General features: G+C 51.6%; 3 protein-coding genes across 3 annotated transcripts in view; all 3 read left to right on the top strand.

Annotated features, from left to right (window-relative positions):
- Nucleotides 1-4057: 4057 nt before the first annotated feature.
- On the top strand, nucleotides 4058-9248 carry ITPRIPL2 (ITPRIP like 2; the record flags this gene model as incomplete). The annotated part of the gene is made up of 1 exon (XM_067306547.1): nucleotides 4058-9248. A coding segment is annotated over one exon (1551 nt), but the record flags the coding sequence as incomplete, so codon positions are not given.
- Nucleotides 9249-20433: 11185 nt separating this feature from the next.
- On the top strand, nucleotides 20434-62173 carry SYT17 (synaptotagmin 17). Its single transcript, XM_067306546.1, has 9 exons — nucleotides 20434-20452; nucleotides 22611-22686; nucleotides 23248-23344; nucleotides 24422-24570; nucleotides 29485-29633; nucleotides 29964-30583; nucleotides 42201-42321; nucleotides 43157-43312; nucleotides 61135-62173. The coding sequence occupies exons 1-9, from the start codon at nucleotides 20434-20436 to the stop codon at nucleotides 61329-61331; spliced, it is 1584 nt and encodes a 527-aa protein (XP_067162647.1). The 3' UTR covers nucleotides 61332-62173.
- A 4516-nt stretch (nucleotides 62174-66689) lies between these two features.
- Nucleotides 66690-69643, top strand: part of CLEC19A (C-type lectin domain containing 19A) — a 7916-nt gene continuing 4962 nt past the window's right edge. Inside the window, exon 1 of the mRNA XM_013945258.2 lies at nucleotides 66690-66845. Within this exon, the coding sequence (XP_013800712.1) occupies nucleotides 66755-66845 (91 nt within the window). The 5' untranslated portion in view covers nucleotides 66690-66754. The remainder of the gene's footprint in view (nucleotides 66846-69643) is intronic.

Here is a 69643-nt window from a genome sequence, read left to right as displayed (position 1 = left end):
ATTGCAGCATCGCTAGGCTCCAGGCTACCCAGCGGAGGGCGGCTGCCGAGAGGCACCAAGCGCCGTGCCGGGCCCTGCAGGCGTAGCTGTCTGCCCTTGCGGGGAAGGGGAGCTAATCAGACAGCCCTGCGCGACAAGGGAGTGCGAGCTGACTCCAGACTTGGTGTGCCTGGGGCAAGGCCCGAAGGCGTGTGAAACACGCTGCCTTTGGCGGTGTAAAAAAGCGCAAGCTACTAAAAGTTGAACCTATGGACTGATGGGTCCAGAGAGTTCAGTGGTGTCTTTCAACAAAACATCTTAAAGGATTGTTTTCATACCACAACAACTGTGCTTGTTTTTTTATTTATTTTGGCTGCCTTTTTGGGGGCTGAGGACAAGAAGTGTTTGCTGTGATGGGTCAGAGGCAATAAGCAGTGTGATGAATGGTTTTGTTCTCTTATCCTGCTTTGTCAAGAAATACAGGAAAACATGAAACGAGTGGAAAACCCCGATGCTTTTCACTTCCCGTTGATTTTTGAAGATGCGACTGCTGCGGCGTGACATCATTCTGAGGAGCAGCGTTGTGACTTCGGCTGTACCACGGCCGTCGGAAAGCCTGCTCTTGGGCACGGGGCACGGACTACTGTGGCGGTTGTGGTGCTGTAAAAATTGTTTATGGTTTGTCTTTACATAGGCTACATTTTTAATTAATTTCCTGATTATAATTCCAGTGTTGGAGCGGTTAGGACACCTTCCTGTGGCTCTCAAGTGTAATCCTGAGTCTGCCTCTGCTTTGGTTGCCTGTGAATTAATTCAGATTGCTTGACCTTGGTTATCCAGTTTGACATTTTAGAGTGCAGCATCTTGGCTATAAAACATATGCTTTTTTTTTGGTGAAGTATGATTTTTATGTACTTGAAGTAATGTTTTCTTTTATATAAAGACAAATTAAGAAAACACAAATATTTGTACAACCTTTCTCTTGCACTTAATTCTCTGACTCATTCCTTGTTTTAATTCCTTTCTCAAACTGTTAAAGCATTTTCAGTTTGCTGTGTTCAGCCCCTTGTATTGAAGTCCTGCTCCTTCCCCTTTGTGGGGCCACGCATGACATTGTGTCAATGCCGCTATGTTGCAGTAATGTAAGAATAACTTTGCCACCTGAAATTAAACCATAATAGAAAAAGCTTGAACAGACGCTCCCTAGGCTTCAACAAACAGCTTCAAAATTCAGTAAACATTTACTAAACAAACAGAAACCAAGCATGATGGTCCTGTCCACATCAATATCTGAGACGAAGCTAGCACACTTCCAGAAAAATACATGCTTAAAAATTCTCTTCTAAACTAATGCTACAGACTTCAAACATCTGTGCAGAAAGGGGGGAGGAAGTGTAGAAGAAACAAGAGTCAGCCCCATGGTCAAGAAACACAACAACAACAACAACAAAGCTATATAAAGAAGTCTTGTCCTGCATAGGAAAAATGTCAGACCAGCTTGATTACTGGATTTATACATTATTCTGTGGCAGAACTTTTCTTGATCGCAATTTGAAATGTGACCTTCAGACCTTTAGGTAACTACAAACTCCAAAGACTTACAGCAGCAGGAACTTTATTTGCTCATTTCTCAGATTTAAGCAGCATCTTCTTTTAAGCAAAAGCTTGTTGGACGTAAAGGCCCATCAGGAAGGACTCAGCTCAACCACAGTGGGGTTGGTACAACCCAGGAGGGAAATGTCATACGAGACATTGTGATTTAAAAAAATGCAAACAGTACAAGCGCATGGACTGACCACTGTATGTCTTGAAATGCACTAGACTGCCATACACATGTGTCTCTTGCATGACATTTTACCTTCCTTGTGGCCTCCGTGCTGGGCATTGGAGCTAGTAAGCATAACCTTGTAATACAGAGCTGTGGCTCTCCCAGGTGTAACTAATGATGCTTCCAGTATTTTCCCCTCTTGTCTTCTTTATGATAGACTTCTCTTAGATTTTGGCTCATAGCTGCCCTCCACACTCTTAGCTGTTGCACACAGCTTGGCCAATGAATAACAGCAATTTCTCAACATTTCGGTCTCCAGTGGCTCAGGTACTTGGGAAGATGGAGGAAGCCATGGACAGAATTCTCATCTGAGAAGGAAGAAACGAGCTGCACGGTGAGCTCCTCTTCACTGTGGGTCTTACAGACTCCATCGGGCTCGTATTTATTGCCGTAACTGTGCCTCCAGGTCACTGTGCTTTCCAATCAAAAGAGCATAAACACCCATGCGAACCATTGCAGCAGTCACGTGTGTCTGCATCACTTCCATGAAGCGGTCTTATGATGCTCAAATACTGGAGTTACCGTCACAGGCTCTCTGCATGCAACGGGGCTCAAAGGATGACCAATGGATGAGGGTGTGTGTGGGGGAAACCCAAAAGACCCTCCCTCCATAGCATTGTCATTTTTGGCCATGGTGGCTGACCTTGTGATAGCGTAGGCATGTAATCCAAAGCAATGAGTGGTTCACTATGTCCTTTGCAGGGGCAAACAAGTTCCTGATCCTGAAACTGCACCGTCCTCTCTTAAAAGAACAACCCGTCAAAAAAGCTCAGTGCTACTCCTGCCCTGTGTAAGGTCCGTGTCCTGCTGCCTCACTGCATTCGCACGGGGGGACCCATTTGCTCCGCTGCAGAGCAGCAGACAAATACTGCGGTTTGCAAGGGAACAAGAATAATCTTCAGCAGATTCAGTTCATGAGTCTCCAGCTCTCAGAAACTAAGGACAGGCTTTAACTATGAGCAAAATCCTCCTCAGCGAGCATGATTCAACGCATGCTGCAAACCACGTTCCACTTGTTCTCCTCCTGACCACAGCTTGCAATGGAAAGGTAATTATCCATCATCGGTAGCGCCTGGGAGCTTTGCAAGTGAAGAGATGATTTTGTGTTTATCTTCTGACCTGAACATTTGGCACAGCTACCGCGGGCTCGCGGCACAACCAGCTGGGACGACCCCTGTGGTAGCCTTGCGTGTGTCCTTCTGCAGAGTCCCAAATTCTTTCATTTGGTTATTGCTGAGGCCGATGCTGCAGGCAAAAGTGCCCTGACAGTCACAGGGAACCACGCCGGGCCTGGTGTCACGGCAGCAGGCGTGCGACAGGCCCAGCAAAGCTCCTGGGCAACACGACCGCCTTCCCCCAGGGTTATGTCATCTTCCCCTTTAGTTTTTCAGCATCTGAATGATCTGGGCCCAAGAAATAAAAAAGGCTTTGTACTAGCTCGCTACCGAATGTGAAGAAAGGCTTTGGAATGAATGTCAGTGGAGAGACGACAAGCAGACCCTGCGACACAGAAGCACACCGTGGTGCTCCCAACGCGTGTCCCCAAACGCTCTGCTGTTATGAAGGGCGCACGTGTCCCGAAGCAACGTGCTGCTAAGAGGGGTACACGCGTCCCGAAATGCTGTTACTGCGACGGGCACACGCGTGCCCCGAAGCGCCCTGCTGCTGCGGAGGGCTCACGCGTGTCCCGAAGGCACCGGGAGGCGGCTGGGCGGCTCGGGGCCGGGCCGCCGCTGGGAGAAGCGGGCTCGCAGGCGGCGGCGGCGCGGCGCTGCCCGGGGCGGAGGCCTCGGCCCCGGCCCCGGCCCCGGCCCCGACCCCGGCCCGGGCGCCCCGCGGCGCAGGAAGCGGGCGGCGCCGCCGCGCTCCGCCTCCGCGGGCGGCTCCGCGCCGGCCCGGCCCCGCGGCCCCCTCCCGCCCCGGCCTGGCGGCGCGGCCGCCCCGCCGCCCCTGGCATTTCCTCTGAGCTCACTCGGCGGCTGACGCGGCGCCGCTGCCCTCGGAAGGGGAAGGGACGGGACGCGACGGGACGGGACGCGACGGGAAGGCTCCCGGCGGCGGCGGCGGCGGCAGGCAGGCGGGCGGGCGGGCGGGCGGGGGCCCCGGGGGCGCGGCCGGGCGGCGGCGGCGGCGGCGGCGGCGGCGGCGCGGCCCGCGCTGGGGGCGGCCGGGGAGGGCGGAGGCGGCGGCGGGCGCTGCCCGCCCGCGGGGCCGGGCGGCGGCGGTCACCGCGGCCCGAGACCCCGCCGCGCCGCCGCCGTCTACACGCTCAACCTGCGCGTCTTCTGGCCGCTGGTGACCTGCCTGTGCACGGCGCTGCTCTGCCTCTGCCAGGCGCTGCGCGGCCGCGCCGCGGAGGAGGGCGCGGCGGGGGCGGGGGCGGGGGGGGGCTCCGTCCCGCTGCTGCCGGGCTCGGCGCTGCTGCTGCTGGGCTACCTGCTGGCCCGCTACCGCGGCGAGGCGGGCGGCGGGCGGCGGCGGGGCCCCCCCGGCGGGGCGGCCCCCCCGGCGGCGGCAGCGGCGGCGGCAGCGGCGGCGACCCCCCCGGCGGCGGCGGCGGCCCCCCCGGCGGCGGCGGCGCGGCGGGGCCTGCTGGAGGCCTTCTACGCGCGGCAGCTGCGGCTCTCGCCGCACGTGCTGGGCCACAGCAAGGCGCACGTCGGGCGGGTGGTGGGCGAGCTGGTGCGCGCCGCCAAGGCGCAGGGGCTGCAGCCCGGCCCGCTGGCCCTCAGCCTGCGCGGCGACTTCGTGCGCATCGGCAGCGCCTACGAGCAGCACAAGGTGCGCAGCCCCGACTGCTTCGACGTGCTGGTGCCGCTGCGGCTGCCGCCGCGCCTGGAGGCCGAGGCGCGCTGCGCCGCGGGGCCGGGGCCGCCCGGCGCCTTCGTGTGCGGGCTGGCGGCGCCCGGCTGGCCGCGGCACTACCGCGCCTTCGCCGAGGCCTTCTGCGCCGAGCTGCAGGGCCGGCGGCTGCTGTCGTCGGCGCTGGTGCTGCGCTGGTTCCAGGGGCACCTGCAGCGCTGCCTGGGCGCCGTGCGCTACCGGCTGCAGGAGCGCTGCCGCGTCCGCCTCTCGGCCGGCCCGGGGCGGCCGCCGACGCTGCTGCTCCAGCCGCGCTCCGACCACCTCTGCTGCCACCTCTCCATGGCCGTGCGCCTCATCCCCGCCATCCCCCTGGGCGACGCGCTCTACCTCACGGCGCCACCCGAGGAGCCGCGCGCCGCCCGCCCCGAGGCCCTGTGGGGCCTCAACGCCTCGCGGCAGGAGCAGCGGCTGCTGAGCTGGCTCAAGGAGCAGGCCCCGGCCTCCTCCTGCCACCTCAAGTGCCTGCAGATCCTCAAGGGGCTGCGCGACCTCCGCGCGCAGCGCCTGGCCGAGCCCGTCTGCTCCCAGTGGGGCCAGGTGCTCTCCTCCTACGTGCTCAAGACGGCCCTCTTCTCCCTGCTGCTGCGGGGGCCCTTGGAGGCCTGGGACGAGCGGTTCCTGGTGGAGCGGCTGGAGGAGCTGGTGATGTTCCTCAGGGACTGCCTGCGCAAGCAGGTGCTCATGCACCTCTTCCTGGGCAACGCCGCCCTGCCCGAGGCCCTGGCGCTGCCCCGCTTCCTCAAGGAGGCCGCCCCCGTCAACCTGCTGGCCGCCTTCGACGGGCCGACGCTGGACCTGGCCGCCCGCCTGCTGCTCGACACCTGGAACCAGGCGCCGCGCGTCATCGCCGCCTGCCACGGCCCCCGGCACCGGTGGTGGGCGCCTGCCCCGTGCCGCCACGCCGCCGAGCCCGGCCCAGAGCTGCAGGGAGAGTGACCGGCGCCGGGAGAACGTGTTCCCGCCGTTTCGCCCCCCGTCGGAGGAAAGTTGGAAACCGAAGACCCAGATGTAACGAAACGCTCGTTCTTCTTTGTTTTTGATATTGTCGGTCATTCACGAGAGACTTGTGAAATTCCTGGGCAAGCGCCCTAGCAGGGAAGCCCAACCTGTGGTGGACCATTTGCAAACACGACTCTACTAGTCTCAAACTGACAAATCTGGAAGTCCAGCTTAGCTTGTTTTCTTCATCGCAGAATTGACTTTTTTACGGGATTCACTTCTTGCGAGGCATTTGATCTCTCCACCTGAGATTTAAAAATCCTGTGAGCACAAAGAAAAAAAGCCCTCAATGTACCAAGATGCTCTTACATGAGATGAGCTTTAGAGCATGGGTGTTGAGCACGGGTTGAAACACTCGGTGACATGCTTTAAATTTTCTGTGTAATCTAGTGCATTGTGCTAAGCAGAAATCGAATATGCGTGTTAATGTAAAATTGAAGTGAGGGATGAAGTTAAACCCCTCTGACAGCAGTATGAAGAATCTAGTTTAAGTTTCTATGAAGAATCTAGTTTTAAGTTTCTGTGTTAAAATGAAGGTTATCTGAAGGATTGAAGCATAGATAAAAGGAAACAAATAGCACTTTATTTTCACAAAGAAAGACCTTCATTTTAGGCTATTTGGCTGCACTAAATACTTGCTATAGAAGAGGCATTAGTATTTTGTTAAATTAACCAGATGATGCTTGAATCATCCTGAGAAAACTTTCTTTAAGGAAATACTCTGGGGCTCACTTGTTTGTGGGTTCTTGTTTTTGAGATTTATTTTTTCAGGCTTTGAGCATTACTTTTTCTTAGAAGTTGCTTTACCTCAAGGACCAACAAGAACAACAAACTCTTACAAATTCTGTGTTTGTTCTAGAACAAAGCCTAAACCCAAACCTCAGAGCGGTGAACCGGCTGAGGACACCCTTGTGCCCTCCAGTGAGGGCTTGGTGGGCTTTTCGGGGGGGTTGTCCAGCCCGTTCTCTGACGGTAGCGGAGTTTTGATCTGCAGCAGACCAGATAACCCGATGGCATTTTGTGGCACTGTGCTGTAGCAGATCATTGTCTTACCGAGGGCGGTAGGGAGCAAAACACTCCAGGGTACTTCAGGACTCTTCAGCACTAAGTCACGGTACAGTGGGGCCGTTCTAGGCTGCGAGTTTGGTGTCGTCTTAATGTAAGCACCAGCTAGGTAGTTTCCACGTCTTGGGGAACGAGTCCCTCCCAAAGGGGCTTGCAAGGCTGAACAGGGGCAAAATCGGAGTATCAGATCCTTGCTTTAAGTTAAGATATTGGGCCACGTGCTCAAATGTTTGATGTATTAAGACCTTAAATGTGTTGCTCAACTTTCTGAGCATCAGCAATTCAGTATGTGCCTTATTACCTGCTATACGATGTCCTCGGCGAGCGGTTTAAATCAGCTGTAAATTACTAAATGTAACTTCTGGGAAGCTTCAGGATAAGTTGCTGTTACTAACGTACCTCTCCGCTCCCTGACGTACACAGACGTACTGGTGTGTTTATTCACAGGCCTGTGCAGCAGAGCACAAAGCAAACATTTTCAAAATCTATGGAAGCTTTATAAAAATCTATTTTTCTAAATGGAAGCACTCCCCAGGCAGATGTTTGCCTACTTCTGTCTGTTTGTTTTTGTTTTTTAAACTGCTCTTGCAGTCTTATTTTCAGGTAATTATAGCCTAGGTCACACCCTCAAGTTGGGTTATTTTTATATATGAAGCATTGTGCTTCTTTCTACAAATACAAATAGTGTATTTTTAGGTAGTATCGATCAACTGTTCTTTGCACATGGTATTTAATGCTAAGTGAGCTACCTTGGTGGTGGGTTTTGTAGTAGGCCACAATATGTATTATTTCTGCAGACTTGTGTTACTTGGTGTTTGAAAGGAGACGTGGTTCTGCAGCCTTTGTCATTGGATCCTTTGCCCAAAGGGAGACTGGACCAGTCCAGGGTATTGCGGTTGCGGGAACTCCTGAAAACTTCCTAGCTGTTAAGTCTGGCACCGTGATCACCTCTGTCAGCTGGCAGTTTGTTTACATCATTGTGCACCGCTTTCTCTGGAAAGTGATCTTTTCTCTGAAAAGAAATGCAGCTGTTTGGTGTGTATGCAGTATTGCTGTAATACACGGAAGTCTGCAGTAGACTTGGTAAAAACTTTCTCGTTAAAAGTATAGTAGTGCCAGGAAAAATAAAGTTGCATGAAGAAATGCATGGCAAAGAGAAATGTTGGACAACATAAATAGTTCAGAAAATTAAAGCTGAGCTGAGGAGGGGTGAGAATGACTAAACCCACAGTGAAGAAGCAGTGCAAATAAACCAAAGGACATGGGGTTAAAGTTGGAGGAGATCTATTGAAAGTAAATGGATTTGGAGTGGAGGAAAAAGGGATTTAAGTAGAGATTGTTTTGACAATCCTTCCAGACTAGTTGAATCCATCTGGGCCAAACTCATGGGCAAAAATTTCAGTTTATTAATAGCATAGAATCGGGCTGGTCTTCAGGGTCAGTTCTTGCTCAGCAAGGTAGTCGTGGTTGTTGGTGATGGGGGAAAATGTGTGTGTTTGCTCTAACCTTAGCCTTGGACAGACTTTCCTGGGTGAGGGGGGCTTCCTGCAGGGAGGCGATGTGTGCGCAGTGGAGGCGAGGTCTGGGGAGACCTTGGAGCAGCTTGCAGCTCTGGTGTGCACCTGCAAAATTAAGTGGATTTTCTCTATCTGCTATGAAGCATGCATTCATGGACGTGGTTGACGAAAGGAGCTGATAAAAGTCGAGTTCTGCTATGATATTCATCTTAGGCCACAACAAATATGGCAGCAGTAGTACCTGTAGTGTCCCGGTGCTATCTCAGGGCCTTATCTGCAAGGCGGCATATCGAGAACTTGACCTACCTGAGTAATCCCGTCCTCCCGCCCCAGTGCTACTGTTCACAGAAGAGGGTTACGAATATGTATTTGCAATGTTACTGTTGCACTGTTCTATAGGTTCAGCATGGTTGTCTCTGTTTGTATAATCTGAAGCTCAAATACAGAAAAAAGCAGGTTATTTAGCACTAATGTGGGTTCTTGGTTCTCTTTGACTGCAAGCAAATTTTACAAAGACTTTGTGCAAATGAAGTTATTTTTATTGAATGCTGGTTGGGGGGGGTCACACCTGTAATAGAATAAGTTTATTTACAGTACCAAAATGAATATATATGTGCCTTCTCTCTGTATTCAAAAATACTGTGTATTTCTCAAAGACATCATTATTTCTTATCTGGCTAAATGTCTCTAAAACATTCCTCCTCTTTTGATTTTGAATCTCTGCAGAGTATTGTAAGTTTAAAATGTTTGTTTGCAATGGATGTTCTTGGTACAACTATTTTTTGCTGGTTAATAATCAGACCAAAGATTAAACTAAAGTGTTCAGCTGCTATTTTTTTTAAGTGTTTATAGGCTTAAAGTGTCAGCCCACTTTAATGAAACCTTTATAAATTCATTTCCTATTTAATATCAAAATACATTTGCACTTTTATTGTTTCCATAAAAAGTTGGTGTTTTTGTTTTAATATTTCACTGTAGTAATAAACAACTGTTTTAAAACATTTGTGCCTCAGGATTTAAATTCTTTTTTTTTAACTTTTTACATTAAATGTTACCCGCAGCCAGGAAACTCTGTGATCTCTAGGTTTATATGCTTTTCAGGAGGAGGCTGCTGAAGTGGACCATGGACCAAGGAGGCCAGGGAGCCTGCGCCTTGGAGCCGCGCGGAGGGACGCGGGAGGCGAGCGACGGCGCGGGGCTCGCGGGGTCTGTTGTGCTGCCGGCGTCCGAAATGGAGCTCGTTGGCCTCGGTGGCCGGATTCTGCTGAGATAAGAAAGCAGCAGTTCTTGTCCCCCTGGCTCCAGTTTCAGGTGCTTGCACAAAATCTGCTTTTTCTAGTGCTTAATGAAGAGCTAGGAGTTCATTTCACAGGATCTCTGTGAGCTTTTCAGTGTGGTATGTACAAACAGATCTTCGTTCCAAAACGCGTCGGTCGCACTTTATTAAATATGAAAAGCTCCCGCTGAAGCCAGCAGGGGTTGCGTGGATGGACCAGCACGTTACCTGTCCTTTATTAGTCCTTGGTAAGATGCCAAGCCTATATCCTTGCGGCTTGTGCTGATGTTCCCCAGTAAAGAATGGTATCAGCAAGATCTCTACCTTTTTAGTTATTAAATCAAAGCTATGCTGAAAATAACTACCTGCAGACCTTTCTGTGTGCCTGCCTCTTGCCTTGCAGAGTGTAGTCTCTGAAAGAGGGGAAGCAACCATTTTAAAAAGCTCTGACAAAGTCCAGCTAGCTAATGGACTTCTCACCTCCACAGATTTAAAGCACGTCATTTTTTAGTGTCAGCACTCAGTCATCCAAGTCAGAGCAGAGGAACAGTATTTAGATCCTCACCTCTTTAATAAAAATATCTCATATTAATGGCTTCCTTTAAAAGCAATAACCGTCCCCTAGTCTCCATTCATTCCCTGCTCTGAAATACTTCTGTTTGAATCCCGAGTTTCTTTTCAGCAGAAATCATTAGGAAAGCATAGGATTTTCCTTTCATGATAAATCTTTTCTTAACAAAAATTTAACTGGTCTAAGGACTTGCATGCTTGGTGTTTAAGGAAAAGCCTGTTTGCATCCAACTTATTGAATAAATTGTTTAAAATCTTTCCGTCCCTGTGCAAATACGTCCCTTGTAATGCAGCCAAGGTCAGTAGTGAATTGCTGATCAAGTGCTGCTAACGCAAGTTAAAGCTGCCTGGCGGGGAAGGACTCCTATTCGTGCATCCAATTTTCGTAAGATTCAAAAAGAATTCAGACAGAAGAAACTTGCTTTTTAGGCTGTTTTACTTCCTGTGTCACCTCTTTAAATGTTTGCCTGCTGAATCCTCCCCGGGGTAGGTGAAATTCTGGCTGGTGCTAGTCGAGTAGCTGGTGGGAAAGCGGCAGCCCCCCTTTGCTGCGGCCCGCCGCAGGGGAAGCTGGCCCTCGGAGTACGGGCGAGGAAACGGGGCTCTTAAGCACGTGGATTCACCGTCAGTGCTTAGCGGTGCTTCAGAGCGTGGTTTTGGGTAGTGCACACCTCCCAGATAAGCGAGGGCTTGGAGGGCTGGCTGCAGACAGATCTGCCTGTAAGTTATATTACATCTTGGACCTCTCGGATGCGTTGTGTGCCTAATTAAGAGACTGCCTATCCGCTTGTGCATGTGCCGATGGTGTCCCGTTTTAAATATGCAACCGAGAATTGGCATATTAGCAACTTCTTTTTAAGAGATTCAAAGCATCATAATATTAAATCAGCGCTAGAGCTGTAGAGGTGAAATATGTTCTGTGTGTGTCTGTGTGACAGCCTGCTGCTATTCAAATAATGATTTGCACACAAAGCTCTCAAAGCACTTTACAGAAACAGATGCATCAAATGTTGTGGCAGTCTTCTATGTTAGGGAAGCTTTATTTTTTTTTCCCCTTGAAGGACAAGAAAACTGATCCAGAAAGTAACTGGCTGTTCAGAGTCTTATACAATTTCTGTATACTCAAGTTGCAGGCTTGTGTTTCTTGGGATTTCTTTTCCTAAAACCAGGACAAAACCTGCACTCGGACTAACCAGTTCTTTGGGTCGGGCTGGTGCAGTTATGGATTGCTGGTGTTTTCTTAATACTCGGACTGCTCCGTAGGCGTCTGTCCCTGCCGCCAGGAGCCCCGGCGGTAATCTGGGCGCGATAAGCCCAGGGGGAGGAGGGGTTATGCCATGAAGGTTACAGCCATCGGGTTAAAGAAGGCGAATTACCCTTGTGCCAGCTTCCTAGGCGAGAGGGTGGAGGGATTGCTCCGAAGAACCCTCCTGTCCTGATGCAAACCCTGGCCGTAGGAAACAGAGGAGGAACTGCAGCAAAATCGGACGAGACTGACCACTTCCCCACTTCTATTTCAGAGCATCGCTCTCCGTTTCGAGCAGGGGAGAAGAGAAACCTGGAGCTGCGTTCGCTTGCAAAGCAGTGCGGCTACTAGCCGCGTTGCGGAGGAGGGCAATGGAGGAGGCAGCTCCTGGCTCTTAGGTACAAGGTTTTGTTCTGTGCAGAATTAAGATGCTGAAATACAGCGTTTTTATCTTGGGAGGGAGTTCCCCAGAACTGTGTACTGCTCCGTCTCGTGTGCTATCCCAGATGCTAGCCTGGGACAACTGTTTTTTAAAGACAAATAGCAGTCAAGATTTAGGCCCTTCGGCTAGGTTTATGCCTGCTGAAAACCGCTTTTGGGTTTCTGAATTCCCGTTGGCATGGCATAGGTAGACGTTCAACTTCCCGTGCAAGTAAAGGCTGGAGCAGAGCTGCAGAGGAAATGAGTCATTCCTCTATTTCTGGTGCGAGAGACTTCTCTGCGCTGCACAATACACTCAGGAATATCTTCTTATGGCTCCTTGGAAATTCTCCTCCTGAGACCACGTTTAAGCATGTAAACACCAGTGTATTCAGAGGCACGTTGCAGATTTTCACTGGATTTTGCTAGCTGGCTGCTATCGCGCGGTGCTTCGCAGGGAGCGCCGTCGGGCAGCTGCGGTTGCACGCGGCTTCCGCCTCTGCGCTTGCCCGCTGGCGGCCGCGCTGCGACCTAAGGGACGGCTGCGGGGGGTATTTGGTTAGCCCGTCTTCTGGGCCCGTTGCTTCGAGTGTCTTATGCTCCTGGAGGTTCGCGTAAGTGGATTTGAAAAAGGAGAAACGCGCTAGTCGTAAGGCTTCTGAATCACGGGCACTGCTCCAAAAACCACTTCTGTGCAGGGGCTGGAAGCGTTTCCCCAGAAGCTCTCCGAGCTCAGTCTACCAAAAGTGATCAAACTCCACCAAAACTAATGAAATCTCCTGCTATTAAAAAAAAGAGAGAGAAAGAAAAAGAGACAAAGAGAGAAAACAGTAGTAGGATCTGACAAGCTGAAGAGCCCCTTTCTCCCCTTTTACTTCAGCGCGGTGTTTTGTTTCCCAGCGTGCTGCAGCCACCCTTCTCCGGGCTTCGGCAGGACGGCTGCTTTCAGGGGCGTCGCGCGCAGGAGGCAGAGCGCTACCCGAGAGGAGAGCCCCGTCCCTCTGCCGTCGTCTCCTCGCCGCCGCCCGCCTACCTGCAGGGCTAAATGAAGCGGATCCGTATTCACCTGTAGCTTGGGCTACGAAGAACGCACCAGGTCTTGGTACGACTTTGTCAAATTACACATAGTCTGGGTTTTCAACCCTTGCGGCAGTCTAACTTGTCGAGGAACAGAGTCTCGGACAAAGCTTTCGTATAAGCCGAAGACTAAGGTTGAGTTTCTTCTGCAGCTCCGCTGATCTCTTCGCTCCTTGAGCGGCAGCTGCCCTTGAAGTGCAAGGTGCCGGTGACCTTCCGTGTGCCCGCGCCTGCCCGGAGAGCGGCTGCCCGCGAGCGGTGCCGCCGGCCCCGGCATCGAGCCCTCGGAGTTTGCAGGCGCCCCTTGAGCTGGTCACGCTTTCCGTGGAAGGACGTGCCCGTGTCGCAGCGAGGGCGGCCGGTAAGGAAACGCGCAGAGCTGCGGCGTTTGTTCCGTGGAAACGCTCCCGGTGCTTCGGGAAGTGGCGCCGCTGCTTGGAGCGATGCCGCTGCGGCTCGCTGCGGCTCGCTGCGGCTCTGGGGCTCGCCTGACTACAGAAGCGTTTTAAGTTTGCCTCTTACGATAGCTCTCGTTGCTCAGAAATGTTTACGCGGGGCGCACAGAGCTTTCAACGCTCCAGTAGTTCCTCGGGGAAGGACTGTTAGAGTCCTTCAGAATGATCCCGTTGTTAAGCGGCAATTAAGAGCTGCTTCTAATGAGATGCTGTGGGATAAAATTATACACAGCTTAGAGCCCCGGGAGCCGCAACAGGAGCACGCAAGGGCGGAGGGAGCGGGCGGCAGGAAGGGGAAGCGCAGGGAGAGCGGCGGCGGCGGGTGGCCAGGGGCCGCCGGGTGGGCAGGCAGCCACGGCGTCGGCCCTCGCCGCAGAGCCACCGCGATTCCGCGAGCCCTCCCTGCGATTCGCAGGCACCGCTCCGGCCAGAGCCCTCTGGGTTTGTGGCTTTCCTGGGAAAAGGTCGTGGTTTGAGCTCTGCTTTCTGCCTCCTGGACGTCCCTTGGTAAAAGCCTCTTTCTCCCTCCTCCGCCAGCTGCTGGCGGCTGGGGGCCACGGCATCTTCTGCGCGACAGAGGCCGTGTCAGCGGGGGAGTTCGCATCTTCGGCCGATAAAGGCCGCGATAACCAGACTTTCAAATCACAGCTCTGGGAGCACAGCCGTTTGTTGGACGGTCACTGGAGCATCTGTTTGCGAAGCGAATAGAGATTTTATTTGAATAAAAGTTCTCGTTGTCACTGGTTAGCAAAGACGGCTGCCCGTTGCTCAGGAAAGGGGACGTCTTCCCTGGCGGCATCGCTCCACATCAGCCGCACGTTACCGGGCCCAACACGGGAGGAGGAAAGTAGCCTGCCGCCGCCTATTCCAGGGAGGCAAACTGAGGCTGGAAGTGTTGCGCCGTCCAGCCTATGAACACCGCTTCCTCCAGTCCAGCGCCCGCGTGCGACCGCCAGCAGCAGAGAGAAGTGTCGCGATCCAGATTTTAGCAGCTCGTGCAGACCTTTGGCTATCAGGCTGGCTCGGTCCATGATGAAGGCAGGTTTGGCTTCCAAGCGCCAGTCCGGATCCGAAGGGCAGGGAGCAGAGGGTGCTCGGCTGTGCGGCCACCTCCGTTTCTGTTCATGGCCAGGAAAGAGGTTCTGCCTAAGCAGGAAATCCTAATTCAGCGAGGACTTGGCTCGTTTCTCTTGGTTCCATTTCCTGGGATTTGCAGCCGCCTCCTCCACTGACATCATGTCCTAGGGAAAACTAGATCCTGCGGGGTAAACTCATGGGAATGGGGAGTAAGGAAGAAAGAATTTTGACAGTAGAATCAGACAGACGAAACCGAGGTCCCCAGGAACTAGAAATATTCAGTAATTCTATATATTTTGTACATACAGCACTGCAGTGCTTTAGAATACAAATTACCCCTTTAACCCACCAAACTTAAGTCTACTATGTGATACAGTATTTTGCACATCTGCTTAATGAGATGGAAAAACCAGATGTAAGAGTCTCTACTGATGTGACAGGATAATAGTAAAAGGAGTCTTTTATATTGAAAACAGTCTTGCCCTTTTGAACCTGCCGAATGCTGAAGTAGACCTGGGCATTGGTTTTGCAGATGACAATTTGGTATTTGCAACTAAATGATCCTAAACTCATCTCTGCAATGGCTCCTTTGCAGCTCAGAAGCTGCTTTTGTTGCTGCTTTTGCTTTTTCCAAAGTCTTTAAGCAGTATATATATATATATATATATATATTTGTCATTTACTTAACAACTTGAAAGCTTTTCCCTTAACAGTCATATTTAAGTGCTTTTGGATAACTTTTGCTACATTTTACAGCTGCGGGATCCTGGAGCTCAGTTAAAAAGCCTGGCTGATTTAGTTGAAGAAAGTGTGTTTAATCACATCTGGTTCTGTGTTAACCAATATCTTGTTGGAAGGAATAAAACTGTAGATGCCAATTCCTTCCCACCTCTTTTTATATTTTGAATGCTCATATGAATAGGAAAGAAATATTTAAAATTGTGACCTCTTAAATTATTGTGAATTAAATAGTAAATGCCTTCGCACACAGTTATTTTAACAACTTACGGGGGATGAGAGTGTTCTTCTAAAATAAGCCACGAGTGAGTTTGTAATGTAATCAAATCTCTCAACATTTATTTTATGATTTTATCTGCGAGGGCTCGAAGACACGACGTTAAGTGAGCGTGCGACCGTCCTGCTCTGTCAAACCGAAGACACCCCGCAGCGGCGAGCCTGGCACTGAAGATGCAGCTCGGGCGCCCCGGGCTCTGCTCCTCCCCTGCTCGGCCGTCCCTGCCCGCGGTCCCGCTGCTGCCCCGGCCCCGGCCCGCGAGCTCGCAGCTCCGGCCGGTAGGAACGACTGTCTTTGGCCTGCTGCGAGATGGGGATACTCCTCCCTGCTTCCCAGGGACTGGTGTCACTAGTTGCTTGATCCTTAGATAAAAAGAAACTCTGTGCAAGTAGAAATTTTCCATAAAAATAGAGCTCGCTTCCTCAGGAATTTGCTTCAGTGGGGCCTGGGAGATATTTGCTCTCTAATGATTTATATTACAAAAATAGCTCTGTCCTGTGTCTGCTAGCGGTTAGAAACACGAGCCTGCGGAAGAGCTCTCGGGCTAACCCAACCCTTACGGCTTGAGCAAACCGACTGCAGCAAAACGAATCACGAAGGCAGCTGAAAACCCGACCTTCCCCACAAACGCAACCGAAAACCCGACCTTCCCCACAAACGCAACCGAAAACCCGACCTTCCCCACAAACGCAACCGAAAACCTGACCTTCCCCACAAACACAACCGTCTCCCCTCCGAAGCCTGAACCCACTCCAGGCTTTTGCGCCCGGCCGGGAGAGCGCCTCCTCCGTGCGGCTGCGGCTAACGCGCCGGCGGTGCGCTGGGAGCGAACGGACCTGCCGGGCTGGTGCCGCCGGCTCCCGCGGAGAGGGAAGCTACGCGGGAGAAAAGACGAGGCGCCGCACGCTTCCTTGGCGGCGGCGTGCCCTGCGCCTCTGCCTTTTCTCCCTGTTTACTGTAGAAATAGCTTCAGGGCATCGGGCTGCGTCACTCAGCTCCCGGCCAGGACGCGTGTGCAGACGCACGCGAGGGGAAGGAAGTAGCTGCTGCTTCTACAGCGTAAGCAAGGACCTTATAAATGACACGAGGCAACGAGGATCTGAGGGGTTTGGATCAAATTTAACCACTTCATCTGGGCACTTAAGAGAAAAGCGCGCTGTTACCGACATTGCTGAGAGGGAGCTGCTGGGCGGGCTGCCCATGGACGGGCATCGGCGCAGGCGGGAGCGGGGCGCTTTCGAGGGCACGCCGCCGGCTCCCTCGCTGCAGGCACCAGCAGGGCGCGGGAGACGGGACCAAAGGGAGATCTGGGGGGCAGGAAAGGAGCGAGAGCTTGGGAAAATCACAGGGAGGAGGAGGGGAAGGGAGGGAAGCAGGGAGCCCAGCTGGCTGCTGGAAGCGCAGAAGCCTGGGGAACGGTCTCTTGGCTTGCAAACCGCGGCTGTTCGCAGGCGTGCAGGGGGCTGGTGGGGTGAGTTAGAGGCTGCTGAGACCAAAGCCTGGGTGACCCACGGGGACGGCTCGCACCTCCGTCCCCTCTTGCTGCTAGCTGGCAGGCTCGCTGTCCGTCACATCCGTGTCAGCCCGGTCCTGGCGGAAACCGCAGCACGCCGCTGGGTGCAAAGGCAAGCGAACAGTGTTTGCTGGTGTCCGATTCAGCTGGTGGAGCAGATCCGCTTCTCCGAGCCTGGCTTGGACCTTCAAACATGAGGAACGAGCCGTTGACCCGCCTTGCGCCCCTGCTCTGTGGCTGAGGGCTCTCGCAGCCCTGCCTGCCCCGCGCGCCGCCCGCGGCACCGTCCTGCCCCTCGCCCCGGGCGCGCCGAGCCCAGCCCCAGGCCTGCCTGGGCCGCGGCAGCCGCCAGGCACAGCCGCTGCGGGAGATGGCTTCTCTGGGAAAGCCGCAAGGGGACGAAGGCGTTCGGAACGGAGGCTCCGGAGGAGCCGCTGCCGAGGGCGACGCTCATCCCGTGCCGCGAGCGGCGCTGGCCTCTGCGGGCTGCGGCAGCGGAGGGGAGGCACCGGCGGGAACGCCTTGCCATTTATAAAAACATCCGGAGATAAAAAGCTTATTTTTAGGCAGCGTGGAGGCCGGCTATTCCAGCAGGCTCAAGTGATACCGATAAGGACTTGGCACGTGAACAGCAGAGTAAGACGTCTCATCTTATCTCGCCCAGCCGCTTTCCTCCTCACTTTCCCCCCTTGCAGCGGAAAGTGCAGCCGATTGCTCGGGAAGGATTCGAACGAAACCCTTTGAAGTCGCCATCAGATTTCTTCCCTTCCCCTCCCTGCTCCACTTCTGCAAGGTGCTGCTCTCCGCCGGTTCGCTTTGAGGCGCGAAGCGGCTGCAAGCCTCTGGCTGGGGTAGGAGCACACCCGCAAACGTGTTATTTTGAACACGTTTAGCCCTGGCACCGGCTCGTCTGCGAGGCTGCCGAGGCGCCTGGCTCCGCTGCGGGTCGATTCTGCTGCTCGCGGGGCTGGCGGTGCCGACTCGTGCACATCCGCCAGGCGGAGCCGCTGTTACTCCCGATGCGCATCAGGACAAGCGAGAGCAGAAATCCACCTTAAAACCCGCACTGCGCCGAAGCCGTGCGAATTGCACCGGTGTGTGTGCCGAAACGCCGCCTTTGCAAGGCCGGCCATCTGCAGCGCAGCCCGGCGGCGTGGGAAGCGGGCGCGTGCGCCGCCGAGGACAGCCAGAGGTCACGCTGTCGTCACGTCAGGCGGCTCCGCTTGTCCCGACCGCGGGAGGAGCCAGCTCAGTCGAAGCATCAGCCGTACGCAGAGTGGAAATTAGATTTCACAACAACCACCTGTCTGCTGCGCAGGATCCATCATATTGGCGGCGTTCGAGCTCTGTTTGCCTATCGAATGTATTTGTTGAGGGAATTTAATCTAAAAGCCTTCAAGCAACAGCGTAAGAGGCTCCTAAATACATGTTTATGCATGAGCGTGTAATGGAAACACATCAATCTCATGGCTTTGTGCTACCGCCTGCTACCAGAGCCTAGGAATTCATTCCACGTAAAAATCAATAGCAGCACTGAACCTCCCGCTATAAACTTAATTCTTTGGCTCTTCTTTTGGGGTTCATAATGCTTGTCCGTGTTGTCCAAGGGGCCTTCTGCCTCAGCAGGAAGAAGAGCATCCGGCCTCTGCGCTTGCCAGAGGTGCCACAGGGATCTCCTATCGGCAAGGGAGTGACGCTGAGACAGCGCTGGATCTGCCTTTCTCTGTCCGAGATGTTTTAAAGGAATAAGCACAAACATAGACATAATCTTTACATAGTGCTGTGTGCCATGTTGTGATGCACAGCACCGTGGCTTTAAGGAGTCAAAAATCTCTGCCTTAAAAATTCAAGCTTTTCTCCATTATGTTGCAACATGAAAAAGCCCATGTGTTCACTTATTGCAAGCTGCATTAAGGTGGCGGTGAGTCAAGATGAGAAGAGTGACGATATTCAAAGTAAAGGCTGACATTTTAAACACCGGGACTTGGAAAGAAGCTTATTGTGGAATTAAAAATAAAAGGAAGACCAAAAAATTGATGAACAATTTGCACCACAGTGTAATCGTGTGCTCAAAACTGCCTGAAACAACTAAGTCCTACTTGTCTCTTTTCTTGCTTATCTCCACTGTGCTCGTTATTTTTCTAAAGCAGTAGCTGCCCTCTCTGGGGAAAAAGAGAATGTGTTTTTAAGTTAAAATAAAACTCTTCCCACAGAAGTCAATGGGAGTTTTTCATTGAACTTAAATGGGTCATTAAATGAGATTAGTAGCGTAAAAGCTTTCCAAAGCCATCCTGTGCTGGAGACTCCCTCGTTACCACGAGGGGCAGCAGCGACCTGTGTCCCTAGGTTGGCCAACGTTTGAAACCGTAAATATTCTGTCCGCCAGAGCAGCGATAAGCTGAAACGTAACGGGGGGTTGCTGCGAGTCAAGGAAGCACCTTACCGCACGCAAATCAAAAACCATTCAGCTGGGCTGAACATGAAACCGCTGCCGCTTGCCACTGCGCGTCTGCGTTGGGCTCGGTGGGCACGCTCGAGGCTGGCCACCACCGTCCCGTTGCCTTTTATCAGCACTGCACACACAGGCGCTGCGTCGTCCCACGCTGGCACTTTGGACATGCTAGATGGGAAGAAAATCTCTCTAAAAGTATATCGGTGTCAAGGGCGGGAGCTCAGGAGGATGCTGTGCTGTGTTGGAAGATGTCGGTATTTCTGTTCCCCTCCAGAGCCGGGGAGCAGGGTCCAGCTCTCTGCTGCGGGCAGCTCCAGCCTCCATCTCTCAGGAACAGCTTCCCACCCGAGGTGTGCGTCTGTGCCGCAGGACCTGCTCATGGGAAGGAGACCCGGCGTTTCAGGGGCTGCGCAGCCTCCCGGCAGAGCTGGCACGCGGCCCAACGCAGCGAGCTGGGCGCTGGCGCTGGGCCGCGGAGCTGTACCGGGCTCCGGTGCAAATCGCCACGCCACGAGGGTGGCGAAGCCCAGCGGCAGAGCCTCCTCCGAGGGTGCGGGCAGGCGCCGTGGTGCGCCCCTCCTGGGGAAGCCTGCAGGGCGTGCGGTGCCAAGGCGGGGCGCGGGGAACAGCCCCAAACCTCTGACCTGCCTCGAAGGGCAACGCTTCCCCGCTCGCGGTGCCACCAAGCACCACGCGGGTCCAAGCGCCACGGCTGGTACCTGCCCCGCGGGGCGGCCGGGCCGCGCCGCGCCGGGTCCGCTCGCTGCCTCCCGCCCCGGCCCCGGCGCAGGGGCGCAGGCGCCCGCGGGAGCCGTCGGTGGGCGGCGGGCGGCCGCGGCGCGGGGGAGGCTGCGGCGGGGCTCGGCGCTGCCGCCCTGAAGTTCGGGCCGGGCCCTCTGGAGGTCAGTGTTCGCCCGCGTCGCGCCGCCTGTTGCGCCCGCCGCCGCGGAGGCCCTCGCGCCGGGCGGCGGAAGGCGCTGCCCCGCCCGCGGCCGCACCGCGCAGGCCCCGCGGCCGCGCTGCGCTCTGCGGCGGCCCCGCGGGCTCCCGGCGGCGCGGCCGCGGCCCCCCCGCCGAAGATGGCGTACCTGCAGGTGGGTGCGGAGCGGAGCGGGGCGGCTCCGCGGGGGGGGGCGCCGCCGGGTGCGCAACTTCGGGTTAACTTCGGGGAAGGGGCTGGCGCGGCGGGGCGGGGGCAGCCGCGGGGCCGCCTGCCCGGGGGGGGGGGGCGCGGGCGCCGCCGGGGCCGGGCTCGGTGCTGGCGGATGGGCGCCGGGCAGCAGGGCCGGGCAGGGCAGGGCCTGGCTGCAGGGGGCCGCTGCCCGCGCGGAGGGACCTTCCCCCGGCTCCCTGCTCCCGTCCCCTCTCCCTCGCCGCGGAGGCTGCAGCCCGGTTTTAAACGCTCCCGGCTACCGCCGCAGCCCGGCAGCCGGCGCTTCCCCCGAGCCCCAGTACCGGTGCCGCCCGCGGCAGCCCCCCCCCCCCCCCCCCTGCGGCGGAGCCCCTCGGCACCGCGGCCCCCGCTAGCGGTAGCGGCTCGGGGCAGAGCCCTCCCCCCCCCCGCTCCCGTCCCGTCCCGTCGGGGCCGCCCCGCCGGGGTGTGTGTGTGGGGGGGCAGGTCCTTGCTCGTCCCCCCGCTGCCGGGCTCCGCGCGGGGGAGCCGCAGGTGCTGGGCGGCGGGCGCTGCCCCGACGGGGCGGCCGCGGGCGGGGCGGGGCGGGGCGGCGGGAGCCGCCATGCGCAGCGGGTCCCGGTCCCGGCGCCGGCCGCGGCGCCGCGGGGAGCCCCGCCGAGGATGGCGTACATCCAGGTAGGCGCCGCCGCCGCGCCGCGGGGCCGCCGGGAGCGCTGCCGTCGGGGGGCGGTGGGGGGCCCCCGGGGGGAGGGACCCGCCTCCCTCTCCCGGGTCTGGCGGGGGTGCGCGGCGGCGGGGGCACAGCGGTGCCACGCGGGGGGGGGGGGGGGGGGCACCGCGTGGTCCCCACCGGCCGCCTGGCAGCGCCCCCGGCAACGCGAAGCACTGCTCGGTTCAGCCAGCCTGGCGGCAGCCGCGGCTGCGTGGCGGCCCGGCTGGGGCGTTTCGTGGGGTTTTGCATGAAGGTTTGCGTGCGGCCGGAGGCCCCCAGCCGCGTCACGCTTTGGTGGGCCCCGTGGGAACGGCGCGGCTCCGCGGGGCCCCCCGGCTGGGCCGGGTGCTTCGGAGCATCCCCACGGCCGGGCGCCCCGGCACCCGCGGGCCGTCGCGTCCCCGTCGCGCTCCGCCGCCTGCCCGGCCGCGCGGCGCGGCCCCGCGAGCTGCGCGTGTTGCCCTGCGGGCTCCCGCGGGTCCCTGCGCTCGGGGGCCGCCTGGCTCCGCGTACTCGCTCGCCCCTTCCGCGCTGCAGCGCTTGCCTCTCGTCCTCTTGGTCGCCGGTGCTGGCCGAGGTGTCCGCGTGGTCGCAGAGCCGCTTTGGAACGGTGCCGCCCGGCCCGCTGGCACCTTCGAGCCGCTGCACAGGAATCCCGGCTGATGGTGACCAGCCCGGCTGCTCGCCAGCAGCCTGCCGGGTCCCTGCAGGCCACGAGGAAATGCCGCTTTTCTTCTTTCTCCCAGCACGTGCCGTGGCATTCGGCTGTGGCACGAATCCAGCGGATTCATTGTACAGCAGTTCAAATATTCTTGTTGCAGCTTTACTAAACCACTGTCGCTTTGGCTGCGACTTTGCATTAATAAGGAATGATAAAGCCCTTTAAACCATTCGGGATTTTCTTAAACAGTTGGTCCATGGATATCTCATCACTGTCTTGTCACATTGCACTGCAGCATTTTCAGTCTGTTCATTTTGGTTTCAAACAAGTGATGGCCTTTTCACCAAGCCCTGGTTTCTGAGAAGGTAAAAAGGGAGGGTTTGGGCTGAAATATCATCCGTGGGAATGTTCTTAGAAATAAATTCTGCATCCTAGCTTCTTTATAACAGATCACTGTTGTCCATATTATCAGCATGAAGTTAGATGCTCTGATTTTTACATGTGGAAGGGCGTGAGGGTGGTGGGGGTTTTTTGGTTTTTTTTTTTAGGATTCCCCTTTATGGAAAGACAGCTAGGGCAATTAGAAAACTCTTAGACAGTAGCAAGAGAAAGAGCGAGGAAAGACATTTCAGCAGATGTCCAGAATACTACTGAATCTTCAGCTAGAAAAGAAGTAGTGCAAGTATAATATTCCAGGGGTGGCTTTGTGGTTAAAACTCTCTTATGATAATTTCTTCTTTTGCTATAGATTTTCTCTGTGACTTTGGGGAAGTGGCTGCAGTGCAAATTTTCAAACTGGAGTGTGAGACTCAAGTTTTGAGCACGTAACTTCCAAGTGTTTTCGTTTGTTTTTTGTTTTTTTGTTTTTAATCCGTCCAAGTCTGAGGATGAGGCTGAAGATGCCCAGCTACCTCAAGTGATGTGCACAAAATGGAGACTACTCTAAATTTGTGCCTGTTCCTGGAAATGTTGCTTTTAATGATTTGGTGTTGCAACTATGTGTTTATGGGCTGAATCTGGATGAAAGCTCTTTCTGCTGTGAAGTGTGACTGGAAGGATGTGGTCTGCTGTCAGCAGCAAATAGTTGCTGCAGTCAGGGACGGGTTATTTAAAAAATAAAAAAGTGGTCACACATGATACGGAGATTAGCGAGGGGCCACAGGCAGGAGAATCGATACCAGGGATTTTCATAATTCAGGATGGGTTTGGGAATTTCATTTCCTCACTGGAAGGAGGAGCAGGAGCTTAGTGGGAAAGGGCTGGGGAGAGAAGCAGCTGGCGCCCGTTTAGGAGCGCTCGCCTTTCTCTGACGTTTACAAGCCGTTATCTTGCTGGAAATTAAAGCTCATCCCAGACTGGGGCATGCCATGGCAGAAAATTTAAAGCTATTTGAGCCCTGCTAACCTGTTCTTGCCTTTTTCATTTTGTTCCCTTTTGCTTCATCTTGGATGTCTAAAAGGACAGTTGGAACCAATAAATGAGGTGAGTTAATCTGATGATTCACTCTCTGCTCGGCCTCGCGCTCCCTCCTGAGGGGATCGTCTCCTGTTTTCTGACTTGTTATTCAGGTCCTAGATGCAAGCAGTGCACCACGTTCGGGGGTTGGTGATTCCCCCCCCCCCCCCAAAAAAAAAACCATATTCTGATTTTGTTCATGGAAAGACTGTGTTTTATTGGAGTAATAAGAAATGTTTCCAACCGGTCTAAGCCTCAGAGCAAGTGGCAGCAAAGAAAGATGCAACTCCTTCATGCATAGGAATGGTTTTCCCATGGGATATTGTGGAAACAACGCAGCAATGTGTGTCCCGTAGTCTGGATGGGGAATATGCAGGTGTCTGCTCACACACGTGTGTGTGTAAAAGCAGAGTAGCTCTGTTACAGGTCATAGTAGTAGTACCACCATGGAAACCTAGGAAATGAAGATACTTTCCTGGCTCAAGTAACTTCTTTAAAAAATCATCTAAGGTTCTTCATTTAATTAATCATCACAGTGGAGGGGAGGTGTGCGGATATTAAGCCTTTGCTCATCCATTTTAGTGACAAATTTATAGGGCTGCAATACTGTACGTGTGTGGACCATACAAATATTATGTGCTGATGTATCTACAGGGGTGAAATGTTTTCATGTTGCTGTGTTGAGGTTTTTTCAAATTAAATAGGACCTTGTAGAATTAAATCGGATCTTTCACTTACCTTGTTTTTAATTCCTTCTGCCCTGCATTTGCTGATCTGTTAGTTTGCTGATGCGCGTGGAAGAATAAGCATGTTTCCACTCTAGCACGGTGTTACACCACAGTGTTTTGTAAATCACCCTCTTGCCAACATACGTAATAACACATTGCTACTAGCGGGAAAATACCTGCAGTTACGGCAGTTATTTGTTACGGCACCAGTGAAGTTGGCCTAGTAACTGTGGAGCACTTGTCTGTTGATGGAGATGGAATAAATATAGTTCTTAACGTTGTGTCACGGCAAAACAAACATAAATACAGCTGAATGTTATTCCTCGCTAGCTATCGACGGGTTGTAATCTTGTGCTTTGGTTTCCAATGGCTTCAGGGTCTGCTCGCTAGGATCTCGGATCTCTTGCTGTGCCGATGGACTTGTAGAAATTGTTGTCAGAAGTGTTTCGACTGTAGCTGTTGTCAAACAAGTGAAGATGAAGTTGAAATCCTGGGACCTTTTCCTGCTCAGACTCCCGCCTGGCTGTAAGTTTAGCTGCACCATTTTATAGCTGTAACTGAAGAGTAAGGCTGCTCAGCTGTGATGGGAGTGTTGATGCGGAACAGTGGTAGGACACTCGGAGGAGGCCGTACCTGGAGGAGGAACCTCCTGCCCAGGGTGGGAGCCGGCTGCTCAACGGCAGGGTGTATAAACATCAGCCCTCTTAACTCGGAGAGTGATGGGAATCTCTGTAAAGCGCTGTCCTGGCAGCTGATACAGGCGTTATGGTAATTGGTTTAGCTGCGCTAAACCCTGTGCTAAAGATGATTCTTCTCATGTTAAGTCCTATTTCCTCTTCAAATGGACCATCCTTTCGGAGTCCTTTAACTTAGCTGCAAGGCTGACAAGGTTGTTCTGGAAACTTTTAAGAGTGGGAGAACTCATCCTGGCATTCAGATGATTATAATTCAGCAAGGTGAAGGGCTTATGTGTACTGAAGGAGAAAATTCATCAAAAGTTTCATTTAGCAAGACTTGATCTCCTGAATCATCTTGGTACTTTCTAAGATTTCCTCTTGAATCACTAGACAACAGCAGCAGTAACACACAGGTTTTATCTGGGGCTTTGATTAGTGGTGTTTTTGCAAACATGTTACAAAGAAAGTCAGTGGTATCTTCCCCATTTTACTCCCCCTCATTTGGGAAACCGAAGCACAGGGTGGCCCAGTGGAGGCATTAGTGAAGGCAGGAAGAGAGCAGAGGTCTGCTCTCCTCCAGGGGCTGGTCTGTCTGCTGGCTGTGCTGTCCTCTCTGAGAGCAGACCACCTGATGGAGATGCCTGAACTCCCAGTGTGCTCAGAAACCGCGACATGGGAGATGCTCCCTCAGTGCCTCGTGGGACGCTGAGATGGTGGTACCCGGGCAGTAAAGACACTCAGTTAATTTTATCTCCTCCTGTGAGCACTTATTTTATTCTGTGTCAGGTCTGGAAGGTCCATGTATTGGTGCTACATGAAATAAATTGCCTCATGTTTAACTCACAGTCTTGTCCATGTACTCTTTTATATCATTATAGAATAGTGCGGTAATTAATACCGAAGCAATAAAGAATAGAGATGTTGGAGATGTGTTAGAGTGGTTTTTAAATGCGGAGCAGCGTTTTTTAAGAGTCTGATCTATGCCCAGAGATGGATTCACCTGCAATTAATGGGAAATGGAAACAAAATCGATGCTAACTAGGAAAGCATTGCGCACGAGAGAGCACAGTGATGAGGTAGCGGTATTGGACATGGAAGGATTGCTGCAGAAGCGATTACGTACTTGGGAACAAGCAGCTAGGGTTGCTGTGAAAGGACGCTTTAGCGTTTCCCGTGTGTTCGGGAGCAGAGGGGACGTTATGTGCATTTGGGTATGTGGGGCGACGGGGCCTTTTTTGCGTAGCTTTTGACTGCTTGATCCTTTTGTGTGGCTTACGGGGCGCTGTGAGCGTTGAAGCTCTCTCTCTGTTCCTCTTGTGGCCTTAAAACTTAGCCAGGCGGTGGCTTTGCAGATGAGCTGGACTTTGCCACAGGCAGGGACTGTGGAGACCTTTGGACTCGTGAAACGTTCTCTCCAGCCTGTGTTGTTTTCCCACAGCCCTGCTCCATCCAAAAGCCTCCTCGGTTAGTTTCTCGGGACGACCATAAGCAGACAACGCCGCGCTCTGAGAAAAGCCCGGTTCTTCAGCCGCGTCCCCTTCCTTGCTGCCCTTAGCTCGTGCCTGGGTAGGGCTCCTCGTGGCCCCAGCCGAGTTCATGCGGCAGAGCCGTGCCCTGGCCGCCTGCCCGTCTTCCCGTCCAGCTTCAGGGGACCCGGTGCAGTTGAGGCCTTGGTGCCCTGTGGTGTGCTGGGTGCCGGGAGGTGATGCCCGAGGCAGGAACCAGAGTTACACCGGGGACACGCAGCTGTGCTTGGAGCGGCGGCGTGGATGTCGTCGTCTCCTCTGGCGCCGGTGTAAATCCGTGATCCACGAGCCCGTCTGCTAACCCATTTGGTTGTGGAAGTGGAGCTCAGTCTTTGCTCGCTTGAAATGACTGCTGCCTCCCGTTCCTTTGGCAGGACTTGGCCCCGGGCAGTGGCAGGGAAGGTTGGCAGTGTTGTTAAGTTTCCAGGGTAACTTTATTGGAAAAATGGTAAGAAATGAGTAGAATGAGGAGGGTAAGGAGAACAGAGGAGGTAGGAAGAGGGAAAGCAACTGAGGGGATGTGATTGAGGGGAAAAAGAGAAACGAATCTGTAGAAGAGCAAGAATCTGGAAGGTGAAGAGGAAAAAGGCAGGGGACAGACACGGAGCCTTCTGCTTGCTGATCCATGGGAGGGCTGGGCTGCCTGTGCGCGTTTAAGGTGGAAGTGGTTGCAGGCAGCCTCTGTCGACGCTGAATTCAGAAGGTGAAGAAGGTAACTATTCTGATTATGTTAACGTTACACTTTTAACTTCACTTAAGAGCTTTTGGAGGTAGGAAGCAGAATGTTTGGAGCTAGATGCATGAGCAGAGTAGAGGTTGGGAATCGGTCTCGAAATAAGTTATTTAATGGGTATGTTTTTAAAGTGCTCACAGGTCTGTTTATGCTAATTGATTTTTTTTTTCTTTTTCCTTTTTTTTTCTGGCAACAAAGGCTTTTAGATACAGTGGAAAACTCTAAAACAGGAGATGCATTTGACAAAACCATGTTCTGCATTTAGATACATGCACTGAATTTGGGAACAAATCAATTTATTGTATTCCCTGCTCACAGCCTGAAAGTGTTTTAAAAATAAATCCAGCTTTTCAATGAAGATCTTTCAATCTTGCCATTTCTTTGTGCACCTGGGACACTATGATATAATTTGGAGTGCAGTTCTCTCCTTCCTTACTTCCCTGCCTTCTCTCCAGTGAAAAACTGATTTTATGGTCTTCATTTGCCTACTAGTGAACATCTAATGCCTGTGTTTAATAGTCTATTCTTTATTTTTTGCGTGTAGGTTCTGCCTTTAGCAACTCTGAGACACCTGATGTCCTGGAAATTCAGGAGGGGGCTTTAAAGCTGCAGGTTTAAGCCCTTCCTCTTGGGAGATTTAATTTTTCTCACTCTGAATTTTTTACAGTAGCCTCCAGTGGCAACTTAGAAAAATATTTCCTTGCTAAAGTGAATCTAATTGTGTTGACCTGAATGCATGGCAGCTTCTTGCTGTGATTTCATGAGTCCTGCTTGTATCCTCATCTCTGCAGAAATCGGCTGGGACCTAGGGTGTGTGTTGGCCCTGCATATTATGAAATATTCTACATAAAAAAGTCAAAGATAAATGGTGCACATTCTGTGAGATTAAACTGAAATCTGAACTCAACTTCTCTTCCCAAAGGTTTTGATTAAACAGAAACAGAGCTACTTTAAACAGAGCCAAAGTTTATTTGAGGAAAAATTATTGTGGCTCAGTAGCAATTTCCTTACTGAAGGTCATCTGTATGTTATTAACTCACTATTACGTTTACCCCTTGTAGAACATCCTTAATGCCTTTCTTCCTGATTTGCTCTTCACCCTGCCTTCTCCTCGGTTTGTGCATTTGCTTCTCAAACACAAGTACATCCAAATGGTACCTGTGATTGTGTAGACCTGCATTTAGGCATGAAAAAGAGATCTGTGTTCCCAGTACTGATTTTATGTCAAACTGCCTGATTTGAGCTACCTTTAATGGGCTGCAAAGTTACTCAAATACTGTATGACCTTTTTAACATGTTTTTGTTTTGATATTAAATAGATTTTTGTTTTTAACCTGAAAGAGTTGCGTGACTCAGGGTTGGTGAGATTTGCATGTATTCTGGATCCTGATGTGAACTGTGGGGATAGCAGGGTAGATTTGGATAAGAAATCAAAGTTTAAGTCCATTTTATAGTCGGGGGCCTTTTCGGTTAGTTTGCTGCTTTTTGCAGAATATTTTTATTGCTCTAGTTCAGTTTTTGATTAGTAAAGCAAATGATTCAACATATTTCGTTTATATCCAACCTACCCTTGAGCACAGAAAGAGTGAATCAGGAGCAAAACTCAAACAATATTCCTGTTTGCTTGCTCATTTTGTGCCGAGGCTTTCCTTGGGATTTGCTGCTATTTTTCTGGCTAGTCTGTCTCATGGATTATCCAAAAGGCTTATTTTAACTTGATGCAGTAGGTGTCACATAATATTGTGTGATTTCATTTCCACTAGCAGATTTCTATCAGCTGCTCGCTGTGGACTTTTTTATGATCAGAGTCTTCTGTTCTTTGGTGGATCCTGAGTCTTCTCAGAGATGCTGCAGCTCTCACTCAAACTTACTTTGTTATTTGGATCCTACCAACTTCCCTCCTGCCCTGGCCCCCTCCCCAGCGAAGAGCCCTGGGCAGGAGGATTGCTATCGCTTGAGAGTCTCTTCTGGTTTATAAAAGCGCATAAAAAGCAGCCAGGAGTTCTTTAAAAAGGCATGTCAATAAAGAGCTGTTAATAAATCATATTTATAGGATCAAGCTTTGAAACCTTAGTTATATATTTGCAAAGCAGTATTTTATTGTGCGAGATGGGCATGGTAGTGTGCAACGGCTGAGCATGGTGGTTTTCCATGCTGGTTCATTCCTAATGAAGGCTGTGCTTCCAAGTGTAGCCATGAATTTAGAGCAGAAAGCTAATTCTTTTTGCTTAAAGGTGAATATAATACGTCTGATCGAGATTTGAGTCACGCTCTGATAGTAATATGCCTCTGTTGGAAGACAGGCAGATGGGTAGAGCATCTCGTTTTTGCAGAGGACCGAAGTCAGTTACTCGTTCTCCTCCCTGCCAAGCAGATCTGAAGCAGATACCCTGCACCTCCACGACGTGCACCCAGATTAGACCCAGAATATCAGAATGCATTTTTATTCTGTATAGAGTCTTTTTACTGGATTGAATCACCCAAAGATCTCTCGTCGTAACAGGATAAGCAGCCAGAATGAGGATAAGGATGGTGACTCTGATAATACGATCAGCGAGTTGCCTCCCATTCTCCAGGATGCTTCCCCTGACGGACGGCGGTCATCCTCAGATGCATCACGGTCCACTTACAGCCTCACGAGGCGCATTTCAAGTAAGGTCACCCTTCCAACATTAATGTAATTCTGGTGAAAAAAATCACTGTATTGCCTGCTCTTTCATCCTTTAGACAGGGAGTCAAGTGAAGTTGAAGGCATGTTGGTTAAAATCTGATCTTGTTGTGCAGGATCGCTGGGAAAGAGGACAGCCCTGCTTTTTGTGCCGAAGTGTATGTGCGGTGATTGCACGTGGAAATGGCCACGGGGGCAAAAGCGTAGCCGAGTTTGCCCTTTGGCATAACTAAGGATGCTATTAATTCTTGTTTGCAGTGTCAGGACTTCAGCTGAGTATCTAACAGTCCTGTTTGTACCTTTCTCTCCTTTAGGTTTAGAGTCGAGGAGGCCAAGCTCTCCGCTAATTGACATTAAACCTATTGAGTTTGGAATTATAGGAGCTAAAAAAGAAATAGTGCAGCCAACTATCCTGCGAAAAACCTATACCCCGGATGACTATTTTAGAAAATTTGAACCAAGACTGTACTCTCTTGACTCGAACAGCGATGATATGGACTCCTTGACGGATGAGGAAATCTTATCAAAGTATCAGCTGGGCATGCTGCATTTTAGCACTCAGTACGATCTGTTGCATAATTACCTAATAGTACGAGTCATCGAGGCTAAAGATCTGCCTCCTCCCATCTCTTATGATGGTTCAAGGCAAGACATGGCTCATTCCAACCCCTATGTGAAGATTTGCCTCCTTCCGGATCAGAAGAACTCCAAGCAGACAGGAGTGAAACGCAAAACCCAGAACCCGGTGTTTGAAGAGAGGTACACATTTGAAATCCCGTTTTTAGAAGCCCAAAGAAGAACTCTACTTTTAACTGTAGTGGATTTTGACAAATTCTCGCGCCATTGTGTTATTGGCAAAGTGTCGATGCCCTTGAGCGATGTAGACCTTGTGAAAGGCGGACACTGGTGGAAAGCCCTTGTTCCTAGTTCTCAGGTAATGGGATTTTTCAGATTCTTGCTACGATTTTGCTTGCTGTTTATTGTGTGGTTCCTTTGCTCATTGGCAATTAATACAATTTCTAATTAGTCAGTATCATGTAGTTAACAGAGCATCTGCTGGGTTGAAATAATGTTGAGCCTGTAACTGGTCTCATAACTGTATTACTGTGTGGGAGGTGGAGTAGCTGTGTCCTTTCATATCCAAAGGCGGTGGAATGACAAAAGATCCTATGTCGGCTCTAATGGGAACAAAGCAAAACTGCTTTGGAAATCTGCAACTTTTGGGAGACCCTTCTTGTGAAGTGACCTGTGTTCGTGCCCAGGCACTGTGGTGACACTGTCCTGTGGGGGTCGCTCCTGTGTGTATTAAAGTAACTGCTCTGGGGCCTTAAGGAGAACCACTGGCATCCATTCAGTGATGGCTTGCTACAAGAAAGTACCCAGGACACCAATCCCCTTTGAGAAGTATTGGATGCTCCAGGTGTTTTGCATCTGTGCAGATTCTGGCATAATCCACGAGCAAAAAATGGCAAGGTAGTCGTAGATCTATTTTCATCATGTCCCTGAAGATAATTAAACTTTCCATATATATGATACCTGGCCTAAATAGCATGTTGCATGAATGTGAGTTTGAGCCTGCATTTTGGACTAGATTCGAGTGTGGCCTGGGATGAGGTGGAGAGGGGCTGGGTGCTTCTGGATCTGTTCTCCGGAACAGGCCCCGGTCCATGCCACCAGCTCTCCAGCAAGGATAGAGCTGTTCGGTGGGAAGGTCTGAGCTCTGCAACCGTGACCAGAGCCACAGGACCCCATAAAAAGACAAGTCAAGAGCTTGGCATACGTAGGCTCATCTTAAACTTCCCTGCCAAGGACAGGAGTGCTGTGCGAGGTTGGTGCAACACAGCTGCCTCTCCCTGGCTCTCGCCAACTGTGGGATTGCAGTTTCTGAGCTTTAGAGCCTTAGCTGAATCAAAAATGTGTCTGAGCCGACAGTTCACAGTTGACTTTTAGGCATTCTTGGCAAAAAGACAGTATAGCCAGAAGTAGTAGACAAGATGAAGAGTAAATCATTGGCCTCACCTCTAATTTATGGTGTGGGTCCAAGGGCAGAATATGATTTGGAGTTGAAACGTGATCAGAGACCTGTGGAAGTTAAAACTCATCGAGGCGGTGTTTACATACAAAGTTAGTTGGGTCTCTTGTTCTTTGCTGCCTCCTGCTCCGTGTGTACTGGCTGGAGAGGGCTTTTGGCCCATTGCAGTGTGCGAGGGAGAAGAGGATCAAGACCCCTGATAACGGCAAGAAAGCTGATGAGATTTACTGCACTAGTAGTGGTGGCAGTATGGGATGAGCCTGACCATTATTCAGGCAAAACAGAAGGTGTTAGAAGTCGTGCACAAGCCACGGGCTCCATGGGTGTCTTCATGTGAGACCTGCTTGGCTTCTTGAAGTGATCCTGGGAGCTGTGAAAGTGAGGGGGCAGCTGCATTACAAAAAGGTTGGTAAAAATGAGCAAGAACAGGTATTTTGGTGCTCCCCTCACAGCCTTTGCCTCTTTTTTCCCCCCAAAGGGGTGTTTACAAATGCTTGCAACAAATTTTTTTTTTTGGTTTTCATGATTCGTCATGGGCTCTGCATCGATCTGCATGGGATCTGCATCTGAGGCCGGAGGAGATGCTCGTCCTCCCTGTGTCCATACCCATGCAGCCTTGTGGTTTTTGTTCTCTGCTGTTGCATGATAAATACTTCTCTATATTATGCATCTCTCTATATTAGTAACATGGATTTATTCCACAACTAATACAGGACTTGCTTAGTCAAAATCATCTCTGCTTTCAAACCAAGAGCCAGCCCTCTCTCCCTCCCTGTCTTTCCAAAGTTTCATGGAAAGCTGCTGTGGTTTGTAGCAGTGCTCTCTGCTTCACCAGGATTCAAGTCAAATCATTTATGCAGAAATTGGCATTTCTCATATTTCTAAAATGAAGGAGAAAGAGAAAACTCCCTTCCTGTGAACTGGCAGACCTAACATTACAAGCCTTTTTCCATATGATAGCAAGAAGAAAAAAGCAATATTTAATTCAGTTGAATCAAGGTGTGAAGGACTTTTTGGCTGAAGTGCCTCATTTTTGTCTTTTCTTACTTCCTTGTTCTTTCTTGCTGGGCCACAGCTAACTGGCAGGCTGGGACTGCAAAGAGAATAACCCTACTTGTACTAGAATATCCAAGGGGGATGTTTTGTATGATATCCCCATGTTTTCTCAGTGATAAAATTTTAAAGCTCATTGAATAAGGTTTATTTTCTCTTAGCGGTGATTATAGTTAAATGCATTGATCAAAGGGTTAAAATAAATCCTGGAAGAAGTAAAACAATAGAACCTATTACTTTGAAAGACTGCATTTTAGTGTCTTTCAGTAATGGTAATACATGTGTTAGAAATTTGTAATTTTTTTTTAATAACTAATTAAAAGCTTCTGCCTTTGGGATGATAGATTTGACATGAAAAAATAATTTTTTCTTATACCCCTCTCTTGATTAGTTCAGGGACAACCGTTATTAGTTTCTTGTCAGAGTGAAGCTGAATCTGCTCTAAGTATATTTTGTGTTGTGAGATCATGATAGACTGGGAGGAAAAAAAAATGGACATACAATAGAAATTTGTTTTGCATAAGGTATCCTCGGGTTCTCGAGAGCAAGGCAAGCCCGTGGCAGTGCATTTCTGATCGTTAGCCAGTGCAGGTTTTCAGGGCCGCGTTGGCTTCCCGGGGCTCTGACAATTTGCAGCAGCTGATGGCTCCCGCTGCCCCTGGGGACAGAGATCAGGCTGAGGAAAAGGCTGAAACAGGTACTTGTAAAAGCAGTAATAGGCGAGAGAGAAAAATTGAAGCATGGATGAGATATGTAAAGGCAAAAGGCACAAAATGTGTGGGCTTTGCTGGCACTTATAGAGAGAAGCGTGTCGAGCTGGAGGGATGCAGGAGGATGAACGCAGACGGCAGGAGCTGCAAGGAGAGACGGCTTCTCTCCCCACCGGCGAGAGAGGGAAGGGGCAAGGCTTGTGCCAGAGCAGCGAAAGCCCTGTTAATGCTATCGGCTAAGGCGAACATCTGTTCTGCACCTACTGGGTCTGCCTGGAAACTGTCGTGCGTGAAGGTGGTTGATGAAGGCAGCTGCAGACAGTTGAGTCCTCGTCCCACCCTGGCACTGAGCGGAGGGGCCCGAGCTGCCGCCAGCCCAGAGCTGGCGCGCTGCCTCGTGACGAGGCTGGACCGGCACCGATGAGCCCCGCTGCAAGACGGGGTGCGCTGGCAAGCTTTGGCGTGTGGTGGTTGGCAGGGATGGATGGGTTTCTTCCAGGCTGAGGGCATGGTCCAGCTCCTGCAGCAGACGACTCCACCGTTGCTGATGGGTACCAGCACATCACGATCATCAGCAGAACATCTCTGTTACCATCTGATGGGGTTGCTTGTACTAACAGCTGAAAAACTTACCTTAAATATAACCAGTCTGATGCACTGGGCTGCGCAGCGCTGCAGTGCCCGTCATGTCAGGCATCGTGCTAGAGCCTCCCAGTATGGGTGAGCAGTGCACCGTCTCCTCAGCCTCGAGGAGTCAGTTCAACCAAATACGTAATGCTTAGCTTCGGGAAAAAGACCATACTTGTACATTAATACTTTTTTGGTTTGGATTACGCATTCAGCGCTTAGATTGAGTCCAAAAAGGAGGCCCAGGTGAGCTGCCATACAGTGTCAAATCAGAGCCAGCAAATCAGCAGAAGGACTTATTTCCTTGCAGAAAATGTCAACGCAGGTATTGCCAAATTCTTTATTCCTGGTAGTTCTGGAAGGCTGTTTCTTCCAGGATAATTAGCTTGTTTCTAAAGCGCAGTAGCTACTGCTGGAGTAGTTCGTCAGTCCAGTCCCCATAGGAACATTCTGCGCTCCTTAAATATCCCCTGAAAGGCGTGTGGCATTGCTTAATTACCATGAATGAAGTTGGCAGTCCTTGCTGTAGCTGTGCTCAGATTCGCACATTTCTCTGTAAAGACTAATTCTGAAACACATGTTCAGGACCCCAAGTTTTATTGACATATGATTCATTTCTTTTTTGGCAGATTTGAGTAGGCAGGAATAAATGTTTTAGACCAGCAGTAATGAGAGCTTGGAGATCATTCTGTAAAAGAAAAAACTTGCCTGGTTATAGTGGGAAAATAGCATAAGAATTTGAAGGGAGAAGGAAAGAATTAAGCCATTTTTATAATAGAGGGGATAAGTATTGGACCTGCTTTTTAAACTTTGTACTACGAATGCAGTAGACTGATAGTCATTTTAGGAGTTGTCATCTTTATAGGTTCAGACTGATAAGTGCTTTCCTACAGCAGCTCGCTGCAGTTCTTGGTTCCCATCTCAGGGTTAAGCCCACAATAAGTGTTGTTGCACTGTTGTTCTTATCACGTGTTGACTAGACAGGAACAGCGATACAGGAGTTTGCGATTCAGATAATGACTAATTTCTGACCGCTGCTTTGCCGTGGTACCTTGGATTCTGCGGTGGTTTTGGCACGCAGCTCTGCAGCTTGGAAGAGTCCAGCTGTGCAGGTACCAAATTCATCCTTGGCAGTGTTATTCCTTGGCTTATGCAGTGCAGCCCCGAGAAGAAGCTGTCCTTGGGGAATGTATATTATGCCTAGCATTTGACAGTGCCGTGTATTATTGAAAAAATACCAGGAAATGCATCTTATACAGACATATATTTGGGCTGATAAAAAAAGTGGTCAGAGAGCAACTTTGTTCAGGGAGATCTGAGACAACTGTTGATCCAACATTGTATGCGCCAGCGTGGAACAGGGTCCGTGTTCTTGCACAGAGTCGCAGGAAATTAAATAGGGAAGTGAGTCTGTCTGGGATTTTCCACCCCCCTTTTTTTTCTTGTTTAACCTGTCCGAAACCATAGCAGCTGCTCGGCTGAAGGAGCGCTGCAGAGTCGCTGGCGAGGGGCCTGGCCCAGTCGCTGGCGTTCTGCTCGCTCACTAACGGGACGTTAAAATCGGCTCTTAGAAGTTTTTGCTCTTGGTCGTTTTCTGATCTTTCTCCTCCTCTGTCTTTTCTGCTTCCAGCGGTCATCTCGGTCGCCTCCTCTGGTCCCTGCTGTGTAGTTCAGCCCCAGATCCTCTGGCTCTTTCCGCGGAGGAGCTGGATGCGCTGGCATTGGCCTTGCTGAGGAGGAGTGCAGTCATTGCCCCCACTGGAAGAGGGGTTAACAGGGTTGCGGGCAAGAGTGCTCCATAGGAAACCCTCTTCCCTCTCCTCCTGGGGGACCTCTGCGCAGGAGAGGCCAACCGGAGACCCCTCTTCTCCCGTGGGTCACTGATGAGAGCGGTGGTGCGCAGCAGACCCGAGCTCCTGCTTCTATTGCGGATTCGCAGGTGAATCCTTGCTTTGCAGGGAGTGGAAGGTCGGAGTGGTTTGACCTGTCCACCCCAGGTTTTGGGGAAAGGGAGGAGGAACCTTGCTCTGTGAGGGTGATCTGGCTCTTAGTGATGCTTTCTACCTGCCGTGCCACGTGCTGTGCAAGCGAGCTCTCCGAAAGGGTCTGCAGCTCCCCTGGAAGATCCGTACAGGCTCACAAATGGAAAAAGACGGGATGCAGTTCCCCACCGGGGCCGCTGCACTCTGCGATGCCAGGCTGCGGGCTCTGGGGGGACCGGCTCGGAGATGCTGGTCTCGCGCTGCTGTTGCACGTCCGTGATCCTGTCCGTAGGGTTGGAGGAGACGTGGCTCGGCAGCTCCTTCTCGTTGCTGATATCACTGCAGAGAAAAAGTGTCAGGTCTGGTGAAGAGGCAGAGTCAGGGGAGCTATTCTAGCCGGAGCGTCGCTTGAGGCAGCACCGCGTGTAAACGCGTATCAGGGACATAGCAGCCAAGCAGGGAGACCTTCCCTTCACATGAGGCTGAAGCCAGTGTGTTTACAGAAGCAAAACTTGTGCAATTGCTAACATAACACGTGCTTTTCAAGCTTCTTCCATCCTCTTCCAAGAAAGCTTGAAAAATGTTGGAGACCTGAAGAGTGGCCGTAGCCCTGGGAGCCGGGAAGCGTCCCCAGAGAAGGCAGGCAGGAATAGATGGTTTCCCATGGCCCTGCAGATGGTCACTGGCAAAGCTCGTTAGACTCAAGTGGGGATTTTATGACTCTTTTAACCATATATCTACTCAGCATCCGTCATGTAGCTAACATTGTTCTTCTAGGCAGATATTTTTCTCAGGTTCTGGTCCTTAATAGCTCGGCCTTCCAGAAATGTTGTGTGTTACAGGATATTGCGGAAAGCCTGTTAGAGCAAACTGTTCTCAACCATTGGTTTTCTAATGTGCCTGGAGGTACCATCACAGATAACCTTGAGGAAGAAAATCAATCTGAAACTTCATTAGAAGCGTTGCATAGATGTCTGTGCTGATGTAATGTGCTCTGGTTCCCATCTGGATCCAGGGAGGTTTTCAGCTGCAGGATTTTGCTTGTGTTGTAGTGATACAAAATAAACAGTCTGGGGGACCTGTGAATAAAGAATCGCCTTGATCTAAACAAGATGTGCAAATGGCATTAATTAAAAACTCCTCTTCCCTGAGATAGCCCTGTTGTGTTTCAGAGAGGACAGAAGAGAGAGCATTTCCTTTCGGGGCTTGGTTCAACCCGAACGGTAATTACAGAAGGTTCTGGATCAAAGACGAGCCCAAGGTTGCAAATCCAAATGATGGAGTAGGTAATACAGCTGCAGAGAGGAGCAGCAAGGAAAGAAATGTTAATCAGCGCTTCGGGAGAGTCTCAGACATCGGAGCCTGGGTGTCACTTAGGCACCTAATCAAACAGGAAATTGCTTTTCCAGGGTCACCTGGGATCTCGGCACAAATCAGCACATCATCAGCATAATAATGGTGACTGAAACGATGGCTTTCAACGGTGGTGCCTGAGGGGCACCTCTGCGCCTGTGTGCTCCGAGCAAGCTATTCAGGGCAAAGCCAACTGCGTTTTAGTTCCTTGATGAAAGGACCTAGAAAAAGCAAAATTCAGAGGCTTCCTTTCCCTGCCGTGAACAACACACCACCGACACCTCTCGTGCATCAGCGTGGGTCCCTCCGCTCTGCTCGGCTCTTAAACCAGTCTGAGGCTTGGGGAGGCTTCAGCGCGTGGAGCCCCTGCGGAGAACGCATCTTTACGCTTCCGTATTGAGAAAGGTGCCTGTGAGCAAACTGATGGGTGTGGGAGTCGTGGTGGCGGCAACACGATGCGCTTATGGGGCGCAGGCAGAAAGCGGAGGTCCATGCAGCGGAGACGCCCCGGCAGCCTGACTCGCTGCCCTCCGGCCGCGCGACGCTGCTTTTGGCCCGGCTTGCCCTGTTAGCAAGGGCGTCCCGGCAGCGGCGCCGCGCGGGCTCGGCGCCGGGGCGCCGGGAGCCGACCCTGCGGAGGTGCAGCTGGCCCCTCGGGCTCCCCTGCACAGCCGGGCAGTTGCCTGCCTGTTCATTAACGGTGGCTGCAAACGAGGGGGACCCACGAACGGGGCGAAGGTAGCAAGCGCGGTTCGGCACAGCGCGGTGGAGGCACTGACCCGCCGGGGGAAACGCCTGGCTGCTGCTGGCCGCCACCGCGTTTTCTGGGTCACTTCGCGTGCTTCTGGATTCTTGTGGCTCGGCCAGGAGCGTGCGCTCGCGAGACAGGAGGCAGCGCGCTGCTCGGGCGAATGCTTTTACGAGGCTCCCCGTTGCCCGCCTGGCGCGCTGCACAGGGAATCTCCGTTGCTTGCTGGAAACTCCTCGTGGTGTTGCTGAAAACCCTTCCGTTATTCTGCTTCACCGCGGGGCTGTCGCTTTCTTGCCGGTTTCGAGCAAATCCATCCTGACATGGTCCCTTTGGGCTGGACTGTGCATTACTGCCTTTTGGATAGTTAACGAGAATATAGCCACGCTCAGAGAGCAGTAAGAGGCAGAAGGCGCTGTGGGCAGTTGGGAGAGGAGGCCTGATCAGAGACTTGCTGCAGCCTGGCGTGCTCTGCTGTTAGCTCTGCTGGATCAGGCTTGCAGCGTACGGTGTCTTATAGCTCGCCTTAGTCATAGTTAAACCCAAATATTCAAAAAGGCTCTTCCAGAGCTGCCAGCATCCCTGTGTCACAGGGGCGCTAACCTGCTCTCAGCAACGTGGACCCTCATGCGAGAGCCCCACTCAATTCCTCATCTTTCCCCTCTCTCCCCTGGCAGCTGGGACCCAGGGAAACCCAGGTATCAGCCTTTCCTCTCCGAGGAGCGTCGTCCGGCTGGGGAGCCCTCAGCTCCTGCAGGTCTTGGCTGGAGTCAGTAGGTTCCACCAGTTGGATGGATCCCCAGGTGATTGCCCCAAATCCTGATGCAGATTTTCATCACTCCTCAGTCTGAGGTGGCTTGAAGTGTCTTACGTTCCTGTCAAGCATCAGTCTGCCTCCTGTCTGTACCAGCGGTTTGGTATTTACAGCGCAAATTGTTTGATTGCATCCTCCCAGCTGGTAATAACATCAGTAGTTTCCTCATTTGTGCTACCTGAGTTTCTAAGAATTAAAGTCTGCCTGGAACCCAACACTGCAGCAAGTGCAGGTGAAAAATGACGGTGGATATGGTAAGAATGTTGCTGTTACAATATAAAAACGAGCTGTGGCAGAAGGATTCCTCAGACAGACTGTTTTGGGTATCACACCGTGAGGCGTGCAACACTTCGTTATCATGCTTGTAACAGAGATGTTTTGTAACCCGTATGCGAGTTCTGAGTTCAGCCGTTGGGATTTGGTGTTGGCCGTATCCGGAGGGGAGGGAAGAGCGGGCATGAGCGCCGTGGCACAACCAGCCACGCATTCTTCTGGAGCTGTGCGTTTCACACCCCGGCATGTTAATGTAAAACACCACTGACTGCAAATTGCATCAGTGTGCCAGGTGGTCAGCAGCTGTGACAGCCCTTGACCCACCGCTGTGGAGCTGGTAACCCCGTTACCCACCGTGGCTAAATCCCTCGGGGGTCGTGAAACAGCGCCGTGCATCCAACGCAGCCTCAACGCGCGGAGGTGAAGCCAGGGTGGCGCGAGCCGCTCCGCGTGGGTGGCCATGGGAAACCAGGCGCCGGCTTGCCCCCGGGTGAGGAATGATGGACATCAGACCTTGCAGCCCGCTCTTTCACCTCGTGTTAGAACAGGGCTGTGGAAAGCATTTGCAAAGCTCACAGGGCCTTGCCCCGCTAAAAGAGGCATTAGCTGTGCTCAGTGATACGTATACCTTCGGGCCTTTGCCAGCCCTGCCCTACATGGACTTGAGAGGAGCGGTTCTGGAGAGAATCAAATCAAAGACAATAAAATTGATCATTTTAATCACCTTGGGTGTAATACTCTCTTAGAGCCCTGCTTTGTGCAAAATCGGGCACAGCAGTTGGCTTGACCTTACAGGAGGCTTGAGTGCTGTGTGTATGTTGGGTCAGGTCTGCACTGGAGATGGAAAGGATTTAAAATATGGTGTATTGAATAGAGCCCTGATAGGGGGATTCATGAAGGTGGAGACATGAGGGATGCTTTTGAGGTAAAACAAGAATATTATATCAGCAGAAGACGTACATGCTGTGTAAACACATGCTGCCATGTAACGCGGCCCAAAAGATGCTGTGAAGGAAGAGTTTGGGAGAAGGAGGCAGCTCTGTTTTACTGTGCGCGGCCGGGGGCTGTTGGAAAGGTGCCGCCGGGCAGCAAGGCTCTCCAGTTTGGATCTGCTGGTGCTGATGGGGCATTGCAGCCGCTGGAGCAGGCTCCTGAGGCCGGCTGTGATCTGCGGCACAGGCGTAGGCTTGTTGAGACCAAGCGTCGCTCTACTGGCAGCCTTTGCCCCGGCTCCTGGTGTTCCCTCTCCCTTTGCCCGTGTAAGCGGAGGGGACAGCGCAGCATAAAACGCAGAGGCCTTTGATGTGGAATCAGGCAGCTTATGGGCATATTTTCCATAGAAAATAAAAAAAAAAAAGCATGTTGAATTAAATTGAGCCTTGCTGTACTGTGTGCGAGGGGCCGAGCATGGGTCTGCCAGCTGTCCCCGTGCGCAGCCCAGCCTGCGCCGCCGGTAGTCACCGGGAGCGGAGAGGAGAGGAGATGCCTGGGGGAGAGCTCGTAGTGCGATCGCCTGACGTCAGCGGTAGCGCTCGGCTCGGCTCGTTAGGCGAGGAGTCCAGCGGTCAGGGGAGGGGCGTTCGGGCGCATTTCTGCCAGGCGGTGGCGGAGGCCAGCGGCCTCGTGGTCATTCCCTGCACAGGCAAGAGGTGCCGGCGCCGAGTTTGAACCTGGTGGGCCTGGAGAGCATTTGCTCGTGTGCACAGCTGCTTCCAGACCTCCGTGTCTTCAGTTCACGTGAGCTCACGCCTCGGTGGAGAACATCCTCCTTGTGCAGTTAGTAGTCACGAACTGGTTCGGTTTCATGGGAACCCCAGTTTTCCCAGAGCCGTTCCCAGCTTTGCCTGGGACAGAGTTCACATGCTGTCCCCCCTGCTGATGATTTGGTTCTTTCAGCCAATTCAGGCTGTGACTGTTTCTCATGGCTTTTGTCTTTGTCGTCTGCCCAGTCGTTTACTCTCCAGTTTCTGTCACCTAGTATTTTGGGCGTTTAAGCCTTCTGTTATGATTGCGATGCTATGGCAGCTCCTTTTTTATTCTGAGAGCAGGCTGCGAAGGTCAGGCCTAGGCTTGGTTTTGAGCTCTCCTGCTGGTGGGGTGAAGAGGCAGGCTTGGCCTCCTCCGCAGCTGGGGCTGGGAAGGCAGGGCGATGCCCGGCGCTGCCGGGCTGGGGCGTTTGCATCCGCAGAGATGTGCGCTGTCTCCGGATAATTGTGTTGCATCGCAGAGCCAGGTCGTGCTAAGGGGAGAGGTTATTCTGAGCTGTCACATCTGCAGATCAGTTAGTGATGCCAGTTCTCCAGCCATTTTTTTTTTTAATTGCTGGTTTTAAGCATCATTAAGTAAAGGGGGAGGAGGTACTGGCTGAACAGCTATATTTGTGTGAAGCTATGGCCATGATACAGCCCGCTGAAGAGCAAGGGCACAGGTGAGCCTGGCCCGCAGCAGCGTGACGTGCTGCAGCCTCTGGGAAAGCATCCCCTGAACCCCTCGTGTGACCCGGGGCGCCTTAAACACGCCAGGCCTTGACTTCCCCGGTGGACGGGGCAGTTCTTGGCGCGGGGAAGGGAAGAGGATGCCTCCTCAGATAGGAGCCACGTTTTGTACCTTCATAGGGACGTGAAGGGATTAAGATCAGAATCACGTGGAACCATTCAAAACTAAGTAGGTAGAAACTACTGACCTTTTATTCACTTCTTTTTATAGGTTGAGTTTGCAACAGCTGTTTGAGAGCTAGTGAACAGTCAGAGATTAAAGAGCAGGTCTTCATCAGAGGATACTTTTCTTTCTTGTGACTCAGTACAAGGTGCCACCAGATGGTTCTGGGTTGCAGCTTAGAGTGTGACTGAAAATTATTGTTCAGGCACTTAGACAAATGGGATTTATTTGATTTATCTTCCTGCTCTTCCCTTCCGCTCTGGGCTTTGTTCTGAGCTTCCACCTTCCCTTTTCTCTGTAGAATGAAGTTGAATTGGGAGAGCTGCTGTTGTCGCTGAACTACCTACCCAGCGCGGGAAGACTGAACGTAGACATCATTAGAGCCAAGCAGCTGCTTCAAACAGACATGAGCCAAGGCTCAGGTAAAGGGCAGGGTATTTCTCACGCTACTGATGTATACGTGCTGCTGAAGCTGATCGGCAGCGAGGCTCCAGTCTGTGCGGGAGCCGAGGCTTTCGGATGCTCGATTCCTGTTGACACCAGACTGGGATATTTGTAATATGTGGTGTTTTATATGTGTAGCAGACAATAAAAAAAAGTGTTCAGGACATGTGCTAAAACAAAGGGTGTAAATATCTTCCTCATACTTTGAGTCAAAAACACTGAACCAGAGTGCGCCTGGGAGCTTCTGAATACTCCCGCGTTTCCTGTAGCCGAGGCAGCCTGGTGGAGGGGTGCTGTACTTTGGAGATGCCCAGTGCTGTGTGAGCGTTTATGTTGCAGCGATTTCATTTACGATATCTAGCTGCTCTGTGGATGGCGTGGCACTTTTGCGATGTCCACGCGTTGCTCTGTGCCATTTCAGAGTGTGCTAGCTGTAGTTACTCCATGTCAATGGAGTAATTTATTGTATCACTCATGTATTTTTCCCCCACTTGCTGCCCAGCCGCTGCTGCTGCCAGCCTGTGGCATTTTTCAAAGTGAACAGTGTATTTGGCCTCTATCAAGGCTGTCATTAATCGTGCTCTGTGTGGCTTCGGCAGGGAGCATTTTTAATCCAGCTGCTTGACTTTTGTCTCGCTCCACTGCAGCTTGCTGGGAGCTGCACCATGGCAAAAGCCCCAGTTGCTCCCAAATGCCATTTTCCAGTGTGATGCAGCCTCACTCCAGTGGCCCCAGCTGTGCTGAGCCTTTAGGAAGCTGGAGTATCGGCTCATACACCGCTAACGCTGAGCCTGTGTTTTGTGGTTTTGGCAGATCCCTTTGTGAAAATCCAGCTTGTTCACGGGCTGAAGCTAACAAAAACCAAGAAGACCTCCTGCATGAGGGGGACCATCGATCCCTTCTACAATGAGTCCTTCAGCTTTAAGGTGCCACAAGAAGAACTGGAAAACGCCAGCTTAGTATTTACAGGTAAATATGTCGTTACTCTCCGCTTGGTGCTGTGTTGGTCGTCTGAGGTGAGCAGAAGGGCTGCTCTGGGCCTGCAGAGGAGCCCGAGTGGGACGGTGCCTGTCTCCCTAGCTGGCCCGGAAGGGGTGTCCGTCTCCGGACTCCCTCAGGAAGCTTCCTTAGTGCTCTTTCCTCTTCCCAGCGGTGCCGCCTGCATGGGGGCTGGCTGGGATCGCACCTCGGCAGCCTGTTCTTAAATGGTGCCACCAGGGACGCTATTGGGCAGAGGAGAGGGGTGCATCGGACTTAGGCCTGGAGTCCAAATCAGAGGAAGGAGAGCTAAGTAATGAATGATCCCAAAAACCAAATGCTGGGAAAGACAGCTTTTGATACCTGCCATACTTTGCCTTTGAGATGGTACAGATATAGGTGCTTGCTGCTGACATCCCCTGTGTCATCAGCTGGTGTGTTCATGTCTGTACTTGTACGGGGATGGGATTCGGCGCTGAGCCCTGGGAGGCACTGCCGAGGTGTCCTGCTTAGTCCGTGTCCTGGCCTGTGGCCAGACGGGATCCCCGGAGCTAAGCTCGTGGTCAGTGCCGGGGGTGTTTGGTTGCAGGTCTGAACCGTGCAGTGTTAAGAAAGGGAAAAAGCAGCCTGAAGAAAAGCGATTGCTGAATGGCCCGAATTGGCTTCGGGTGGGAATTATTATTTTTAACAATTTCTGAATCTGTTATTTTTGTTCTCTAGGCATGAAAACATGCAGTAGGAACTGGCAATTTGGGCAGCTGCTTAGAGCAGAGTTAGCAGAGCGCAGCGATGAAGCGGTGGGCAGCACGGAGGGGCTGCGTTGGGTCAGCGAGTCCCGGCCCGCGGCACCCCCGAGGGAGCCTGGGGCCGAGCGGCGGCCGGTCCGGGGCCTGCCCTCCACCCTCGCTGCTCTGCCCCTCTGGGCTGATGTGCTGCATAAATTAAACTCTCTCCCTCCAAATGTCCCACCCCTGTTACTCACCGTCTTGTGAAGAAGAGCAAGAATCTGCATCTGAAAAAAAACATTTTGAAGTAATTCTGTTTCTTACATGGGAGAAACAGATGTTGCAGCCTGTACAAGGAGCCTAATTCCAACCCGTTAGTTTGTTTCCAAACATGTCACAACAGAAGTGATGCTGATCAGCAATTTAAATCTTGCCCTTCATGCTCAGAGATTTCCTCAGCGAAAAGTCTATAATTAATCAGGGCTTTGCATGCACGTCATCCCGAATATACCTTTCCTGCGCAGTGATGAATTTGTTCTTGGCATCTTCTGTCAGGTGATCTTGTGACAGAAGTGAAATACTCATTTGTTTTACCCTTTTTCTCATGGAAGAACAAAAGGCAAACACAAAATATCAGGTCTGGGGAATCAGGAAGGATGAGTGGAATATACTGCTCATTGCTGCAGCTGATGAAGTTGGCGTTAATATGTGGATGTTTGATATTTTTAGTGCAAATGGATTTTTTTTGAAAGAAGTCACTCGAAAATTAGCTGATTCATAATAATTTGTGATGCAGTTGGATTTGTGACATGCCTTGAAGTGGTTGCTTCACTTTTAAGTAATGTGTTTTTTTGCTTTGAAAGTCGCAGTAAATAATTCCAGGCCAAAACCGTGGGCGGCAGCCCTAGCGTGTGCTGGCATGGGTACGTTTGGAGGAGCGTGGGGCCAGGTTCTCGTGGTCCTCCTCAGCCCGAAGGGTGAAACGCAGCTCGGGCACCGCACTACCGCGGACGCCGCTGGGCGAGCTGCTTTTGCTGTGGTTGGGTCTGGTGTCTGAGATAGGTGGTGAGCGATGCTGAGAGCTGTAGAGACAACAGTCTTTCTGGATGAGGCTGACCAAGGAACCCTTCATGGACACCTATAGTGATGTGGGAATAAGGGGACTCAATGGCGATAAAGATTTGAGCTACATTCTGTGCTAGCGTAAATGGTTAAAACTCTGCACATTAATGCAATTGTATCCCCACGACGAAACGTAGCACCAGTTTCGTGTTCTGCAAATGCGCGTGCTTTTAATAAACTAAATACAAGCCAGGCCTGCTCACAGGTTGGCTGAAGCTCTGGGGCAGGGAGGGTCATACTCCCTGCATGGCTTTCTCATGGCTGGGTAGTGTGTTGTGCAGCTTAAAGCCCATAAAGTGCTTTGGGATCCTCCATGAAAAGGTGGTAAAGTGCAAATGGTTGCCAGAGTGGAGGACCTGTGCCTTGTAATGTGAGGAGTGGAGCCCAGACCTTCTATTACTTTGCATCTCTGCAAAGCAGGAGGATAAGCCATGTTGTTGCTGGGTTTTCCTATAGTTTTTTTTCTTTTTTTTCTGCAGTGGTCTTTTTTGTTGTCTGTTTTGTGGGCTTTTTTTTTTTTCCTTAAATCCACAGGTCTAGTCCATTAGGTCAGTTAATTAAATTTGTGTTGAGTCAAAGTCCAATTGAAAAGGGAAATAATCCTGCTTGAAGGGTGGCTGGTGATGCTTTGAATGGATAGAGAGCTGCAAAAGCAGTCACAGGAGCCAGAAGTGAGCATACCTTCAATAATTTAAAGCAGCCTTTTTAGTGGCTTCATATTTTGGACCGAGTTTGCAGCTGTCTTTACATTGGCTTGGCTTCAGCTGACGGTCGTGGAGCTGTGCCAGGCTGTGTCAGCTGAGGCTCCTGGCTCTCTCTGTGTAGCTGGTACCACACCGCAAAGTGAGGCACCAGCTAGACAAAGTAAGTTTTAATTTTTTTTTTCATGTTTTTTTCTTGTGCATCTCAAATCAAACTGATTTTCAGTGCACTGTGGTAAGAATTGCATGCAGTTTCCCCATGACTTTTAAGAAGACTGTGTGCAGAATGTCAGACATGGAGTGTGGACACCTTTTTTGTATATCACCTTTCTTCCTTCTGTTTTCCTTCTAATGCTCTGGAGAGCGGTACGTTGAATGCGTGGTCTCAGTATGGCCAGTCTAACTACAGGTTGTAAGTGTGTGCTTAGCATCTTTGCAAAGTAAGGTGCACAGATTGAACTCTGCGTTAGTCAAGATTTGGGGGATTTTGGACCAGTTCCTGTCCTTGTGCATATTAGGATTCAACATTGTAAATTACTGGCATTTACAAACCAAAATGCTTCTCCTCCCACCTTGGTGCAGAACACCTTGTACAAGCTGTCCGTCTGCTGCCTTCTCTGCTCCCGTCTCAGATGCTCGCAGGAGTTGTCTCCCTAAATATCCAACTTGTGGCTGATTTTTGGAGGGCAGGGGAAAGTTGCTGGTGTGTCGAAGGTGGATGACGGGGAGTTTTAGGTGATGGGCACAGCTTCACTTCCCTGCAGTGCCTAAATTAGGAGGTTAGTCACTGTGAACCACCTCTGTGGTCACGGAGGGAGAGAAAGAGAGACGCGCAAGCGTGCACACGCACACACGTGTGTGCCTTCCGAGGGGGATCCAGCCGAAGCCTGGGCCACACTGTGGAGATACCAGTCTGTCTGCGTTGGCTGTGTTAAAGGAGGTTAAGGCAGACAGGCTCTGAACTCGGGTGTGCCGGTTTAGTGCCTCAGATGAGGTGGGCTGAACGCGGGTGGAGGTGTCTGCTCCAGGAGGAGACATCCAGGGTCGGGGACGGTTCTGAGGACACCCGCTCGAGACAGCTCCTAATCGGCAGAGGCCGCAGACAGGAAAGCTGTTGATATTCATAATGGAGCCTAATGCCCTGACAGAAAAAAGACAATTAGTGAGGCAACAGCTAGTGGAGAAGATGTCTGATTTTAATTTACACCATCAAACATGTTGCCTAGGTAATGAGCATCCATATACAAACTGTAAGAGAAATGCACAGGGTTGGTTGGTTGGTCGGTTGGTTTTTACTTGCCATTTTTGTGAACATCCCCCCCTTGCCATCCTCCGGTTGAGCGCTCCTAGGTCGTAGCTTTGCCTCTCCAGACGGATTGGGCAGGCTCTGAGGGATGGCATGTCCTCATGGCCGCGTCCGCCGGTGAGCAGAGGTGTTGCTTGGTGGCCGGGCCGGGGCAGGTGGCAGGTGGCCTGGGCAGCAGGGCTGTCAGCTGGTGCTTTGGGGTGGTGCCCTGAGATCCCTTCCAGGCGCTAAAAGGGTGTTTGAGGCTGAGGTGCCGCTGCGACCCGGGCGCTGCCGAGGGCCGGATGCTGGGGCGGGAAGCTGCCCCGCTCTCCCAGCGGATGGGTGGTGGGCCAGGCAGGCCTTCTAAGTCCGAGTCCAGCCTTCAGAGAGACTCGGCTGCGCGGCAGGAAGGGAGACGACACCTGCAATCCAAGCACTGCGGTGTTTTGTTAATGATTATAACGGTGTTAATAATCGGCCGTGCTGTTTGCGCTGCAGTAAAGCCCAGATGGCCCAATAAAACGCATTAACCCTCCAAAGCAAACCACATCTTGGTGACTCGTTAACGTCTTTTGATCACTTACCATATTAAAATACAACCTTTAATGCCTACGGTTACGTAATGTATTTGTCCCGGAGGTCCTGTGGTGACTGTGTGTGTCTTTCTCTGTCTAAACAAGCTCTTCTGCATGTTTAGATAGTAAGATCTCTGACGCTCGTGAGCCAGCAAGGGCCCCTGGAGAGGGAAGGATCGCTTGGGTGCTCTGGGTGCTGCCCAAGCGCGGGGAGGCAAGGTGCTTTGGAGCCTGCCCTGAGCCGGGGCCGCGGTGGGCTCCTCTCGCCGCACTCCGGAGAGGACAGTCTGCCACGGGGTGGAGGACGGGCTCGCGCAGTGGTTGCTCGTTGCTGCTCTGGGGACGGGGCTGGCGCTGGCTGTGGTTGTCGATGCGTGCGTGACAGCTGATGAAATCTTTATAATAAATATTGACCGAGGCCCACGCAGCTCACAGGCCCTCTCTCTTCCAAGCCGTCTGTAGGATGGATTCTCACCACCTTTCAGTAAAAAGAGACCACGTCTCTGTTTTCTGTAATGGTTTAGGGCCAAGTTTTCCTGAGCAAGCCCTGCTGAATAGTGAGATTTTGAACCCTTCATCCCCTTGGTTTCAAAGGCTGCTGGATACCACAGGGTTTTTGACAATTCCATTAAGTGTCTCTGTGCACCTAAATGCTGTAATGGTTCTTGTCTTCAGACCCCTAGATCACTTTGATGCTTTATCCCAGAGCTCTAATTAACTTCTAGTTAATAGAGAGTACTTGATTAAAATAAATCGCTGTCAATAGCGATATACTTTTGTTTCTGTATTACCTCATTTCCCATTTTCCCTGGCCTTTGGGAAAATTTAAGGACCCTTTAATGAAGTTTGAATTTTCAGAGAAAAAAATTTATTGTTGGTATCTGCTGCCAGTGGTGCAGTTTTGGGTAGTTCAGTTTGCTTTGACTGCAATAAATACTGCCTGAATTTTTGAAAAAAATACTGCCTGTTGTTTAAGGATATTCATTTCTTTTGTGCCATTAGAGCTGAGAGGAGAAGAATTGGGTCTTCCTTGAAATCCTGACTGGCTGTCAGAGAGTAAGATTTGTTTCAGGCAAATCTGGGCTTGGAATAAATGATCACTAATAACAGTAATAGACACCAGTGAGCACAACCCTGCCCTGCTGTAGCTCTTCACGGTTGTGGTTGTTAAAGATGGTCTGGTACAGGCTGATTTTGTACATTCTCTTATGAGCATTTTTTGCATGTTTGCTAGAAAATGTTTTGGGGCGGTATTGATCCATATGACAGGTTTCTGGTGCTAAATCGTTGTTGGTGAAAGGAGAGGGGAGGAGAGCAGCCCTTACCTAGCAGAAAAGATGGTAGGGGACGGGCTGAAGCCGGGAGTGTTTGCCAGCACCGCACCTCGCACTCTTCCACGTGAGCCCGAGCCAGGCAGAGACACAAACCGCCGTATCAAAGCCTTCAAATCACAAACCCACGTTTATCCATCACGGCTTGAAATAAAGCTAATTGTCAGTTTGTATCCCACAGTTGGGCCTACAGACACCTTGAGCTCTGGCTCTGGCTTCACCTCTGACTGATGAGAACGTGGCGGAAGCTCCTCAAACTTTAAAACTGTTCTTCGTTTTTGTCTGTTGGCTCTAGACTACTGGCACCTACTCCAGGCTCGCGGAGTAGCTGTTGGAGACGGGCTGATGCTCTTGGTGTTTGCCTGAGCTGCACAAGACTCGTATAAATCACACGGATGGGTTGCAGAGGTGTCGAGGTTTTTCCAAGCCTTTTCCAATAATAACAAGCAGCATCTTGTTATTAACAGGCTGATTTCCAAATGCTCCAGTTAGCTGAACAGGTTGAAGGCTGATGATGGTTTTAGCCTCAGGCTTCTCCAGAAATACACCCGAACTTTGAGTTGCCTGGCTGTGCGAAAGCAGGACCTTCAGATGTCCGAGCACAGCAGCGTCAGCATCATCGTTAGGAGCTGGTTTGCAGGGGTGGCAACGCAATGTGTTTGGGGTCATTATACACCCACAGTTTGCCTTGCTGTTTCAGATGCTTGTATCTCGTTCCTCCTGTTGCTTTTTATTTCCCTCAGAAAATACTCAGGCACTTAGTCTTTTGCTCACATATACAGAAAAAAACCCACAACTCTCTTCTCTAACATATGAGGCAAATGAAACTATTTCTCTTCTGTGCTGAAACACAGGAAGAAGAGGTGGTTTCTGTTTTGAAATGCTGTTGTGTTGGGCACCATAGCATCTCTTAGATGGATAGATAATTAGGTAACTTATTGCTAGAAAACTGCGCCTTGATGTATGCAAGAGCCTTGTGTTTCTGAAGCATAGTGGTATCGATATATTCCACATCTCTGGAGCTCAGAGGTGGAATCTCGTCTGTGTTTAAGCCTGTGTAGTCCTATCTTAGTCAAAGGGGAAAAAAAGCATTGATGTTATCACAGAATTTTTTCAGGATTTATACCTGTTTAATTTAGATGAGAATCTGGCCTTTGTGTCTGGTGCTATAAAATACTTCATGTGTTTATGCACTGGACACCATATGGTCCTTGCTGAGGTCTAGCGAAAAGACGGGCTGTTCTGGGCACCTCCCACGTTCCCAGCTGCTTGTTCTCCAGGCCCTGCAGCCACGCAACGTGACCCAGCAGGTCCTCTGAGGACAACGCCTGCTCTTGGGTGACGGGAGGAGGGGAGGGTGAAATACGCTGGCAGCAAAAGATCCTCACCTCTAGCCCCAAGCCACGCAAAGAAGAAGGCGCAGCTTTGAGCGAGCAGTGAAGAGCGTCGGGCGGGAATGCAGAGCGAGCGCAGCACGGTGCTCCGCGGCCGCGCAACGTCATTGCTCTAACGGCACAACTTGGGTTTTTCCAGTCCAGACCCATCAGGCTGTGGGAAAGCCAGTGTGGAGGGAGGACTAAATCTCTCTGTATCTGGTGGGCAGAGGGAAATGTGAATCCTACCTGCGTCGCCCAGCAGCTGTGGCTGGAGCAGGGCCAGAATTCAATACCGTGAACTCGGTTATCCTGCAAGCCCTGATTGGCAGGCGATGCAGGCAAGAGCAGTTCCCTATCAGAGAGGCGTTTGTCTTTGCTGTGCCGGATTAGGGTGGTCTGGTGTTTCAGATGGTGGGAGCTGATGCCGGCCCCCCTCGCAGGCCCCCATTGCAGACCGTACAGCAGTGCATGAGCACAAGTAGCAAGCAAATGTCCAAGCGCCCTTCTTCTTCCTAAGGGGGGTAGGGTTCCCTGGGCCTTGAGGAACTGCTGAGCGGCACCCCCTTGAGTCTGTTTCCAGGCACAGGATTGAATTTAGAAGATGGAAAAAGCATTCAGAAATATAAGACCTGCTATAAAAATAATCAGATAGTGCCTCTCCTGTAAAAGATCCCGCAGTACTGGCGGTATGAAGCACTTCCTGATTTTGGCATGATACTTTTGGCAAATTACTGCAGTAAAAAGATACTGTTCTCCTTTGCTTCCCCTTCTACTTAGGCGTGAAGTCCCCTTCAGGAACCTGCTTAATGCAGTTAAGGATAGGAAGGCTTAATGAGTCTTAGTGACTTACATAGTTTACCAGCAGATGATGCTTCCATGGAAGCACTTGGTCAAAACTGGAAAGCTGCTAATGAAGCAGGATGCTAATGAACTCGGTGTAGGGTTTTGGGGGGGGATTTGGTAACACAATAGCCCACTTTGACTCTCTGGAAACCACAGCGAGAGTCTGGGTATAATGAATGCTGTCTGGGAAGTTGGAGCACTCAGCATTTGTGTGCTTTCAAAAATGTGACCCTGCCCTTCCTTAGGGCTGCAAATAATACTAGACTTGTTTCTAGGGTATATCAGTCTGTGAAGAACGTGCCAAACTCAAATCCTTCGAGATTTCACCATCTCCCTCTGCTGACCAAAGCCTCGAGCAGCCATACTTACCCACAGGGCCTGTGTTGTGCTGGCCAGCGTGCGGCATGCTCTGAATTAATTGTTTTCCTCCCAAAATGTTGGGAATGTTTCAGGCTTTGCTATGAATGGTGTCAAGCCGACTGCTCTGGCAGGCAGAGCCTCTCTGCAATGGATATGTTGCACAGGTTTTGATATTGTCATGAGAGGGAGAAGGTTTCTTTTGCTGCCCATCTTGCAGATCCCCATTTGTGGCTTTTTGGTTTTCCCGTTAAACAGAAGCACTGCTGTTTTTCAAAATGGAGCAGGTAACAGCAAGACCATCAGCAAGGTTTGGTCCCTGGTTCGGTCAGAGAAGCTGGATGAGATCCTGCAGCCAGGACCTTCACCCCTGGTATGATGCCACTTGGGGAAGGTGCTCTGGGAATGGGGTCGGCTTTTCACATCAGGGTGACTGCTTTAATGAGGAGGAGTGAAACAGTATTAATACTGATGAAAGCAACAAGATGTTTATGCTTCCTGAGCCAATCTGTTGCCTACTTAGAAGGCAAAATTAGAGCCTTCAATTTGACTAAATTTGTTAATAAGAAGTCTGCAACATCAGAGTCTGTACATCATTGTAGACATAGCAGAAACTGATTTTTCTGTAGGTCTCTGGAATTTTTCTGGAGTCTTTTTCTTCTAAAGAAATGAGCAAAACCTTATCTCTCCAGGCTGATCACCAGTGCTTGCTGATTTTGCCAAGTGCATTCATTTAAACAGTGTCGTGCCCTCAACCTCAATGTTTTATCTTGCTTTCTTCACGCCACGGTGAAAGAAATCGTTGAAATTTCTTACTAGGCCGTAACCTTTCTGTGTATCAAATGAGGAAAAACCCCTGTGGCAATAGCCACGCTAGGTGGCAAAGCAGTCTCCCGAGATGAAGCGCTTGTCCATGGTCCCAAATCTGCCGGAGGGTATATACGAGTGTGACGGTGGAGTCTGCCTCTCCAATACAGTCGTGGCTGACTTTGTTTTTAGATGCTGGGGTAGGCACTGGTGTTTCCCTGTTGGAGGGTCTCCACGTTGTCCAGTCTGCCTCCAAAGCTATGGAAAACCAGATGGCATTGAAGGCCCTTCAGGTATAACTACAGCTTTTATAGTTCCTCATGCTGCCAGGTTCTTCTCTCTTCTGTTTGTTTCCAACACTCCTAATACAGCCGCCTGACATAAAACTGATAACATAACGCCCTTGCCTGCGATGGCTTAGGTATTTCCCTTCTAAATGTTCGGTGTGAAATACTCCTCGTGGACGTTGGTGTAAATGTCACGGCTGATGTGGCCTGGCTGAGAGGATAACCCCGCCGGCTGGCCGGTGCGCCCCGCGCTGGCTGGCCCCATACATGCCGCCGCCACCAGGAGCTTTGCCGTGCACGTCGCGCCGAGCCCTGCGTTTCTCTGGTCGTTGCTTTAATTTCTGTGCATATCTGCTTTAATTTCTGTGTATATCTTGACTTCTCTGGGTGATGGTTCCAGTTTGATTAGATCTGTTTAATTAGAAAACAAATGATCGGGCACAGCGAAAAGAAATTGCCTTCATGTAATTGATTTGCTGTTGTGAATACTATGGAGTGCCACTTAACCGGGAGAATGTCAAGTAGCAGTTTATACATTGTTTTTCCCCCTTCTTATTTGTTTTTGATATGCACAGAGGAGCAACGGCATGTGAAGCCGCTTCCACTGTGCACATTGTCCTTTCCGTGTGACAAACGTTGGTGTCACGCTGCGTTTCTGTTATTTCAACCTTTCTGGGCTGGGGGACAGCTCTGGTCTTGCCTTTGCGCGTGACCAAGCCCTGGCTCCCAGCTGGGGTGTACGACCCAAATAACACTGCGGCAGCAGGGAGCGGAGGCCGACCGTGCGCCTGTTCTGCACGCAGGCATGGCTTGGCAGTGATGGAGGACTTTCTGGAGCGAGGTTTTAGCTTGCTCTTGTAGGAGGAAGGCTGGCAAGGGGTGTGATGGTGCTGGGAGGAAGGGACGGCTGTCTGGTGTGGTCCTGTTGTGGGAACGCATTTGTTTCTGTGAATGGCTTCAACTGCATGGGAAGTCCCAGTGACGTATATAAAATATGCATGAAGTCATTCATGTGCTTTCCTGGATCTGGGCTTGTGGTGCAGAGAGTTGAAGTATATTTAAAAAATATATATATCTGAAGGTGAATAACCTACCTGCACCTTCTCCTTTTCAGTATCCTCCTGGCTGTTGCAATAACACTGCTGATGCATCCAATCCCTTATTCCAGTTTATCCTGATGAGCTAACTTCATGTCATCCCTGTGTGTCCTTGAGACCTCAACGAGAGGAACTTGTTCATTTGCATTTCCCCTGCTCCCTGGGCCCCTGCTCTCTCCTGCAGGACTTTCTGCTCTTCTTTCCACTTGAGGCCAGACCCAGAAGGCAGAATGTTGAAGCACCACCGCCGGCAGGGGCAGTGGTGGCTGCTCCCTTAGGTGGTGCAAGCAAAAGCACCGGGCTGCCCTTGTGGAAGGGCAAGGCGGGGAGAAATGGTTTTCCAGAAAGAGACTTTCCTTGACTTGGTGGTGTTTCCCCATGTGAAGCAGCAGATGGGTGGTGGAGGTGCAGGTGCTCCCTGCCCTGCCAGGCCCAGTGCACGAGCACGGACTCGGTCACTGGCTCCAGCGATTAAACCTTCACCCACAGCTCAGCGCTTGCAGATGTTGCAGGGAGCAGCTTAATGAAGGAAATTCTGAGAAGCGAATTTTGCATGCAAATCAGAGCCTGATGGAGACTAGATTGATAAATGTGAAAGCACTGCATCTTCTCCCCTACTTTTCTGTCTTCTTTACCAAATATTACGGGCCTCAGTGAAGGAGCAAAGGGCACAGTTTACTCTGTAGCTGTGGCTTTCATAGCACGTATCATTAGTCCTTTGGTCGGCTGTTCCTAATAGCATGCTCTTTGTGCTAAATAGCTTTTTAGTATTGATGTCAAGCAGTTCAGGAGTAGTTTTCAGACCCGTTTAACCTGCCAGGCCCGCTGCTGATGGGCACAGCTCACCAGCCAGCTCAGCAAAGGCTGGACCCCGGGTCCTGCTGGTGAAGGATGGGGAATGAAATGTCACTTGTACGCTCTGCTGAGGGGCTGTGTGAAAAGAGCGTGATGGGGTTTGTTCCTATGGCTGTGTTCAGGTTTGCCAGGAAATACCTCCAGGTATCCATGGGCTGGCTGGGTAATCGCACTGGTTAGTCTGTTGTGGTGCAATGTCATGTGTGAGTTGGATGCATGCGATCTGCACAGTGGCGTTCAATTATTCAAGGCCTTTTAAAATATGCAATAGGCAAGAAGGTTGCATTAAACAAAACTTCTGGGGAAATTGTTAAGAGAATGGGTGGCATATACTGTAAGTAAGCTAATTGGCATAAAATAGGTGAAGATGTCTGCTTGATGTCTAGCCTAAATGAGAGCGCAGATGGAAAACAGAGACAGGTTCCTGCTTGTGATTTCTCTTTTCTCTTGGAGCGAAATGGTAGAAATCATATTGTAGGTGACTGGGAAAGAGTCAGATTATTTGTGCCAGAGCTCCCAGTCACTCCTGTAAGTGCAGATGTCTCTGCCTGCCCTGGTCTCAGGGCCCTTACGCTCGAGGGGGCTGCGGGGACCGCTGCGTCCCGTGGGTACGGGGCCGAGCGCCGGCAGGCGGCAGCAGAGCTCCTGCGTGGCTGCGCTCGGTAGTGCACAGTGCCGCAGTGACTGCTGAGCAACTGCTCGGGCAGGTCTGACGCGGGGTTTTGGGGGGACACCGATGCTCTGTGGCCCCAGCTGAACAAGGGGCTTCTGCGTGAGCTTGTCCCTGTCCACATCAGTGGTGCTACTCGTTGCCTTGAAGTTAGCTGAAGGAAATACTGTGAATCAGTGCTTCTTCCTGGTTATTTCAGGGCTGCTATTGTGTTCATTCGAAGGATGAATTAAATACTAGCTTAATCTGTACTATTGCACTTAAGTCATAAATCATGAATACTTTGCAGTCATACCCTTTAGAAGTTCTTGATTTGGATGTCTCGGTGCAGAAGCAAAGTGGGAGGTGGAGGGAGTCTGGGTTGAGTCAGGTCCCCAGACTGATACGATTCAGCAGAAGGCTCTTGGGTCAGAAGGGAGCACCAGATTACATAGTGACCGGCAAAACTGTTGACCTGGTTACAAGCAATTGCATGTGATCAAGGCTGGTGGGAGACAAGGGAAAGCTCGTGCTGGAGCTACAGCCGGGCGCTGGATCGGGGAGTGGTAAGTGCTGTGGTGTCTCACGTGCCAGGTCTGCAGAAGAGCTTGGCAGACCCGGCCTTACCACATCCTCGGAGAACCTGTTCGTTTTGCTGACTGTCTGGAGCCCTCAAGCCTGGAGCCGTAACGGCTCTGAGGACACCCATGCACAGAGGACAGTTTCCTTCGAAGTCGTGATCCTGCAGCAAGATCGTGGTTGCTCCCACCATGGGCAGGAGCCCAGTGGCACAGTCAGCGCAGAGAGCGAGGGGTTCAGCACACCCGAGGGGTGGCACGTTTAGGAAGAAAGCATCAATAAATATATAACGTACAAATATTTCATTTGCATCACATTGCTTGCCCTCAAGAATTCAACCCTTTTAATGGGCATAAGTGAACCCAATTTTGATTTATATTTCAGCATTTTCATTATAAACAGATTTATTTTTTTTTAAAGAAGCCTTTCTGTTTCCAAAAGCAATGCTCGGTAAAGAGCAGCTGCAGAAGGAATTGGTTTGACCTCTGCTTCCTTAATTGCTTTTTGCTCTGTGTTGGCCTGGAAATGGATGTCGTTATTGTGTGAATTACTGCGATGGTGGAAAAAGAGCTCATGAGATCAGGTGTGCAGTTTCTGTCAGGAAAATAGGTTTCTTAAATGGAAAACAGTGCCTACCTGTCTGTAAACCAGAGTCTGGGCCAGCCTGAGAAACCCAAATGGTAGTTACCTCATTTTGCGCTTCTGAAGGGTTTCGCAGTTACTGTTTTTCGAGGCCGAGAGCACTTTTAATCTGAAACCTAGTCTGAACGCCTTTCAGGCACGGGAGGGGGATGCTCAGCCATCGGGTAATATTGCTGGGTCCGTTTGTGGTGTAACCTGGCTGGGGAGCGGGGAGCAGCGCCCGGCTCCTCACCCGCTGGCCGCGGGGGCCGAGGCGGGCCAGCGCGGTCACGGGGCCGCGAGGCCGAGGCGGGACGCGGTGCTCGTATCTCCCGGCCCTGTCTAGGCTTCGGTTTGGGAGGCCTTCGCTGTGCAACAGAAATGCCTGCTGTGGTCTCCTGCCTGCTGCCGCGCCGGTCCTGGTGGTAGCACCCAGTCAGCGGCAGACGGGAGGCCAACCTGGGCCCGTGGGTGCCTTCTCGATGGGCACGGATCTCGACGGTGAGTAGTTGCCTACTTGTACCCTTTGTGGGAGTCGAAAAAGAAAGAGCTGGAGCTCTTTTCCTCCCAGTGCTGAAGGCATGAGCACATGTGGAGTTGGCTTCACCGCAGCTGGGACGGTAGCTGGAGCGTGCACTGCACTGCACCCGCTCCTTGCCTCCCCGAAGGCTGCGCGCCCGCCGAGCTGCCCCGGCTGCTGGCAGTACGGGCCTCAGCCCCAGGGGTGGGTGCCTTCCTGCACCTCTGCAGGCTTTGCGTCCTCACAGGTGTTCCCAGGTCAGACGCTCGCCTTGTTGAGCAGGTTTCCTTCCCGCCAGAGCAGGGCTTGCCCCAAGAATAACGTGCAGCTGTCATTATATCTTGAAAAGTTGTCATTTTTGGATCACGTCTGAGCACCCAAGAGTTCTCATGAGCACATTACGGTGCATTCGGGGCCTGCAAAGGGAATGAGACATTAGCCGCTTCTGCTGGACTTCTGAGCAGACTGCACGCGTGCCACTGAATGGAGTACAAATAGGGTGATAAAAGAGGATGGCTAGCGTGTGTCAGTCAGTGTTCAAGGTTCCTCGTCTCTTTGACCGAGAAAAGAAGTAATAGCTGCAGCGGAAGTAAAGCAAAGCAGTTGAGCATGCAGTCGACAAGAGCTGAAGCCCCTCTGTGCCCCTGGGACTGGAGCCTCTGACACCCAGCACCCACCCGGTCTGCTGTATGCAAGGTGCAGCTGGCAGAGACCCACGTTTTACCTTCAGCTTTTCTGACTTGTGTTTATGGACTCTTACAGTTTTTCTTCCCAAGCTCTTCTTGGAAGAACCAGTGACAGCAACAGGGAAGTGTTCTTGAACGTGGTCAGAGAAAAGGTTATTTTCACAATGGGAACTTTAGTACCTTCTTCTGGGTAAGGTCCATACAGTAGATCCATGCACCTGAACCATCAACAGATTTGCTCAGCAAATGCTGACTATTTTAAGAGTAGAAAAAAGCAATTAGCCTCCAGGAAAGATATGTCCTGGAATTCTGAAGATTTGTGAGTTGTTAAGTGAATCTGAATTGTTGACACACAAAGACATCTTATCTTGTGAGGTAGCTGCTGTGGTGAAGATGCAGGTTTTTTCCACAGGGTGGAATATAGCACCATCTCTTACAGTCAGCAAATGGGTCATGATTAAGCATTTGGCCTTCAAGCTCCCGTCAGAAAATCTCTTCCCTGTTCTTCAGCAGTAAGTCTACATCTGTGCTACCTAAACTAGTTAATGATGGAAGCAACAGTGCTTGTATAATTAGCACATTAATACCCTAAAGGAATCAACATGGTAATTACCTGACACGATGAGATTAGCATTCACGTTCTTCAGCAGGGATGAAGAGATGAGTCCTATGGATTCCAACAGTTCCATTAGAATGAAAAAAAAAAAGGCTTTAATATTTAAAAGCTAGGATTTTGAGCAAGACACTTTCAGTCATAGGAATTCAAAATAATTGGATCAACAGTATAATAGCTGGTGCCCGCATTTAACACATCTACTCATTTTACAGTCCTGACATGAATTATTTTTGAAGAATTTGTATGCCTGGGATACTTTGCTGCTGCTAATTTAAACTGTGATTAATTGATGGCCTTTAGGACTTTATAGTTTGAATTACTTGGTATTGTCTCCCAGGATTAGACTTCATCTTCTTGCCTTCTTGAAATACAGAAGGAAAAAAAGAAGAAAGGAAATACGCCTATATAAAAAATTAAGGAGACATTTGGTTTGGGGTACTTTTATGTGTTTTTTATCATAATATTTGTTTTCTTTAGGATAATAAGTCATAGCAGGGCATTTAGCATAGTCATGCCAGCTACATTGGTGATCCATTGCCTTGCAGGAGAGCTCGTTAATAACTTTGACAGGCTGTGTACTCGTTAGAGATGGATGGCTTAAAAATCCTCACTGCACACTCAAAAGATGGCCGTTCCAGATAAAACAAGGCTGTCCACTTTGTGCTGGCACTTCCTCGGAGGTATGTCTGCGAGAGCTGATGGCATTGCCCCCAGAGGAATGATGGTGGCAGTCGGGACAGACTCGGGCTTCCTAACGTGACGATGTGCCTCAACTTCATTGCTAACTACTTTAAAGATAGACTTGAAATGCTCCGAGTTTTAATGTCATATTTTTAGTGCATTAATTTGGAGGAATGATTGGTTAGGGTTTGGGACTGGGAATGATGGGGAACCTTTGACAGGTTTGTGTGCATGGCCAAGAGCACCGCTGGGTTAGAGCTGGCTGAGCTGATCCATGAGTAGCCCCGACGCGGGAGGCGCCAGGGCCACGGCAGCAGAGCTCTCTGCGAAGGTCCCCGCAGCAGTCCCTGCTACGGGTGTCTCTGCTGAGGCAGCCGAGAAGGGCAGAGGGAACAAGATTAGCAAAGATACCCCCAGGTAATGTGATGAGTGCAAGCTTCTCAGCCCATAAACGCGTGCACCGGATCTGGCAGGTGGTCTACGGCCAGGTCCAGCCTCGCGTGGCTTTAGCTTGTGCCTGCACTAGCAGGCAGCACCCAAATCACCAGGGTGTGATACCATGCGTGATCCAGATGTTAACGGCCATTAGGTCATTAATGTTTGTCAGTGACACATTTCTTCCTGGTACAGCAGCTAGTAATCAGACTCTACATAAATATGGAGATGGCAGACATACTTAAGTCGCACATTAAAACAGTACTAATTAATCACAAGATATATTATTATGATAGCAAATATGCAATCTTGAAAAAGACCCCCGGCTAAAAGAGGTGTTGAGAGCCTGGTGACGGAGCTGCCTGGGCGGCTGCAGTCCACATCGGACCGTGGTGCTGCGCGGGGTCCCACATTCGCCTGCGCCGCCAGGGCCGGTTCCCGCGCCGGCGGCAGGGAGCTGCTGCTGCTGCAGCGGTGCCGTCGAGCTGCCTGCCGGCTGCCTTCCCCTTGAACCTGCTCTCGCTCCGCAAGCCTGCGTCCGGGTCGCTCAGTGGATTTGGAGCCCCTGCGGTCATTTGTTCTTAAAAATCCCTCCCTTTTATGAGAAGCTTTTTTAATCCTTCGTGTTCGAGCCAGTGCCTGTGGATATCCTGGCTTCAGCTCGCCCAGCCTGTTTGTTCAACTTCCTAATGAGCCGAGGCGGGGCTTTATTTTGGAAAACACAAAGTGCTTTCGCTCCTGCCCAACGGGAGTGCTCGGCATTTTCCAGGATCGGGCCCATAATTACAGCTCATTGCTGTCTGCAATCTTTTGTTGCGTGAGACGAGGCCAATAGAAAGGCCAGGGTGGTCAGTGTATGTCTCCCCCTTGGTTCCTTTCCAGGGCTTTTAACAAGTAGCTGTAGCGACAATTATGGAAAATTGCTTCTTTATAAACGTCCCGCTGGCAGCGTGGTCCATGTGTGATTCTTGTCCATGGGTTGGGAACGATACCGGTTATCATTAGAACGGTTCATTAACGTTTGCGTTAGAGGAAAACAGTGTGAAATACTCCTTGTTCATTTACCCAAATCTGTGCTGGTTTGCTTGTTTGATCATGTCATCACTCCTAGACAAATATTTCAGCCTTTCTTTACACAGTGTAATTCTGCTTCGCCTCTTCTCGCTGAACATCGTCCTAGCGAGTTGTGGCTTTGAGGGTCCTGTTTATTTAAGCTGTATTTTAATGGGCAGTGCAGCTTATCTTATTCTTTCCAAACTACCAGTTAGGTCTTGCTAATGTTTTTGAGGTACTAAGTTATGCACCAGCAATTCTGGCATCTTGGCTACGGTTTCTGCGAAATCTGTTCTAGAAACGCTTTCCAAATGTCACCAGCCTGGCTGCCGTGCCTGGTGCCTGAGCGCGTCGTCACACCGACCGCCTGTGCGGCACGAAGGCGCTTTTCTGCCAAAAGCGGGGCTCGTCCTGGGGGAGGGTTGAGGCTCCCTGTGCGGTGCTGGGCGGCCGAGCCCCGGCAGGGACGGGGCGAGCGTGGTGCTGGAGCGGTGCTGGATGGCCCAGCTCGGCTTTTGAGCTCTTGGCTCCGACTTTCCGTGCCCCGGAGGCCACGAGCACCTTCCCGTGCACTTGTGCCTTGACCCGTTTCCATCTCTTCTCTCCCAGTGTACGGCCACAACGTGAAGAGCAGCAACGACTTCATCGGCCGGATCGTCATCGGGCAGTACGCCACGGGCGCCCCCGAGTCCAACCACTGGCGCCGGATGCTGGGCTCCCACCGCACGGCCGTGGAGCAGTGGCACAGCCTGCGCTCCCGGCAGGAGTGCGACCGCGTCTCCCCCGCCTCCCTCGAGGCGACATGAGGAGCGGCCGGCGGAGGAGGAACCACCGGGAAGAGCGAGCCCCCCGCGCCCTCGCACGCCCCTGCCGACGCTCCGAACTGCTGCGGCCATTTTTAGCCCCGTGCGGCGCGGCGGCGGCCGCCGAGCGGGCCGGGGCCGGGATGTGCCGGCCGGGGGCCCGGAGCTGGCGGCAGGGCTCGGAGCCGCCTCCGCTGCCCTGGCGGTCCCCGTCCGCCACGCGTTTTCTCGGAGATATCAGTACCTTGTGCTCTCGTTGGTGAACGTGGTGATTAGGCTAGGATATTTTTTTAAGCGGTAGACTGTGGTGAAATCGATTCCCACGCCGGTTTTGTCCTTGTGCTAGTGACAGAGTTAACCCCTGTTAGTGCGTCCGCGTGCACGTGTGCGCCAGGGCGCGCGGGCGGCTGTGCGCTCGCGCCGATGCACCCGCGCAGCGGGCGCAGCCGATGCCGCACCGGTCCCGTGCCCTGCCGCTCCGCATAGCAGCCTGTGTGTGTCGAGTAGATACCGTCACGATATAGCAAACGTTGCCGATAACGTGTGTACGGGGAAAGCCAGCTCATGTCTTTTAAAGCCTTTCCTACGGTGTGCAGAAGAGACCCGCTGAGGGGACTTTTGCAGTGAGGAACTCCCCAAATCTGCAATTTTAATTCTCCGACAGACTGCAGCGGCTCTTTCCGTGTCCCGTGTATTAACCGAGGTAGTTTTCCGAGTCACCAAGTGAATGTAGCTACGGTCAAGCTGTCTGTTCTGTTGGCTGCTTCTGTACATTTTTTCATAGCGTGTTGTCTGGTAGGATGCAGATTGTATATTTATTGAAAATAAAAATCTATTTAATTGTGCCATGTATGCTGAGGTGATGCTTGGTGACACAATTCATCTGTATGTTGAGGTCAGTCGGTCTTGTTTGTGGCCCAAGGGAAGACATAGCTTGGAGGTTACCCCCTTCTAGCTCACCGCAGGCGATCCACGGGGGAGCAGTCGGGGAGCTGCGCTGGTGCAGATTTGTCCCAAAAGAGGAGCAAATGTGTTGTTCTTCCCGGGGGTAGCTCCCATGCAGAATACACCCAAAGTGTGGGAATCTGATGTGAAAAAGGCTTTGTACCAGGCTGTGGGTCTCCGTTCTTTGCAAGATTGGGCCCCAAATGAATTTTTTTTCATTGCTCGGTTTATCAATGTTGCTGTGACTGCGTAATAGCTTGTATCTTGCTTACAGTCTGTTCAAAAAACAAATGAAAAGGGCATCAGCCTGAAGGGAGCTGGGCTGATCCATGAATTTGTCTTTCTGTATCTTCATTTTGGAGAGAGAAGTGTCTGTTCTGTCTTTGGCAGTGTTTATCCAGGTTATGATGGAAAGCCTCAGGCGCTGGGTTGCCTCCGCTGCCGTGTCGGGGCTTTGGCGGTCAAACCCAAGAGGTGGGAGGAAGGCCCCGGGGCTCTGGCCCTGTCCTGCTCCCTAAGTCACCTGTGTAATTGCTCTATAACAACCCGTGGCCTTTTGCACCCGCTGCGCACGGCTGTCCTGCAGCGCGAGCAGAGGCGGGAGTGCCCTGCCCGCCCCGGGGCGTTTCGGTCGCGCCCCGTCCCTGCGCTGCGGCCCCGCCGGGCTGTACGGCCCTGCGCGCTTGCCGCCTGCCCTGGCGCAGAGCAGACCCCCTATTCGCTTGCATGGGGAGATGAGTCCGAAGCAAATCGGCGCGGCATTCAGGGCCGGTGTGGTGGCGTGGACCTGGCTTTCCCTCTGCCCCCGTGGCCCCTCGACGCGGGGAGGCTGGAGAGCAGAGCGGTGCCTGGAGCAGCTATGGCTGCGGTAGCCATCCTCTCTATTTAACCAAACACAGCCCAGAATGAGCTCCAGCTACCTCTCGTGTTTTTAATATTTTGATTTAAAAAAAGAAAACAGCACGTACTTACGCATGTTGCATCTCCATTCACTGTTTGGCTGCTACGGTTAGGGACCAGTGAGTCATTTAAAAGAATAAGTAAAATTCTAGGCACTTGTCTCAGCAAATGTAACTGTGATAGGCAATAAGCCTTGCTGTGGCCCGGGGTATCTGCGCCACAGAGTACAGGTTTGCTTGCTTGCTCTGCAGCCGGGGACCCCACAGGACACCTTCAGACTGCAACCTGCTCAGGTTTAGGTTGAGCTGTGGGTGTTTCATTCCCCTCTGTGCTTGAACACAGATCTCTGCATAATACATGCGACAGCTAAATTTGGTACAGCGACCCTGCCATCATGGAGGAGGAAATCACAGCAAACACAAGGTAAGATGTGTAGGAGCAAAGTTCTTCTCAAAGCCAACACAAAGCATCAAAAATCTGCAGCTGGAGAGTAGGAGGGGCCTTGCCGGAGCTGCTGGGCTCCAAGCGCAAAGACGTGCTGCTGCATCGGGCTCTGAACATGGGGCATAATGTGATCAGATGGGAGAGGGCAGTGGCAAAACCCTGGGGGAACCGTGAGCCGTAGTGTCTGTTCTTCACCCATCTGCTCTTCTCAGGTATTTCAGAGCACCCAGTCTTTGAACATGTGTTTAACAGAAAATCTTCAGCACTGGCCGATGATGGGGGTTTGGCCAAGGAACAGGTGATTCAAGTGTCCGTGGTTTCCTACAAGAGATGTGCTCTCCTCTTTGCATCAAGAAGATAACTTGCAGCGACTGGGGGAGAGGGACAGCACAGACACCCCACTCCAAGGTACAGCTTGACATGTCCTTGACTACAGGGTGGTGAAAGGCCTCGGTGACCTTGTGGCTGGACCATCACTTGGTTGATGTGGCTGAGGGTAAACACAGGTAGGAGTTTGCCCTTGTTACTTTGGTCACGCGCTGTCACCTGTTGAATGGCACCTCACCAGGTGAGCACCTGCACTTCTTGTGGCCACACACAGCTGCTCGTGTCCACCTGGCTTTTAGCTGTTCTCCAGCACAGCTGGAGAAAGAGCATGAAGCTTCAGGGACAGGGACAGAGGTTACTTCAGGGTCTCTGCTGAGGTCCCTCTTTCCAAGTGCCTCCTCTGTGGATGATGGCTTTCAGTTCTCATCTGCCTGTCTGTGAGTTAAAGATAATCCTGCAGGTAAAACACCTCCTCTGTCCCACAGTGAAGTCAGTGGCAAATCTCTCTCTTCTTTGTCTTTCCTCCTGGTTCATCTCATCAATAAATCACTGAGGAGAGGGAACCCCGGGGGAACCCTGGGCAAGCAAGCGTGGTAGGAAGCCAGTCTGTATCTGTTATATGGGAAGGCTCAGACAAGGTGATGGTGGTGGTGGGGTTAGCAGTCACTAGCATTGCCATTGATACTCTTCTGCAGGTGGTTTTGGGCAGCTGCATGAGCTCTGTGCACCCATTGAAGCTGACATGAGACCTGTGACGTGTTTTGCTTAAGCATGGGGGAAGAAAACCTACAATAGACTCTTGCCCCCAAGGCTGTCCTTGGAGCCACAAGGTCTCCATGGTCTACCTTGTTTCGCAGGAAGAGGGGGTGGTCGCATACGTACACTGCCAAAACTTGACACAGCTGGAAGGAGAGGAGCACGAGGCAATGTCAGTAAAGCAGTACTGTAGCACGTCGAAGAGGAGAGCTTCCATGTGTTCGACACGCATGGCACGCGTGTCCTCGGTGCCATCCCGGAGCTGTGCCAAAGCTGGTGGCCAGCTGCTCCGCGGCGCAGTCCCGGGCTGCGCTGGCGGCACGCACAGCCTTCGTGCTGGCTGTGTTGAGGGGGACGAGACGCTGCGGAGGCTGCGCCTGTCAGAAACGGGCTGGGATTAGTTATTCGGGATCTCTGCTCTCGGTAAGCATCAACTTTTGTGCTTTGGGGGTAAGCTAATAAGCTGGAGCGTTTTATTCCATGGTTTGTTGATGATAGCCTATAACACGAGCTGTATCAAGGAACGGTGTACAGCTAAGAAGGGAGAAGGCATGCAGTTGTCTTTAAATAGTCTGAAATCCTTTATTTTTAGTGGTCTGATACATCGCTAGACTTTCCCTTGGGCTGTCTAGTTTCACATTAATGTGTGGAACTCCTAAGGAAAGAGGAGGAGTGTTCTTGAAAGGCTTTATAAACTGCAGAGAGAATTAAAAATGTGAGAGTTGATTGAATGCGCTTTTGTCTCTGGTATAAGTCTGGGCATTTTGCTGTACTGAATGCTTTGTGTTACCCCAAATTATTACTTCCTGAATCTTGCCTGTGAAAACAGGGGTCATCCAAACTGTAGTCCCAGAAAATACTGAAAATGTAAATCTGTAGCTAAGACTAAAAAGTGAATAGCACATTGACAGTGTTTCCAAGCAGTTTATTCAACGCTGGCTGAAGGCATCAGCTGGAAATGGAGCAGGACTGTAAAATTTCACAACTCTCGCACCTCTTCTGTTTCCCTTTCCTGTATGCTCTCATCAGATGAAACAGCTTAAAAAGAAAAAAAAAAAAAAAAAAAAGGACTTTATACAATATCTTAAATCTTTATTTCCAGTTACAAGTTTGACCACAGAAAGAAGAGATGCTAGAGCATCCATAACGTTGACTGCTGCTTGATGCTGAAGGCTTTTGGATGCTATAGGACGGCGTGACAACAGCATGGCCCCGGCAGCTAGGCGAGCTGCTGAAACAGCGTGGGCCTTGCAGCATAGCTGGAGGTTTCCTCATCCAGGCTGTCCGAGTGTGCCAAACACTGCCTTTCCCCTGTTTTTCAAAAAGACTGCACAAAATGGGGCAGTAATGGATTAAAAGATGCAACTAAAGGCAGCAAAAATGAGCCTGGCGTAAAGGTAGACCTTCATCAGCCACGGGTCCTGACCTGCCTCCGTGCGGCTCGCGGGGCGAGGGGAGCGTGCAGTCCTGGCTGACGCCAGCGTGCCCGCGTTGCCCCCATCGCCAGGTTTCGCTGCGTTAACGCAGCTCCCAGCATCTCTCCAAGTCTGCCACGTATCTGAGGGGCTGCCAGTCTCACTCAGACAAAACGGGTGCATTTTTCAGGCACCGAAAGGAAAAGACCTGCCCCGTGCGCTCCCCTTCCAAGCCTTGCTGTGCCGGCAGGCCAGCACCCGTAAATCTGCTGGCACAAAATCACTAATTTCCCGGGAAGCGGTTAGGAGGGTAGGTAGCGACTCGCTGGAGTAAGGTCCCTTGCGGGTTATGAAGGCTGTCTGGCCGGAGGTCCCCCCGGCACTCGCTTTCCCCAGGGTCCGCGGGAGGGTAGCGCTGCGGAGCGGTGGGATGCGGCGAGCGCGCCTGGGCTCAGCCCTCGGCGGCCATGCGGCGGGGCGCTCGGCCAGCCTCCCGGCGCGTCGCGGGGAGGGAGGGAGGGAGGGTGCAGCGCGCCGGCCGCCCCCACGGCCACCCCGGCGTCTCAGTGGCACGTCCAGCCCCGACGGAGCAGCGGCTGCCTGCCTGCGGAGCCGGGAGCGGAAGCCTGGCCGCCGGCCATGGGCATGAGGGGGGATTTGTGCGCCGTCCTCTCCGCGGCATTGCTCGCCACCCAGGCTTTCCCTCAGACCAACATAAAAATCAGCCAAGGTGAGTGCGAAGCGCGGCAGCGGCTCGGCGACGGGAAGCCGTGGGCTGCGGTCGCCTGGGCAGGAGTTTGGAAAGCTAGTGCCTCTCCCGGGGCAAGCCGCTGACTTCCCAAGCTTCTCCAACTACTCCAGCAAGCCCAGACTTTCCACCTGGGAAGCACAAATCAGCCCCGATCTCTCTGCTCCTGTGCGCTCGTGCTTTCCTTCCACTGGCTTCATTTCTCCATGCACGGGACAGGCTGGATTTTCTCTATTAGCAGGCGCTGCAGCCGCCGCGGGGGCGATTCCCCCCCACCCTGCTCCCCGTTTCTTCCCCCCCGCTGCTGGGGGGCACCGTGCGGAGGGACTGTGGTCGCGCTGCACCGCTCGAGTCTCACAAGCTTTCCACGGGGACGGAGGGAGCGGGAGCCCCTGCAGCACCAAGCTGCCGCTCGCCTGCGTTTGCCCTGTCCCACCTATGTGGGGATGGGAGCAGAAAGGGGCTCGGTGAGTTAGGGAGAAAAATCATCGATACGAGCTTGGTTTTCCTGCCAGACAACTAATCAGTGGGAGCTTTGCCAAAACTAATTAAGGAGGAAAAAATGTAAGATTACCCCTATCTGTTAGTGGTAGCGATGAGGTGTTGCTGGGCTGTAGGAGGGCTGCTGCGAATGGCTGCGGTGTCTTTACGTCTGGGAACACACATGGCAGATTTTATTCTGTAAAAACAGCTTGATTTTGCTACAGGATTTTAAAAAGCAGAGCCCTCTCTATTGGAAAGGATGTCACTTCTCTAGCACACTTCAGATGTTGTTTAGGATTTTGCTTGGCAACTTGCGACGTGCACTTTGAAAAACACTTGTACAACGTTGCCCATTTATTAAATGATCTGCAGGCCCTCCGCTGGCTGCCCCCGGCTCCACAGAGCCCCCTGCCACACGGGGACCAAACGCCTCCCGTCATCTGCTGCTGATGCCGGGGGTTTCCATGGGAAGGGCTGGTGGTCCCACAGCCCGGGGACCTGCTCGGGTCTTCTCTGCTGGCCTCAGCCTGGTGCAAGCCCCTTGGTACTGATGGGCACCCTCCAGTCCCAGCAGCTTTTGAAGACCTGAAGAGGTCCAATGCTTTTTGGGGTCACAAGGGAGAGGGAATTTATGGGTGTGCTGGGAGCGGTGTCTCAGGGCCCTCTCACTCTCAGCAGCAATACTGGCATCTGCTGCCAGCCTAACTTGATCCTATCTATCTGCTGCAGAAAGTGCTCCGATGTCACTGTACCCCCCGCCGCCGCAGGAATGTCACTTGCATGGACATCTCTTGCCAATCTCGTCCTAGCCCCACACATCATATCTCAAACCTGCTGCCCGCTGGGGGGATGCGGCCTTGCAGCGATAAGGGAGAGCCCCCGTGCCACGGGCCGAGCTCTGCGCGAGCCACGCAGTCAACGTTTTGTCTTTTTCAGTAGCGTCCTGGCATAATAAAACCTTGACACTGGCTGGGATTTTCTCAATTAATTATTTCTGGTTGGAAAGTGGCCACTTGGGGAAGTGAGACTTTTTGTTGGGAATGTGCCAGCTTCTACAAAATTTCGACAAGTGATTTTGCTAGTTAGAGGGATCCTGGTGATTCTGCAGTGGGTCTTAGTACATTAGTAAATAAAAAGGCTCCAGTTTTGCTGGCACCAAAACAGATCCCAAGAGCTCAAAACTCTTTTCATGACCTCAAATTCTTGTTGTCCAGCTTTCTTGAGGTAGTATCACCTCGTACCTTCAGCCAAGTTTGGACACTGATTTTGCTGGTGCTGTGTTAAAAGTCAGCCCTGACCATAATCTCTTTCAGTGTAAACAGGCGGCAGAAGGAAGGATCTTGCCCTCATTTTCCCCTGGGATTTGGGAAATGGTTTGGAGTCGTTCCAGCGACCAGGGGCTTGTAGCGGTGGGAAACTCCGATCCTCCCGCTCTGTAGGGTGAGCTGATGCTGCTGGGGGCAGTGTCTGCTGGTGCGTTTAAAAGTGGCAATCTGACCAAATATTCCCCAAATGTTTCCCCCATTTCTTTTTAGATCCAAATACCATCCTCAGCTGCTGGCTTAGGTGATGAAGTGTCCCTACAGGGCGATGCGTGTACTCATATACTCACAACCATACATGCAGCTTCTTACAACCTTTCTGCTAAAAATAGCCCCCAGAGTTCCCAGATAAAAGCAGTACCACGGTCCTTCTTGCCTGTAAATTTAAGAGTAATACTTTGCTTCCAAAGAGAATATGAAAGCCTCCAATGTTGACCTAACGGAAAAGATGCTAATTAAACACTGACCTCCCCTTTTTTTCCTTTTTGGTATATTTAACCTCAAATTCCTTCAGGCACCTATGGTTCGCTGAAGCTCATCAAATTAATGATACCTAATGGGAAAGCAGTGTAGAATATCAAAGAAGGACTGGCCCCACCTGTGACCTTTCTCGGCTGCTCCGAACAAAAGGAGATGACTTTTGCTGGACAATGAGGTCAGCTGCCAGGCCCGCGATGGCCATTTGGGACTGGGATCCAGAATCCCCCAGTGCAATTAGCACTCCAAAGTGGAGGGCCCCATTTGCTGCTGGTTTAAGCCCTGCTAATTTTGCCATCGTGCTGCTAAAGGTGAAGAGTTCGGCAAGGTTTTTAACAGCCTCTCTAAAATACTGGTTCCCGGAGGGCTTGTGGAGCTCATGGTGTCTGTCAATGCAGTGTCTCCACTGCCCCAGTTGCTACCCTGTGCATGCAGGCGTAGGGTGCAGTCCTGCCGGGGAGACTTTGCTGTGAAACCATGTGCACCCGGGACATCGGC

This window comes from Apteryx mantelli, chromosome 16 (assembly GCF_036417845.1).
Source record: "Apteryx mantelli isolate bAptMan1 chromosome 16, bAptMan1.hap1, whole genome shotgun sequence".
Taxonomy (NCBI): domain Eukaryota; kingdom Metazoa; phylum Chordata; class Aves; order Apterygiformes; family Apterygidae; genus Apteryx; species Apteryx mantelli.
Note: the sequence above shows the minus strand (reverse complement) of the source record. Positions and strands in the feature narration are given on the sequence as shown.

Bases quoted from the DNA above. Each gene is read 5' to 3' on its own strand.
- SYT17 (XM_067306546.1), top strand. The intron at 23,345-24,421 runs GTGAGTTAATCT...CAATGGCTTCAG, and splicing joins AGTTGGAACCAATAAATGAG to GGTCTGCTCGCTAGGATCTC. The intron at 42,322-43,156 runs GTAAAGGGCAGG...TGGTTTTGGCAG, and splicing joins AGACATGAGCCAAGGCTCAG to ATCCCTTTGTGAAAATCCAG.